The sequence below is a fragment of the Pogona vitticeps genome, chromosome 2, assembly GCF_051106095.1.
Source record: "Pogona vitticeps strain Pit_001003342236 chromosome 2, PviZW2.1, whole genome shotgun sequence".
NCBI lineage: Eukaryota > Metazoa > Chordata > Lepidosauria > Squamata > Agamidae > Pogona > Pogona vitticeps.
Window position 1 is genome coordinate 112,517,568 of NC_135784.1, and position 62,001 is coordinate 112,579,568.

A 62,001-nucleotide genomic window follows, 5' to 3' on the forward strand; every position below is an offset into this window, starting at 1 on the left:
TTACAACCCATGTGGGTTGCATTTATGTGCAGCTGCTGATTTTACGGGCTTGGAAATCTGTGTCTCAATGACTGGGCAGCAGAACTCTTAAGATCAACAGCAGGAAGATGTAACATTTATATGAAGAAATGACTAATTAAAATGCAATGAGATATGGGGTAGCTTTCTGGAATGCTTTGATGACTGCAACAAAACCTCCCCAGAGCAGCAGCTGTTGGGTTGTCTCATCTGGCTCCTTGCCCCAAAGACGCACAACTTATCTCCCATTTTTCCGTCCATGTGCTCTCTCTCTCTCTCTCTCTCTCTCTCCTGCACCCAACTCCTTTATCACTTGCTGCACTTACCTGATTGAAGACAGAAGAGCACATAGTATGAATTAAGACAGTTAACCAAAATGTGACTTAATTATAGTTTGTGTTCCTTTCTCTTTCACATAACTTTGTATCATGAAGGTATACTGTACTCGATTTTCAAACTTTCAAGATTTTTTTAATTTATAATTTCTGGGGGAAATGGAAAATTTTGAGAAGCAACTCATTAAATGTATTACAAACACTTCAAACATTATAAAATTGCATTCAGTTTCACTAAGTGTTTTGGCACACTACCAAATTTTTAATATTTTAATTACTTCCGTTGGATATGATTGTGTCCTGTTGTATACCACCTTTTGTATAGTTATAGAAAGTGATATACTTCTTAGTTGTCTTAGATCCCTTTTCTAGTTCTCTTGGTGATCCACCAATACAACAGGGCGCTCTTTATAGCACAAGAGGGGGATCTGTAGCCCTTCAGATATTATTGGTATGCCACTTCCACCATTCCCAGTCATTGGCCTTACTCTGTGGTGATGGGAATTGGAGTCCCACAAAATCTGGGAAGTCACAGGTTCCCCACACTTGTTGCACAGCATCACATGGAACTCCTTACATGCCCTGTGGAGAAATGAGTACCTCAGGTCTGCATTGTTTCTGATTTGGTGGCTTAGGGAAATTCAAAAATTCTGCCAGCTAGTTTAATTTATTCCATTATGAAGGAAACCAACCCTGAGTGCTCACTGGAAGGACAGATCCTGAAGCTGGGGCTCCAGTACTTTGGCCATCTCATAAGGAGAGAAGACTCCCTGGAAAAGACCCTGATGTTGGGAAAGTGTGAAGGCAAGAGGAGGAGGGGACGACAGAGGACGAGATGGTTGGACAGTGTCATCAAAACTACCAACATGAATTTGACACAACTATGGGAGGCAATGGAAGGTCCATGGGGTCTCGAAGAGTCGGACACGACTTAGCGACTAAACAAAAACTTTAATTTATATAGTATTACAGGTTACAGCAGATATTTTTTTGAAAAATAAGTAAGAGTTTGAAAACAAAATAACTATTATGTAAGTTTCAGATAGCTAGGCTTCACAGACTTTGAGGTATGGTAAAGGCAGACAGACAAGAAAATCTTTTATATGATAGCAGTGAGTTTAGTGGGAGTGGGAATGTACTACCAAAATCAAAAGAGCCCAGTATTCCCATGCTACTAAAGGTCTCTGGAGAACAATAATAGGAGATCCAGTTTATACACTGGAGTTGGGTTTTTTTAAATGAATCTCCAAGCTAAGATGCTATTTCCAGGCAACTGCAGTAGCTGTTGCATATGATGGCTGTTGGACCAAAAGATCCAAGATCACACTAGGAAGGCAGCCCAGAACTGTTAGGGACATTGGGAGGAAAATGATGCCACGTGGGACATTTCTAAATGGCAAATTCACGTAATTATTGATTTTTCCCAGGCTGCATAGGATACATTGTTGCGAGCTGAAAGGGCCACACAAGGTCAATATTCTTGGGTCACATTCTCAGCTGGTGTGTGCATGTACTTACTTTACTGGAGCGCTGCCTATTTCCGGACACTGAGAGTATCTTTGATTATAGCAAAGGCTGCAAGCCTTGAATGCACTTACTAGAAAGCAAGACCTATTAATTCAATGGGACGTTTCAGAGCAAATGTGGCTGGGGCTGTGCTTTGTTTCTCCTACTGGTGCCAGGATCCTACTGGTGCTTGACATGTTCATTAAGCTGCATAACTGGCCACAGAAGACTGTCACTAACGAGGTGCCAGTCTCATTACAAGTTGTACAGGCATGACTGTGCAACAGGTGCGTGCTTAATGAAATGACTGGTGCCTTGTTACTTGCTGGCAATGAACCTTCATGAGTACCATGATGTCACTTACGCACACGTAAATCACCAAGCAGATACCAGCCAGTGTATATTTGTCTCTGTGTTGTTGTTGTTTTTGGATGCTGGATTTTTATAATAGGTGATAGTTTTCTAACTGGAACCGCATCCCCCTCCAAATCCTGAAGTTCAAAAAATGTACAACGATTCTCTTACTCTCACTCAGCAAGGAAAACTTCTGAAGTTTTTCCATTTCATTCATAGGTGACCATTTACCTCCCGCCTCTCTGAGAGGTGAAATATTCTATAGTGAAAGGTGATCCAGTCAGATTTATTTATAAAAATCTCTGCTGAAGCAACAATGGGCGACTTATTTACATTTCAGGAGCAGGTTGTTGGTTTTTTATTTGATCTGTGTGTGACACAAGTGAAGGGGAGGTAGAGGGAGCGTGTCCCATATTTGCATGTAATGTTTGGAAAATTAACGCAACCTCTTCAGAAACAATGCAGAATAATGCCCAAAGTAGGCACAAGCTGCCCTTCCAGTCAGAAAATGGCAGCACATCTTCAAAAACTCAGAGGATTGCAAAGCAATTATTGACTTTAAAAAAATTCAAACAGACTGGGATGTAAACGTTAACGGGAAGCACTGTCTTTACTGCCCTCCAGTGGTGAAAGGAGAGAGAATACAAGGAAAAAGCAGGATTATATGCTACACATCATCACATATGCATATATAAAGTCAGATGGTAAGGCCATCTAAGGAAGCAAGAGGCCTAGAAGTGGCTCTCCATAGTCAATTCCTGGTTCTGCTACCTGAGAGCCTTGGAATGGAAGATTCCAAGGACTGAACCCGAGGCCTTCTGCATCTGAACTCCAGGTGTCCCATCGTCGGGGTACAGCCTGAAGAATTCCAGTACAGTGACATTTCTTCTGAGGCCCATCTTGAGGAAATATATTTGCCCTTTGTAGGACTAGGGCAGTTCACAATTAGTCTTCTCTGGTTATTATGGGCAAATAGAGTTTTTCATAAAGCCAGGAAGCCTATATTTCCACGACTACTTCTCTCCAGTTTCCTTCACTGAGTTTCCCATGGCACTCAGCCCCAAGCCTCTCAGCTGAACAGTTAGACATAAGGCTGGCAGAGGAGAGCTCCCCATGGTTTCATTACAGAGTCAGAACATACAATGCATCATTAATATTCTTATTTTTAGCATTTTTAAAATAAAATCCAAGGCACAGGGCTTTAGCTACCAGTGTCTCACAGGGGGCATTTCTGCTTCAAATGTAGGAGCAGCAAATACATCTCCCAGTGCAGAAATCCTGGCAGATAGGCACGCTCTACTGGAAAATTCCTGAGGAAGCACAAAAAACAGGAAGCCAAACCTATACTTCCTCTTTTTAGCTTGTTTTCTAGCATGAGAAAAGGTTCAAAGCTTACCTTCTACAATACACGGAGACAGATTTGAGGCTTACAGAACCTTTGAGGTAATACCATCTAGAGCCTACTGCAGATGACACCCTGTACACACAGAACAAAAAGCACACTGTGCATGGCTATTTTCTTTGAGCACAGGGTCCTTCCATATGCCAAAAAACAAAAACAAAAAATAACCCCACTCTGACTTGCCCTAGGCTTTCTTCATTTTAGCCAAAAAAATAATTACAACATGGCTAATCATTTGGTTGCTGCTATTTTGAAATAATGCTGGCAGAGCTCAGTGGTCTGCAATGTCTAAGCCAGGAACCCCCTCCACTATCCCTCCGGGCAGAGGGGCCAATCAAGGTCACTCGCCGTGTTTGCAGTTAATGGCTACCTGTGTGCCCTTAGGTGAGCTGCAGAGTACCTGAATACCAGCAGGAGGAGGGACTGGCCAGCCTGAGAAGGTCACTATTAAGTCACAATTGACTTGGGAGGTCCATAATGATTAATTATTGTAAAATATACAGAACTAGAAATCTTCGCCAATAGATCCAGATCTGCTTTCAACACATCATCCCTAGACAAAGTTACTCCCCCACCCCACTGCTACTCCATCAAAGGTCCTTCAGGCAGAACAATAATCTAAACAGAAACAAACAACAAAAGGAATCAATCATAAGAAAGCATCATTTTAACCCCTGTTTTTCTCACTCTTAGCCAGACTCAAGTTATCTGTGCACAGGCCTCAGGTTATATGTTAGTTCTCATTCAGAACATCTTAAACTGTATGTAGTTGATGTGAATGGCATGACTCCTGAACAGAAACCTCACTATAAGCTCAACAGTAAGCATCCCCAGGAACTCAGCCTTCATTTTGCTTCTTTAAAAGCACTTTTCCAGCTCAGAAGACTGTGATGAGCTACAGAACATCAGCCCTAGACCACACAGTCAATAACAAGGGGAAGAATTCCAACAACATCTGGAAGTCGACAGGTGACTCCTTCTCCATCCCACCCCCAGGCAATACATGTTTCACGCTATTGATTGTTTTCTGTTGCTATTTTTTTCGTTACATGGTCTTAATACAGCTTATGTACACCATGAAACCCCTGAGATTGGAAGAAAAAAAAAATGGGGTGGGGTGGGGATCTAAAAATAAACATAGATAACTGATAGCTTTCTAAAAAATCATGTTCCATGCTCATAAATTTATTTTCTTGGGAGCTTTCTGCTCTTCCTAGAGTTGTAGGGCATGTGAAAGGGCACACCACACTTTGGAACTGTGGTTGAATGTGCACGCTGAAAATCCCCTTGGTGCAACTTTTCAGAGATTAGCTCCAGCTGCTTCAAAGCCATTCCACCCTACTCATTCTTGCTTACATCTTACCTTGTGCTTTCCATTTGTACTCTAAAGAAAATCTTTATGGGGTGTATTCATACAATCAAGTCTGTATATGTGGATGGAACTTTTTCTTCCCAGATGTTGCAGATCAAATATTAGGCTACAGACATGATGGATCTGCCTCTTATCCACTCTCAATTAGCTTTTCTGAAAGTGTGTTCGACTATAACAGGCAAGGGTTTTTCCATGGTTTAGTTCAAACGCAGAGGTGCCCCTGAGGCACCAGGACACAAATTCACTCCTTCACTTCAAGTCTAGGAGGCATGTGAAAGCTCTTTGGCAATGAGGAGAGACGTTGAGTGTGGCTTCTTCAGAGCGCTAGAGTCCTGTGAAGTGAGCGGTCATACTTCATGCTTCCCTTCACTTAACCACCGGGACCGGTATGCAGCCCACCCTCTCGGGCCCTTATCTGACTGGGAAGCATTGTCTATTTTAGCTAACTTGGCCTGAATCTTCTCTTGCCAAGTCTGGTCATCGAGCTCGGTGGCAGCAGCCAAGGCCAGGAGGAAATAACCGGCTGCATCTTGTTCATCCTGACAATGAGAAGCATGAGAATTAATAAATGGTAAGTTGGACATCTGTCTGAGTGAATGTTGCTAGCAAGATGCAGGGACCAAAAAAAATGGAGGGCCCTCAGGTCCCTTAACTGAGATATTCAATTTCATCAGTTCTCCTGGAAAAGAACCGGACCTATACAAAATCCCCATGTTTTAATCCCTTTCAAATCTAATGCTTATGTATCCGATTCATTTATTTTATCATTTATCCCACCATTGTGCAAAATAGCAAAGGCCTCTAACAGTGTTGTTTTATGTGCCATCAGGCTTATGTGGCTTCCTTTATATCATGTTCCTTTCTGGTTCTGCCACTCCATACTTCTACTGTTAACTGGAAGAGATGATAATGTCAAGAGGAGCGCAGGAGCAGAGACAGAGACCATCCTAGCCTCTGGTAGGCTCTTCTACTCCAGCAAAGTAGGAGTAGAAGAAAGGCCATGGTATTACCCTAAAGGGGAGAGACAACTGGGCAATTCATGGCATCTGACGACTGTGTGGTATTCATCTAACAGTCTTCAGCAACCTGATACAGTGGTGCCTCGCTTGACGATGTTAATTCATTCCAGCGAAATCACTGTAGAGCGAAAACATCATCAAGTGAAATTTAAAAAAAAAAACCTATTATGCGTTCCAATGGGCTGAATACCTGCTCGTCCAGCGAAGATCCTCCATACGGAGGCCATTTTCGGTGCCTGTAAAGCGAGGAATCCATCCTAGAAAACAGCAGGGGGCCGTTTTCTTCAGCTGGCAGCCATTTTGAAATCTGACCATCAGCTGTTTACTGATTGTCGTAAAGCAAAAATCGGTTTCCGAAGCAGGGAACCGATCATCATTAAATGAAAAAAACCCATTTAAACCATCGTTTTGCGATCGCAAAAGCGATCGCAAAAACCTAATTGTACAGCGACTTCCTCGTTAAGCGAGGCAATCATTAAGTGAGGCACCACTGTACACTCCTGAGGTACAACTCTCATCATCCCTGACCACTGGCTATCTGTCTGGAACTGATGAGAAGGGACTTGTTGGGTTGAGGAAGCCAGGTGTAATGATTTAATGGAAGCTTTTCCTTTACGTTCCTGTAAGATTAAACACAGCATCACCCTTGTCAAACCTTCAGTGGGATACAACACAGCTTGTCCCACAGACTGCTGTCTCTCACCTTCAATTTGTAGAGTGTCATCTCTCCCAAGCGGCAGTACACTTTGGAGTAATATGTGGCTTCCTGAGGACCTTGCAGTGATGGCGAGTGCAGAGAGAGTGTCCTCAGGTAGCAGTCCTCGGCCATTTCATACATTTGCAGAAAATAGTACACCGTTGCCAGGCGGTGAAAGGCAACCAGTTCTTGCAACTTATCTCCTGCAAGGCAGAAAAAAAAATCCCCAATATTACAACTTACCAGTAAATGAAGAATGAGTGAGTGTGCAGTGACTTTAAGGGCTAGAATAATTTGGGATGTTTCCCAATTGCCCTCCCTTTCCGTCAATCCCACCCACCCACCCTCCAATATTTGTAAGTTTCTGCAGTTTACCTTATCCTGGTGATAAGGCAACAACATCACAACAGAAACTGCCTTCTACTGTTTTAATTTTTGGAACTTGTAAAGATTATGCGCTGTGTGTATGCCATATTCTCCCCACAACTACTCAAACCCCAAGAAGTAAATGTGCACCTTATGCATTTTTTAAAAAAAGTACATTAGGATCAAGTTTTTATTTATCCATATTCTAATTTCCAAGACCAATAAATCCATCTGTTCAGTCAGATGGAATAAAACCATTGTCCTTGTCATGAACTGACTATGGTGGTTGGGGATTCTGGCATCTAGGAGCACCTTTGACAGATATTCCCTTCCCTCCTGGGATTTACCAAATCAGTGAAGACTTGCTTGCTTTGTTTCCAAATAAGAAAACTCTTATTTGGACGTTCCAGTTCCTCTTGATTTCTCTGGTCTTCTATCTACAGTGGTGCCTCGCACAACGGGTGCCTCACACAACGATGAATTCACACAACGATGCCTTTTTCTATTAAATTTGCCGCCTCACACAGCGATGTTTCCTATGGGGGATTTTCACACAACGATGTCTCTTTTTCGTTCCTGTAAAAGTGTCTTACAATGTTTGGAAGCCATTTTAAATGCTTGCAGTGGTTAGCCCATCTCCTGAAACCTATGCAAACTGATTTTGGTGTTGTTCTGACACTTCGTTAATTTTTGGTGATTTTTTGAATTTTCTCCATTGGAAACCATTGAATGGTCTGTCTAATGGTTTCCAATGGAGAAAATTCAAAAAATCACCAAAAATTAACGAAGTGTCAGAACAACACCAGAATCAGTTTGCATAGGTTTCAGGAGGTGGGCTAACGAGTGCAAGCATTTAAAATGGCTTCCAAACATTGTAAGACACTTTTACAGGAGCGAAAAAGGACTTCGCAAAGCCATTGAAATGTATTGAGTCGGCTTCAATACATTCCAATGGAGGAAACATTGTTTCACACAGCGATGTTTCCTATGGGGATTTTCACTCAGCGATGGCAATCCGTTCCAATTGGAACGGATTAACCGGTTTTCAATGCATTCCTATGGGAAATGGTGTTTCACAGAACGATGTTTCACACAACGTTGATTTTTTTGGAACCAATTAACATCGTTGTGTGAGGCACCACTGTATCTCCCTATCTCTTAATCCAGCCTGTTTCTTTTACTGTAGCTGTGGGCTAATGCCGGAATTAATTTTGACTTTGATAGCAGTGTCTATTTAACCATTTCGGTTCTGTTAACTGACGGGCTCATTGGAACTCTCTCTGGATGCTTTTTACAATATGGCTTGAACAGGTCTATGCCATAAATCCAGGGTCCTTTCCTACCTACATCCACACTGAGTCTGGCTGCCAAAGTAGCAAATTCCAGGGCATTCTCGTAATTCTGAAGTCCAATCTGTAGCTCAGCCAGCTTGTTGAACACTCTCAGTTCAGTCTGCGTGGCCTTCAGCTTCCGAGCCAAAGGTACAGCTCCTCCCTGTCAAAATATCAAACAATGTTACTTCGTATGACTTCACAAGCTGCCGCCATGCCGCTCTGCTGTTCCAGCGCTCTAACAACTCTTCAGACAGGACAACCAAGACGAAAGAGATACTGCATTCCATCCACACCATTACAGAGAGACACCTCCATTCCCCAGAACATTCTTGTTTTCTCTCTCTAGTGAATTTTTTTTTTGCCTAATACAATTCCTTTAGAAGCCAGAATGAACCCAGTAATCCTGGTTACTGAGTAACTGCATGCACACAACTCTGCTCGCTAATTTTGCCTTTTTGCCATGACCTTGCAAAAGAGTAAGAAATGGTTTTGTAGGGACAGGAGTTGTGGTGCTCACACACCTTCTCTACCTGTGTGTGCTGCCTCTGAAATGACAACCACTCTCAAATCCCTGCACTAATGCTGGGGCTGCTGTTTAAACGTGCAAACAAGGACTCCTCTTGAATTATCCCTATAACTAACCCAGGCAAGCAGCAAGTGTTCCCTTCCAAACTGTACTTATTAAACAACACGGGCATTGCTACGGACTGACTACTCACTGCCCTTTTTTTAACAAAGCAAGAATACTTCTGGTGAAACATAAAAACTTTCTTTGCTTTGTGATACGATGCAAACCATGTGTTCTAACACCGACTAGCAGTATACATGAGTAGAATGTCATGTGGCTGTTATCTCTAAAAAGAATCCAGAAGTTTACTAAAACACATACAAAGGAATAAGATGATTCAGTTAACAGGTGAAAGTAAAATAAAAAAAATTATATTCTCAGTTTCTTCAGTATATAATCATGAGTCTTTTCTTTATAATTTTAAATGTTTCCTGTTCACTATACAGTACCTGTGTGTGTGTGTATAGATAGATAGATAGATAGATAGATAGATAGATAGATAGATAGATAGATAGATAGATAGATAGACAGACAGACAGACAGACAGACAGACAGACAAACAGATACTGTAGAGATAGATAGATAGACAGACAGACAGACAGACAGACAGACAGACAGACAGACAGACAATTATACACGCGTAACCACTCTTTTACACTTCTCAACTATCTTAACTGCCACTCTTGACATATATTTCTCCCACACATATGACTGACAATCAACACCGGACATTTACAATGGAAGCCAAGCCCGGGGGAGGGGGGGGAGAGAGAAAGAAAGAAAGAAAGAAAGAAAGAAAGAAAGAAAGAAAGAAAGAAAGAAAGAAAGAAAGAAAGAAAGAAAGAAAGAAACAGTGCAAAATTGCCACAGTAGTCAGTTTGTGTATCTGGAGCTTTTCCCCATTTGTCTTTTGCCTAGAAAACACAAGGGCCTGCCTTCAAACTTCATGTCAATTCAATTTAAATAAACTTTCTGGTACTGTACATTAAATGCAGTGTGCACTTATTAAAATGAGGTTAAAGAAAAATACTTTGGGTAAATATTAAAGCAATTAACGGTGTAGTTTCATTAATCATTTTTTTCACACATCACAGCAAGTTTTCAAAACTACTGCTACCAAAATTTATCCTGGAGGGGGTGGGCTCCACAATTCTTGTCTAACTATGGGCAACACTACAATGGGGCAGGAGAATAATTTTCTTAAGTTCCCAAGGTGAAACCCAATCTTCTGCTTCAGAACCCTCACCTACTGAGAATATCTAGGTAGCATGATAATACATTGCAATGTTTGGTAAGGCCTTCAGGAGTGGGCTTTACACTCCTCCTAGCTTCATAATACAAGATCGTTGGACCACTTCAGGTCTTATAAAGAAAGCCTGAGCCCAACAGGACACCCTCAGATGGTACACAATCTTCTTATAACTTTGAGCTAGGCTGAAAATTCCATCCCTTTTTTTTTTTGGCAGGTCCACTTGTCCCTTGAGAAAGGAGAGGGGTTATTTGGCAAATGGGAACAATTTATTTTCTGGTTTTGCCTTCAACTTCAAGGCAGGTGAGGGAGTCTCTTTTTGTTCTGTTTGTTTTAAATCTGCATCTCTACTCCAAAACACCTTGCCATGGAGTCAAGTGAAATAGCCAAACACTCTTGAAAACAGCGCTAGCTAGATGTTTTTAAAAAATCAAAAGGGGAACGGATTGAAACCTGATCTAACTCTTATCTGAAGAGGAACAATTTATGTGCGAAAATCTTGCTCGATGGATAGGTTTGTGCCGTGCTAATCTTTCAAGGACTTCCAGGACTCCCTGGAAAAGACCTTAATGTTGGGAAAGTGTGAAGGCAAGAGGAGAAGGGGACGACAGAGGATGAGATGGTCGGACAGTGTCACCGAAGCAACCAACATGAATCTGACCCAACTCCGGGAGGCAGTGGAAGATAGGAGGGCCTGGCGTGCTCTGGTCCATGGGGTCACGAAGAGTCGGACACGACTAAACGACTAAACAAAACGAATCTTTCAAAAACAGGAGATAGGAAGTTGCTGAAATGCCCAGCTCAATTTCTTAGTCCACTTCCTTGAACATTCATTTCTGTTAACGAACGTTAGATACATTTTGGGGAGGGGCTTTGAATGTCACTGATTGGAGGTGGCATCACTCTTTTACAAACACCTCCACTGTCATTCCATGGTTGTGATATGATCCCCTCCAAGCTGCACATTACCCAGATTTTGATGGCTTGTACTATCAGATGGACTGGCGTGTTTGTGTAGGTGGAATCACTGGAATAAGTTTATGAATTTTGCCCGCAGCCACTTGCCAGACACTTAGATGTTTCTGAATTCTTCTCTCTCTAACTCTGCAGAAACTCTTTCAAGCAACCTCAAAAATGTTTATGTAACATCTCAACACAGACGTCTACATAAGGATAGGCCATGATGTTAAGGTTTGCGAGAAGAGAGTGGTACCCGGTAATATTCCACGGCCTGTTGTCTGTTCCGGAGGCCATTGAAAAAGACATCACCAACTTCTTCATATAGTTCCATGGCTAAGTGAAGATCTTGAGGCTTCAGGGCCGTCTGTATGGCTGCCTAGGAAGGGGATACAATCAGGATAAGAGCTTAAGCAGTAAGATCGTGCAAAGATAGTGAAAGGTCTGACTAAATGACAGACCTAGTAGTCCAACATTGGATATGTATGCCATTTTGTTGCCTTACTCACCAACAACCTCATAATCAGTTATTAATCTAATTAGGCATGTTAAGATCTTACACCTACCTTTGCACTAAGAAATCTGGATGGATGCTATTGGATTTCAAATCACAGGCCTGGGCTGCTATTTTGTAGTGAGAAAACATCTTAGAACAGTTATTGATAGTTCTTGGGACTGTGTAGAAAATAGTATCACATGTGCTGAAGGTTTTAAAAGAAGACACTGCAAAGATTCGATGATTTTCTCCCTCTACAATGCCCTTGCACACAAACACTGGACCAAAAAAGCTGCAGTTCAGATGTGTTGATGAATGAGGTGCATATACACATAATACCAGAATATAAAATAACCACAGCATTTAATTAATGAGGATGTTAAATTTTGGAACTTGAGAGTTTGAATTAAAAAAAAACCCTAGGACTTTCTTTTAATATTCCAATGCCGTTGTCCATTTTTCTAAGAAAGTACAGCTCTGAGCATGAACGCCTAAGAATTATGCCTCTCTTCCAGCTCAGCATCTAACCGCTGGAGGGAAATTTACTGTCACTACTGGTGGTACAGGTACAGCTACTATTAAGACACTAACTCCAACTCAGTGCCCACTGTGTGCCAGGCAATGTACAAGAAAATAATTGACCACCCCTTTCTCCAAACATGCTATAATAGGTACTCCCTCAAGCTGTTCACAGTATGCTGTTAATCTGCAGCTGAAACCTCCTGTTTTCAGTATTATTTCACCAAATGGTTAGACAGCAGACACAGCAGGTCCACTTGATTTTACTCTACCTGCAAATACATTTCCACAAGTTCATCCTCTTGCATTTGATAGTACAGCTTCCCAGCTTGTAGCCAAGCCTCTGCTGTTTTGATGGTTTCCTCCAAGTCAATGAAGATCCTCAGACTCTGCTTGGTACAATCAAGTGCCTGCTTCAAAGATCTGTGGGATTCACAGGTACCCCATTATTTTAAAAAAAAAGTCTGAGAAGTCATGCATGAAATCAAATAGAAGCAACCTAATTTTGCAAGCTTTCCTAGCATCCGTAGCCACTATTCAGGCATCATATAACTCTGGAACCCTGGAAAACTGGGTTCTCGCTCAAATACAGAGCCCACAAGTGAGCAGAACCCTTTTCCTCTTCTGATTTGATGTTGAAACCATGAAGAGCATGGTAATGGTGGGAGGTGGGACTAGATGGTCCTCTAGACATGTGTTCACAGGACTAAGCTGTGTGACACCTGAACAGGAGTATTGTCTGCTGAGTCCCAGGTGCTCACCTTATAGCACTAGTAATGAAAAAAACATTATGCAGCAATTCTATCTTTTCCTTCCTAACTGATTTATCATCAAGAATTTATATGGAAGCAGCAGTAGGGAAATATGGGTTATAAAAGGAACACATTACACTGAATCTCCTTTCCTTGAAATAAATTCCACGAAAGAACCAGCATGTTTGCACAATAGAAACCTTGTTCTGAAGCGCTCCTACAGCTGTATGCTCAAAGGAGCAGCATTCACAAAGCAGATGGAGCAGCCCAGTCATGTTGCCATGAACAATGGTGCTGTTTATGCCACTGCATTTGGTGCAAAGAAAACAGGGGATGCTTAGATTTCATGCTCAAGGAATGCCATGCTGTAGTACATATGCCTCTGACACATATTCCAATACACGCACAGTGTGTGGGTTCAGTCCATGCAGTGTAACGGTGAGCCTCAGTTTGCTGAGAGCAAAAATATGTGACACATGGAATGCTGACAGTATAGTATGTCACTCCGATAAGACGTTATTTCACTGGGGTAGAGACTGAACACATAAGATGTATACACGCAGGTCCAAGAAAAGGCACTTGAGCATGGGGAAAAATATAGGCTTAAGTTTTAATTCTGATCCTTTTCCCCCCAGTTTTGCTTTAGTTTTCCATTGTTGTTCCATGGAATAACGACAACCTTGGTTACATTTGCTCCAGAGGCTTTCTGATCTCATCTGTACCATAGTATACTGTCATCTTTTAAAGTGGCTGAAGCCTATTCATTGATTTTGCTGAAAGAGACTAACATAGCTACTCCTCTGGAAATGCTTCATCTGAGCATTTGCTTAAGAGGCTCTCCTTATTGCAAAGCTTGTATTTGAGAGGATGAATGAGGGGGGAAAGTTTAAAACGCCCCATCAGGATCTAGGGTTCAAAACATAACTTTATCAATAAAGGGCACAATGGCCAGTTTCCCTACTGCAACTCTGTGGCATCAGCATGGGATCACAATTACTGGTCCCTTCCCATCCTTCAAGCAAGGTACTGTTGTCAGAGGGGCAAACTGGCCTCACTCCCTTCTCACTCAAACAGACATCACCCGAGAATTGGAGCACCTGAACACATCAGTTTCCAATGGAATCCAGCCTGGGCCACAGCACGTGGGTACACATTCCCCTTCTTTTCCCATGGGGTATAACAAGGATAGACCAGCACAGTGTGGGCACTGACCAGCATGTTAATCTGTCTCTCCTTTGGGAGGACAGCAGTGTGTGAACAGAGAAACAGCAGGCAAAGGGAGGTGAAAAACTGGCAGGCAGTCAGACAGCCTACTGGTTTGAGGGCTCTTACCTCTGACTATGCTGGAGCAATCTGGTGCCCAAAGAGATACGAGTTAAATAAGCTGGGCATAGGAATGTTGGCAGATCCCCAAATATAACTGGGAAATAAATAGAGACGTTTGCCAGAACTTGGCAAAGTGGGAGGGATTTGGAACCTTCTCTCAGCTACTGAAAGGCATCCGTTTGAAACTTAGCGAACACCCACAGTATGCAGGAGAGGGCTGGCAAACCTCTTTTTATTCTCACAGGCACCTGGCAATTAAGTTGAGTTACTGGCCAAAAGACTTTCCAATTAGGTGGATAGTGTTCTTCTGCAGATGACTTTGAAATGATTTTTTAATTTGTTTCATGTCTTAATTGCATTTCTTCTAGTTTTATCACTGGAAGCGGCCTTGGAAAGAAAATGGAATATAAATCCAACCAACCAACCCAAAGCATTGTCTCCATGCTCTACAGTAGGGGTCCCCAACCTTTTTCACCCCACGGACTGGCTGGAGAAGACGGGGCACTTCCCGCGCTCGTGCATATATGAGCGTGTGCGCTCTTGCGTGCACAAATGCACTGGTGCGCATGCACAAACAGCACTGCAGTGCTCTCACGGGCACGCTGGAACGAGCACGCATGTGTGAATCAGCTGTGCGGGGTGAGGGGTGGGGGTGGGAGGTCTGCATTTGCAGCCCAGTCTGACTCAGGCCACAGACCGGGGGTTGGGGACCTCTGCTCTACAGTATGCAGGATCCAGCCCTGGGCTTCTTAAATTCGCTGTACAGTACATAAAAAACAATACCCGTGTTCCCTTATCCCATGGCAAAAGAGCAAAAACCATGTGTGCTTCCACGGGAGATTTTCTGATATGCATTGGGAATTATTCATTATGGTAATTTCATGGGACATCCCTTTTTTCTCTAAACAAGGATAAGCCATGTAGTCGGGGGGGGGGAACCCCACAGATCTGGTGTCGAAATATTCAAAGGTACAGATGTCCATGAGAGTGCTTTGCTCCCATAGAAGTGTGTGGGGAAGCCTGCATGTATGCCATGATGTATACTCCCTCATTCATTCCCCTGGACACACAATTTTTATGAGTACGCACACAAGAGTTCTGTATGCCTAGATGCACACTTTTAAAAATAGTTACTTACACTGGCATTCCAGTTTCAAAATGCCTCAGATCCACTATTTTGAAACATGCCACACATCCCATGGTAGCAGGATCAGAGGAGGCTCCTAATTTTCTAAAGCCAAAATCCCATTGCAAAACCTTATCCAGTGCAACTGCATAAGATATGGTAGCACACTGGCACTATATATCTAGTTGCCACTCACATTCCTAATTGCACACTAAGTCATGTACAGTGGACCCTCGACTTACAGACGGCTCGACTTACAGACTTTTCGAGTTACAGACTTCTCTGGCTGCAAAATTTAGATTCGACTTGCAGCCGGAGAATCGACCTACAGACAGAAAAAAACCAAAATGGAACAAAAATAGAATAAAAACTGCCAGTTGTGGGATTAATCAGTTTTCAATACATTGTAGGTCAATGGAGATTCGACCTACAGACTTTTCGATTTACAGCCACCGTTCCAATACGGATTAATTCCTTAAGTAGAGGGTCCACTGTAAATGATAGGAAACTAAGAATGCAAGTGGCAACTCATTAATTAGTGACAATTCATTAAGGGAAACTATAAAAGTGTCATTGTCATTTAGTCCTGTCCGACTCTTCGTGACCCCATGGACCACAGCACGCCAGGCCTTCCTATATTCCACTGCTTCCCGTAGTTGTGTCAAATTTATTCATAAAAGTGTACTTAAAGGTAAAAGGTAAAGGTTCCCCTTGACAACTTTTATCCAGTCGTGTTCGACTCTAGGGGGCAGTGCTCATCCCTGTTTCCAAGCCATAGAGCCAGCGTTTTGTCCAAAGACAATCTTCCGTGGTCACATGGCCAGTGCGACTTAGACACGGAACGCTGTTACCTTCCCACCGAGGTGGTTCCTATTTATCTACTCACATTTGCATGCTTTTGGACTGCTAGGTTGGTGGGAGCTGGGACAAAGCGACGGGAGCTCACTCCGTTGCGTGGATTCAATCCTACAGCTGAAGATCTACAGACCTTATAGCACAGAGGCTTCTGCGGTTTAGCCCGCAGCGCCACCACTTAAGTTGATATAAATCCACAATATGAGTCTCACAATCAACTTGCTGAGGTATGTTTCAAGGAATTAGCTTGCCATCCTGGCGAGAAGAGGAGACAATGCTCCAATACATAACAGCAATATGACCCAGCAAGTTGGGACATACCATTGCACAAACTTCAAAATGACAAACTTCGATATTTTGAAAATCTGGAAATCCTATGTTAAAAGAATGTGCAAGTACTGTACACAAAATACTTGCATGGGTGTTCAAAGCAACCAGTTTGTTCTGAGGTGAGACCAGGGCATAGACTAGAGCAACGAGAGACTGAGGCAAATATGTACATAAAAGTCAAAAGGCATCCCACCACAATCCACCCATGAGTGCAGATGAAACAAGGTGGGTTTCCTTGCAATAAAGTGTGCGACAAGAACGAATTGTACGAAGGATACATTGAAGCTCCACAAGCAATGAAAAACAGAAAGGCAATTACATAATCTGGAAGAAGAAAAACAGGTCTGGAAAGCAGTCTGTGTCTCCAGCAGCAAAGAGACCAATGCTATCAATAATTTCCTCAGCATGATAAGGCAAATAGCCACATGACCTCTGTATCATGGGGGATTTCAAATGCACAAACGTACTTAATCTTGCATCCTTCTTTAGAGCTAATTGTTTTCACTACCGGGGCAGGTTTAGAACACAACCTCTAACTAGAAAGTATATGGATGGCCACTGCTGATTGTTACCATTGCTATTTGATTTGATCAGTGCTGAATGCTGTACAATATATGTATAAAGGAAACAAATACCCTTAATAGGAGGCTTATCAAAGACAGATGACGAAAGAGGCAGGATATGAAACAAGGTGGCAGGAAAGTGAGGATTAAGTGGCAGGGGAAAACACAGAGAAAATTATGTTGTGAGTTTCAGGACACAGCCCTTGTTGTCTGCATTCCTATTACTCTGGTGTAACTGTATTCTAGTGCTCACCCGACAAGCATCTGCATCTGACCCTCCTTCCCTCTGAATTCACTTTGAAATTGCATAGGAAAGGTTAGCATCTACTTTCTTGAACAAACATAGCTAGTGTTTTGAGCAGAGCAATATATCTTTGCAAGTACCAATGGACAGCTGCCTTTGAAAAAAGGCAAAGAGATGGAGATATAGTTGCATTTTGGACCTTTTTTAAAAAATGGAGCTGGGATAGAGCGATTCCTGTTGGCACAGAAGGGTCGCCTTAAGCCAAGTGCTCTTTTACAGTGCAATTTGATGCGAACCTTTATCACTGTCTGAATTATATAAATTCTTGAAAGCTTTTCTCAGCTTAATCTGCCACTGAACTCAATTTGTAAAGATTGGTCTATTCCACTATAGTGTGCCACGGGGCTCTTACTTATGCTTGCACTTGTTACAACATTGTCTCCCTTGAATATCAGTTTCCAGGGCGTTTTTTAAAAACTGCAAATAAAAATAAGGCACAACAATGAACAACAAAAATGACTTCATTAAAAAAAGAAAAAGAAACAGGCAGAAACTGAAAACATGTCGAAATCAACCCAGAATATTGTAAAACTTAGCGGGAAGAGAATTATATTTGTTCTTTTCTTTTCCTGCCAAAAAGGTAACAACATGGGCAGCTTCCTGAAGATAAGGATACAGAACCAGAAAACTCCACCTCCTAAAGATGATGGAGCATCCAGAGGAGAATCCTGGAAGATGATATTACACATGGAAGCTGAAGTGGAAGAAGGTGTCCCTCAAGAATCAAGGGTGTTAAAGCCCCTGTAGGTAAGTAAAAACACCTTCGACTGAGCTCAGAAACTGATCAGAAGGCTGCCTGCTCTCAGTATTGGATGTAATGTTTTCACATCCCTTCTCCTTCTCATGAGTACTTCAAGACAACATTGCTTTGGGTTCATTCTCCTCAAAGATGGGCATGTTCCATTACAATCAGCCCTAGGGTGCCACAAATGATTCTGGCAAGGACAGGTGGGCTCACATGCTCATCCAGAGCAGGGCAACCATTGTCCACCATCCTTCTGCACCTCTTCAGGAAAGCTTTCCCTCAGTGACTGGCTCCTGAGTGGGGTTGTTAAATGAGTTGTTGTGCCAACTGCTACGAATGTGAGTTTCGTGTTGTTTTTGTTTACCGTGTTGCAGTGTGGTAGTTGACCATTTCTCGTATTTGCAATGTAGTGTTCTTAGCTTCAAATATTGTCTTTTAATGATACAAGCCTTTTTATGGAGAAAGTGGGTAAAATATTTTTTTTAAATAAAACTAAAATAAATATCCTGCTACTCGGTTTACTTCCTGGTTAGTCTGGCAATTGGCCTTTAAAGATAGTGTATTCCAGTTGCTGTTTTAATTCAGAGGTGCCTCAGTTAATCTCAAACAACAGCACTCACAGGATAGGCAGGCACCTACTCCTTACATTCCTTCCCTCTGAGCTCAACCTGACCCTGCCTGGGAAGGTAAGCATCCAGATAACTGAGCAACCAAATCCAGTGCTGTGGGCAGGACAATGGCACCTTGCAAATGCCAATGGAAGACCTGTTGTAAGGATGGGGGGAAACAGCAGTCTTTAAACCACGGGGCATTTTTAACTGGACTATGCCACAAGACTTAGATTAGGCATTGTAACGTTCAGCCCTGCCCCCACCTGTCCGTCACAGCTGGGCAGTGGAATAGCAGCCAATGAGGGGATGGAAGGTGGTGCTAAAGGGGGAGGAGCTGGGATATAAAGGGGTGTGTATGGTGTTTGAGAGAGGGAGATTGAGATGAGAGTAAAAAGTGAGTGATGGAGTGTTAAGAGTGAGATCTGGAGAGATCTAATGTGAGAGTGAAAGAGGCCTGTGTGCCTGTGTAGTCAGTGAGGGATAGTCTATGTTTTGATTAAATAAGAAACAGTGATTTACCATCGAGATTAACTTCCTGTGCCAAAGATTGCATTAGTATAGAACCATTGCATTATTTCCCAAGCAAGTACAGTGATGCTCAAGATTTTATCAGAAAGACTTTTATTTTGTTAAAGTAAGAGGAAGAAACACCAGATCTTCAAGCTAGATTTAAAAAAGGAGGGAACACTAGAGATCATATTGCAAATATACATTGAAGCCAAGTTCCTGGGAACAAATAATTCAAAAGAAAATCAGTCTGTGCTTCACAGTAAAGTCTTTCTGTGGGTTATGAAAGGCAATTGATGGGTATGCCACAACATCTGATTATCCTGATGCACATTCTATACCCTAAATGAGAGGCTGCTGTTTGAATGGCATTTGGAGAAACAGAATGGTTTCCAGTTGGCAAAGGTATCAGATAAAGATTATTTTAACTTCTTATCTGTTATATCTAAATATGGAATACATCATATAAAAGGCTGGATTTCATTCAGATGAAAGGCAAAAACTGACTGAAGAAACATCAATAGTTTGAGATATGCAGAATAGTTTGAGATATGCAGATGTACTAATACAGCAGCAGAAAGTAGCCATGACTCAAAATAACTAAAGAAGGTTTTAAAAAAAGAAAGTGCAAAAACAAGATTATAGATGAGCCTTAAGATGACAAAATAATGACTACTGGTGACTTATATAACTTTAAGGCTAATAGTTAGAGATGGGGATGAATCGCCATTTTGACAATTCATCCTGCTTCGTGATCTGTCAAAGCTGATGAAGCACAAAGCTCCCCCCCATGAACCGACAAAGCATGAATTTATACATTGATTCATGGGGGGGGGGGGTTAGACAGCCAGAGGCTGTCTAAAAGAAAACCTGACACCCCTGCCCACCCTTAACGCAAGGGAATCCAGGCTGCCCTTTGCAAAGATGGCAGCTGCAGCTTCCCTACACTAAATGAAGCCACAGACACCATCTTTGCAAAGGGCAGCCAGTGTCCCTTACTGCAGGTCATGGCTATGGAGGCCACTGCAGTGGGCGGCGCTGGATCACAGCAGCACTGGATGGTGGCAGCGGCTAAGGTAGGGAGAGGAAGGGGGTGGTGGATAGGCTATGGGGGTGGGTGGATGCCTATCAGCCCACCAATCAGCTGATCGGTGGGCCCATAGGCAGAATGAGAAAACCATACATAGTAAGAAAGGGAAGACTAGCCTTCCCTCTCTTCCTATGAGGGACGAATAAAAACAGGGAAATATTTGTCCGTATTCGTTGGGAACTCTGGAACTGATGAATATGAAGGGATGAATATTTAACAAATCAGTGATTTCTCACGAATATCGCAATCTTTTTTTTTAATTCGTTCCCATGTCTACTGATAGTTAAATATTGCCTATTATTTCTATACTTTGGTTTGATTTTCAGTCAAAATGAAGACAACAGGTAAGAAATCAAAAGACTGGAACTTGGAAGGACCACTACTAAGTACTTAAAAAATTCCACTGAAGACCAAGGCAAGGGCAATCCATACTATTTCTGATCACTAAGTACATATATGAAAACAAGACAGTGAAGAAAATTGATGTGGGAGTAATTACTAATCTGAAATGTCATGCCAGAGGAGATCTTTATGGATACCATGTACCATTAGAAAGACAAATAAATGGGCTCGAGATCAAGACGTAGCAATGGCAAAGCTGAGGCTACTGCAGTTTAAACACAACATGAAAAGACAAGGCTCACTGGAAAACCAATCGTGATAGGAAAATCTCAAAGCAGTAGGAAAAATGGAAGTTCTAATTTAGAGTGACTGTAATTTCCTCAAACTTCAAGGATTAAAAGAATGCTGTCTTACCTTGTTGTATATATACTCTGGTAGAGTTGGCTGAGGGCCTGTAGAAGTTGTCCTTCCATTTCTCTGTCATGTAGCTGTTGAGCAAGGATAACTTGGTGCTCGTGGTAGATAATGCAGGCTTCAGTATGTGGGTATACTTTGCTATAGAAATGGCAGAGGGACTCAGTGACATGAAGCTGACCTACATGGGACAGGATACAGTGTATATAATATAAAACAAAACACAGGCGCAGACTAAACCCATATGTGTGTATTCACAGAGGCCACGAAGAAGAAACAGATTTCTCAACCCGTGTCCCTTCAAGGCTAGCTACTCACTCATCAAACTGCGTGTCTTCAAGGCAATGGCCAAAGCCAGCTCATAATACAGTTGACTCTCTTTTGTCTTATGCCTGTCCACCTGGGTTTGGGCCAACCATAGCAGAATCTGCACCAGCTCCATCTGTGCATCTTCACCACCCTGGAGTTCAAAATACAGTCGAACAGCCCGAAGGAAATAGTGCTCTGCTAGACAATGTGCCTGGCAAAAGACAGCCAAGCAGCCAAAGTTGGATAAGGCAATGGCTTGGTTCCGCCGGTCGCCTGTTTCCTGGGCTTTATTCAAGGCCCATAAGTAGTTCTCTGCTGCCTTCCGCACCTGCCCTTCTCCTTTCAGAGCAATGGCCAGAAGGTTGTGAACAACCCCATCCTGGGTGACACTGTCCGTCTCTCGCAGAGAATGCAGAAGGCACAACATGATCTCAGATGCTTTCCCTGGCTGGCTGTTCAAAGTGTGCATCCACCCCAAGGAAAGGGAAGACTCAAATGCTTCCTCCTCACCCACTGCTTTGCCAAGGACAACAGCCCTGTTTGAATAATGCACTGCTGCCTCCAGCATTCCATGTTTGAGATACATTTTGGATAAAACTGCACACAGGGCTCTCTCTGTAGACAGAGCTCCACCTTCACGGGAGAAAGCCAAAGCGTGACTCAGATAAAGGCAAGCCAAAGCTGGGATGCTGGCAATGGTAGAGGTGGTAGTTCTCTCTTGAATTTTCATGATCTTAGAAGCATTAGCGAGGACGAAGCCAGCTCTCCAAACGGGAGTCAGCACCCCTTTGACATGGCTGGGGGAAAACAGCCTAGCAGATGCCAAGGCAACATGTGGCAAGTACTTCTTGTCATACAGATAGGTGAGGACAGGCAAGGTATCCAAGGAGGAGGAGGGCCTGGAGTCCTGGCTGGAAATACTGGCACACAGGCACTGCAAGCGTTCTGCGAAAGGTAGGACCTCGTCATACCTGCCCAGTTGCAAGAAGAGCCTGACAACAAGGAAGCAGGTCCTAACTTCCAAAGCAGTGTTGCCCACTGCAATGGCTTCTCTCAGGACATACATAATGACCTCAAGCTCGTTCTCAGAGCTGAAGCAGTGCCCAGGTAGGCAGGCCAGGAGGGCCACCGCTTTCCCAATCACTGATAAGAACTTCTGCTTCATCTTCTGCTTCAGGTAAATGGCAGCAAGGTTTGCGTGCAATGAGGCAAGCAGGGGCAAGTCTTCAAATCCCTTGTCCATTGCGCTGAGCGCTTCCTCAAAATAAACTCGAGCTTGGGAGAACTTGGCTCTTTTGACACAAAGCCGACCCAAGAGATAGCATATCCGGATATGAGCCCAAGCAAGGTGACCTCTCTTGGCCCAGTTCCGGGATGTCTCCAGGTATAAAACCAGCTCCTCCTCAGTGGAGAAGCCATAGAAGGTGGAACTGAGGAAGGAAAAAGAGAGGTCATAGAGGCTTTGGAAATGAGGCACATAACCATCCTGGTCGAGGAATGTCAAGACAGGGTCAAACACATCAGAATCTTCCATGTGGCCAGCATTCAAGTCAATAAAGAACTTGGGGTCATCAAGGTCATCTGGTTCTGGAAGAAGTAAGTGTTCCAAGGTTGAAGGTGAAGACTCAACCACCGGACTGGACTGTTCAGAATCACTGCAAGTTGGCAAGCTATTACTAGACGGCTTCCTCCAACCCTCGAACATCCAACCATCTTTAAGTTCCTCTATAACTGCATCTGAAAGAGACAGATAAGCCACGAGGAGATGCTTCCCCTCAAGGTAATGCATTCCAGGGAAACAGCACCCTATTTCCCCCTTCATCCATACTCACCTGATGGTGTTCGTGGGTACATGGCCACAGGTTCAAAGCCATCTGTAGGACCAAGAGAGATGGGATTTATACAAAAAAACAGCCCATGAGGAATAAGAAGGTCACACCTCAAATCTTGCACGTCTGAGAAATGCTTCTGGTGGCTCAGCTACAAGACATACGACAGGGCAGGAAGACAATTTAAACTTCGGATATGTGTATTAAGAACTGAAGAGAGGGCAGAAAGGATTCAGAATTAGGCAAAGAGCACAGTGGCCTCTAAGTGAAAGGGTGCCATTCTGTGAGGTCTAAATTAGAACAACCAGCTCCCTTTTTGAAAAAATAAATAAAAATAAAACCAAAATGTACATATAATCTGGATTTGCACTTTAATATGAGTAAAACCTTCTGCCTTATTCACATTATTGGACCAAGAGTGAAGTGCCAGTTAAAGTAGCCAGTTAAAGTTTACTCAGCTTTCCATCCTTCTAAGGTTGGTAAACTGAGTACCCAGCTCCCTGGGTGGGGGCATGTTGCATAATTCTGTTGTAAACCACCCAGAGTGCTCTAGCACTATGGGACAGTATATAACTTGAAACAATAAAAACAATAACATCAGAAATGGAGTGTGGCGATATTTGTATGCACCACCACCCCAGATCCTAATATCGCTGTGAGTTTGTAACAGTGGAAGAGGATGTAACCTCCCATGATTTGGGATGGGGGTTATAATACTATTCCAGAACCTGTACTACAAGACAGAGTGTGTCCAGAGAGCATGTTACTCACCAAGCCTGTACACGGAGGTTATGTCGGTTTGTGCCCACTCATTGAGGAGGTTACTATAATGCATCTCATTGCCATTGCACGGAACCTGCAGAAAGGAGGCCATTTCTTCTTCACTGAAAAAGACTGGACTGTCTCTCCTGTGTTGGGGTGTATAATATACAGCATGGTTAGTGTAAGAGGAGGACTCGGGGACAACCTGAGTTCATCCTTGAAACTCACTGGCTGATGGAAGGCATCTCACTATCTCTCACCCTCCTCTATCTCACAGAATGATTATGAAGATAAAAAAGGTGAGGGATAGTATGTTTGCTAAACTGAATTCCTTGGAAGAAGGTGTAGGAAGCAGTGGCAAAGTAACTTTGATTCTGCATCTACAATGCATGAATGAAACAGACCTACAATGAAGATAGTATAATTTACATATTTCATTTTAGTTGGTCAACCATCTTTTCAATTCAGACTACGTGGTTTTAATTTATTTGCTCAATTCAAAAAAAGGGGAGATAAAAGCAAGAAAACTCCCAGTACTCACAGGTAGGTATGTGCTGATTAGTTTGGATACTTCTAGAATATTTATCTGTTTATGTAAATATGGTTTTAAAAGTACATAAAGAACTGGTGACAAGACTAAGAATTAGTCCTACTTCGGGCACATCATGAGAAGGCAGGATTTCTCAGAAAAGACAATAATGCTGGGAAAGGTGGGAGAGAACAGGAAAAGAGGAAGACCAAATATGAAATGGACTGACTGTCTACTTAGGAACCACAGGCTTATGTCTAGAAGAGCTGAGCGGGACTGTTAAGGAAAGGACATTTTGGAGATCGGTCATTCATAAGGTCACCATACATCAGAGGTGACTTGACAGCATGTACAGTGATAACTATTGGCCATGCTTTTAAAAATTGAATCAAGGTCAATGGTAAAGTCAAGCTTTTATTACTGGGTTTTGTTTTGTGGGGTTTTTTTGGTAGTTTTGTGCATGTTCACTGGATGAGATGTCTTTATCTGGGTGCAAATGAAACTTAGACAGCAAAAAGGGTACTAATAGTGTAATTCTGTTCAGAATTCTAGATAAAAGTAAAGGTTCCCCTTGACATTTAGTCCAGTCATGTCCGACTCTGGGGTACAGGGCTCATCCCCGTCTCCAAGCCGTAGAGCCAGCGTTTGTCCATAGACAGTTTCCGTGGTCACGTGGTCAACGCGACTAGACACGGAACACCGTTACCTTCCCAATGTGGTGGTACCTATTTGTCTACTCGCATTTACATGCCTTTGAACTGCTAGGTTGGCAGGAGCTGGGGCAAAGCGACAGGAGCTCCCTCCCTCACGTGGATTCAATCTTACGACAGCTGGTCTTCTGACCTTGCAGCACACAAAGGCTTCTGTGGTTTAACCTGCAGCGCCACCACCTCAGAATTCTACTGAGAAGTAAGTTCCATTGTGTCTAACTATGGGTGCAACTAGACAGGTACTGCCCCACTTTGGTATACTTTGGGGATGGGCTGGTTCATGCTTTTCCAGGCAATAACACCCCGTAAGTACCAGCACAAATCAGCTAGTCCTCAACAGTGTTTCCACCTGCAACTTTTAGGCTCCCTATCAGCCACTACCCTTTTTTAAGGTACAAGTAGGATTTCTATGTTTTCAGCTCCAGCATGTTCAGTTGCTAGGAAAGAATCAAAGTGCACAGCTTAAGCTTCCAGTTTCCCCACTTAAGTTGCTTAAGTAGACAGCAGACAGCTTAAGCCACTTAATGATACTGGGAAACTGAAAGCTTTCTTCTCCATGGAGGAGAGAGAGAAGAAGCAAAACTTGTTGTTTTTAAAGCCTAACAGAGCAGCACTGATGTGCTATATCTTTTTTGGGGGGGGGGATGAAAGGTTGTTTCTGGAAGGAGGAGACAAAATGGGACAAGGAGGGGGATTTCTCTTTTTCTTTTGTTTCTTTCTTTCTTCCGCCCCCCCCCCACACCTTTAAAGGGAGGTGGGCCAAAGAGGGTCACTTGAGGTTCAGTATGGTTTCCTGATCTGAAACCACCCAATGCTTGCATGTGGATATAAGAATCACATCAAATGGCATACCACACTCCTATGCAGCCTTAAGTGACTTTATGAAGCCTGATCCAGCCATCTAACCAAGTCCTACATTTATTTCCTATAAGGTGTATTTAGAAACACATCCTTATAGCACAATCGGTACAAACCCTACTGAGTTCAACTGGTGTTTTTATCCCCACTGATATCAATGTGAGTTACCAGCAAGCAAAAGGATAATGTGACCTCAAATTTTAAAGTTTCAGTCACTTAGGCTATATATTCCTATATTCACTTGCCTGGGAGTGAGTTCCACTAAATTCAACAGGACTTCTATCTGAATCAGACACGTGACTATTGACCATGGCATTAATTACAGGAGAAAATGTTGCAGACTACTGTATTAGTAAATGTTTAGTAGGAGACAACAGTGACACCTTGTGGCTGCCACACTATCATATACCGGTATACCGTATCTCTAAATATACACATACAAAATCTGTTTGTCAACAGAAGCCATAACAAAAGTAATTTCTCAATGTAAAGTTAAATCTGAGCTGGCTAGAAGATGAATTTAATTCCTCTGTCTCCTATGTTGGTACCATTTACATGCAATACAAAAGAAAATCATAATTGCTATAATGTGAAAAGATCCCAAACCCTGACAAACAATGGATCAAACCATGTGTCTTTCAGGAAATCCCACTGCTGAAATATGCACAAATAGGCAATCCCCTTAATAACTAGTTTGACACCCCCCCTCCAGAGTTATAAAGAGGAGGTGCTACCTTATTAATGTAAGATGTACCATACTGTGGCTTAAACCCTGCTGGGATTGCAGAACATAGGACATGAGGTATACTTTGAGTGTTATTTTGTGGCTTGTCTGACAGCAATCTATCACCCTCTGATTATGAAATCAATTGAGTGCTAGACAGCCTGAGATCATGAAAGCTGCTTTGTGTGACTGCCATTAGCTGCATTCCTATCTTGGTGTGGGGGCCCTCACCACTCTGGTGCATGCGCTTGTAGTCTTGAGATTAGACTACTGTAATGCACTCTATGTGGGGCTACCTTTGAGATTGATGCGGAAGCTTCAAATGGTGCAGAAGGCGGCTGCCAGACTTCTTACTGGGATGAGAAAACCTCAACACATCTCCCCTACTCTGGCTGCCCTGCATTGGCTGCCCGTTCATTACCGCATTGATTTCAGAGTACTAATGATGACATATAAAGCCCTAAACAGTTAGGACCTCAATATCTGGCAGAACGCCTCCTCCCACCTAGATCTACTCAAATCACTCGCTTTAGTCAAGATGGGCGGCTGAGGGGCGTAACGATGAGGCAGGCCCAAAGAGAAAGAAAAAAATCACCACGGCTAATACCTATCTTATAGACCGCCCCATAGCACTTCAAGCACTCTCTGGGCGGTTTACAAGTTAATTATGCAGGCTACACATTGCCCCCCCCCAGGCAAGCTGGGTACTCATTTTACCGACCTCAGAAGGATAGAAGGCTGAGTCAACCTGGGATTGAACTGCAGATTGTGAGCACAGTTTTGGCTGCACTACAGCAATTTAACCACTGCAACACAAGGCTCTTCTAGCTCTTTCTGGAACAAGAAAGTGGGCCTTCTCTGTAGTGGCCCCTCACCCCTGGAACAATCTCCCCCCAGAAATTTGTCTGGCTCCCTCGCTGGGTGTTTTTAAGAGCCAACTCAAGACCTGGCTCTTTAGGCAGGCCTTCCCTCCTGTCCATACCTAATTTATTTGCTATATTCAATTGTATTAATGTTGTTATTTTATTATTCTTGAGTGTTGTTAGACACCCAGAGTAGACTTTGGTTGAGAGGGACGGGATATAAAATAAATAAATGAATAAATGAATAAATTAGGTGTGTCGTAAACGTCAACAGGATTTTGGCCAGTGAATAAGGCTAGGCAGTTGATTATAGTGCCTATCTTTCGTGGGGATTGTTCTTCCTTACAGGGAAGCTGTAAGGTGCTGCTGGCAGCTGCTTCATACATTCTGCTGGAATAGGTACGTGAGTGTATGGCGAAAGGGGAGAGAAGGAACATCCTCCGTGTTTTCACAGAAGCTCCAGGTTTGGCAATGCATTGCCCCCTCCCAAAGGGCGCTGGGAGAAGACGCAGCAGAGGCAAAGTGCCACTCCCAACCTATAATCTGTGTAATTCTCCTCTAACTGGAGGACTGTGCCAAATGCTGCCGGTCACAATCTGACCTGGTGCCACACAATCTAGATAAACATGCACTGAAAAAGACATCGTAGAACTGTTAACACTCCAGGCCGAAAATGAACTACATGTAATTGATGACACTGATTTTACTTATTGACCCACTAAGTCAGTTTCTCCCTTTTAAGTTGTCTGTTCTACCTCATGTATAGCAACACTTGCTCTGTTCCTCCCTGCCCCATGGTGAGTCTTCAGACTTAGACATGCACTGTATACACAAAACAGTTACAAATGAAAGACACGACACTATCTTCAGCTACTTCGTGTCTCTCTCATTTTATTTAATAGCTCAATTGGCAATGTGAAACTCCAGTTCTCCTATCATACGGAAGTAACTGAAACTGAGACTGAAAAATTATTTTTCTGAGTGCAAATCCCAGAATACCTGAACTATGTGTCCCCTGACCACAGCATACAGTATTCTAGGATTTGTAATCCAAAACTAACATTCCCACTCTTCAGAGGTAACAGTTCTCAATACCATAAACCATTTCCAACAGCCTTATCTAGCTCTCCTATAAAAGGCCCTAAAATACCCCTGAACTATATCCGCCTTTTTTCATCTATACCATCCTCCATAAGGCATTTTTTCTAATGTTTACTACTTTATTTATCCACAAGCCCATTTTAATTATAAGCACATTATCAATGATCATGGATCCATGGCCTCTGATATGCTTGTGATAAGTACACGAGCATAGGTTCTCCTATTTTATTCAACAGAATGGAGAGAATAAGTCCTACAGGCTTAATGAAAATACATGCAGAGAGAAATTTCATCCAGTACTGAAGTGAAATTGGTATGGGCTTTTTGCTAACATGCCACAATACTGCTTCCCATGAATGACAGAGTTACTGGATGACAGCAACTGCCCCACCTCTTTCTCTCAACTCCACAGCATTAATTCCTGTACAGTGTAGGTTTTGCTGTTAGTTATATAAAATTCAAGGCAAAAGAAGAAACAAACTAGATCAAAGTTTCTTAGTGGCATAAACTGGCCCCAGGTCAATGTAAGATAGGTATTAGCCGTGGTGATTTTACCACAAAACCTATTTTCTAATCTCTTCAAATCACATGATTTGTGATTCTAAAATAGGCTAAAATTCATCTTCATTTCTAAAAGAAGGCAGTTCTTAATCTTGACAGATGGAGAAAAACTATCCAAACATTTAAGGCTGCAATCCTATTTTACTTCTAGCTAAACATACCTAAGATTGAACTGCATGGTTTACATTTTTGACTGTATACTGACTATACAGAACACTCAGGTGGTATTCATAGAGAACACCTTGCTAAACCACTTTGTGCCTGACACATCTTAATTCAGGAAACCTATATGCCACCCTGTCTCCATTTTTTCATATCACATGTCTGGACATTTGTTTTTCAATCACACAAAATGTACAGTACATAGTAAAAGAAGAATTTTTTTTTTATGCCCCCTGTTGCAATCTCTCCTCTCTCTCTCAGTGCACAGAGAGAACACCAAAAACTGAATTTCTACATGCAATGAACCCTAATAATGCTTGTCTCTCTTGATTCTTTCTCCTTTGGGTACATCATACTTACATTGTTTCGTAAGTCTCGGGACATACACATTTGGTCTGGACAAAGCCTACTGACTCAGTGGATGTCGACTTTCCTATAAACCACTGAAGGCCCGGAACAAGAAAGCCAACGACCTCTATGAGATCACCCTTGTAGAAGCTCAGCTCATCCCATCCTCTCCCTCTGTAATCCTCTGTGGCTGTGCACCTCCCTTGGCCTGAAAAAGAAAAGGGGGGGGGAGAACAGCCCTCACTTCAGCACATGGAACAATTGAACCATTCTTTCCTGGAAGGACAATAGCCAGGGCCAGAGAAGGGCAAACTGGAGTATGAAAACAAGGTCTCATTGTGTCCAATAACATTTCTCTTCTCTCCCGTAGCTTGGGCTTCACCTGAAACCATAACTTGTTTTTCTTAAGACGAAGCAGCTGGCTGCTCCACAGACAATTAAGCTTTCTGAGAGAAGGAAGAAGGCTGCCGGTTTCAGCTTGCAGGGTGAAAGTAACACGGGGCAGAAGGTAAAGCCAATGTTGCTTTCTCTTCTGGGCGGGGGCGGGGGCGGGGGAAGAACCACTAAAACAGATTGTCCTCCTCACCTGCTACTTTGGTATCATCTTACTGAACTGGACTTTCTGTGTTCCACATTGTGTGGTTCCCAGTCAATTAGGGATCATACAGTAATGATGCCATAACCATATGTAGCCAATCAGATTGAGCTACATGTTGGTGTCACTGAAAGTTACTGTGAGGGTAAGATTTGCCTGCATACAGTTTACACAGATGGACACAATCAGTCACAAGCATGAGGAGAAATAAAGGCAAATCAAGGTAATGACTTTCAAAGAATTGAGCAATCATAACTTTGGAGAAGCAACTAAGGAACCTTCCTCTGTTGCTTCTGGTTTCAGCCCTAATAGCAACTAATACTACAGAAGATGCAATTGTGATGTTATTCTGCAGAATCATTGTACAAACAACATGGTATACGTGTCCAAAGGAACCGGAATCTGGAATTTGGATGTGTGGCCTTGGGCAAACTGCACACTCTCAGGGGGACCCCAGAAGAAGGGAATGGTAAGCCACATCTGAGTATTCTCTACCTGGAAAAAACCCGGAAAGGGTCGCCATAAGTTAGAACTGACTTGACCTCACGCCAGTCAGAGATTGGCATGACAATGGGGCTGAGTATGGATACACACATCCACAACCACATGCATATGCATGCACACACATGTATGCCTCCCCCCTCCATGTCCTCATCCCCTCCACTCAAATGCATATGAGCTTGCACGAGCATTAAGACCACCAGGGGAGACCTTTCTCTCAGTCTCACCACCCTCATAGGCGCACTTGGTAGGGACACGGGAGAGGGTCTTCTCTGTCTCTGCTCCCAGATTCTGGAATTCCCTCCCACGGGAAATGCCCCATCTTTGCTGTTCTTCTGAAAGCAGGCAAAGACCTTCCTCTTCGGGAAGGCTTTTCATTAATGACTGGCAACCCTGGGAGTGTTTTTTCAAATTGGATTGTTGTGCTCTGTTGCTTTTAAATGATTTTTTTAACAATGATTTTATTTACCATTTGTAATATACTTGTTTAATTATTTTTTAATATTTGTGTACTAACTGTTTTTAGTGTTAAATATTGTCCTTTTAATGATATAAGCTGTTGTGTGTTCTTTTGATAAAGGCAGGGTTAAAATATTTTACATGAATAATAAATAATATACACACTTTCCCCCACACATGCTCACTCTCTCCTGATCCACCAGAATTTTGGCATGCAGAATGCAGAGGTCCAAATCCTCCTTCCCAAAGACATTTAAATATTTACTTAAAAGCAAGCATCATGTAGCAATGTAACATCAAGCGTCTGTAAGAATGCAGTCCTACATTTTTGAGGTTGTACCTGTTGAGCGGATGGGCAACTACAGTATTTAGTGAGCTGGGAGGAGTGTGTGACCGTTATGGTGAAAAAGATACAAAAGATTGACTGTCCTCAGGAATTTTCTAGCCCTGACTCTAGCCATCACTGGAAATGATGAATGTAAGAAGGAACAGCTTGGACACTCACCCCATACAGAAGAAGACCTGCCAGAAACAGGTCATTGTAGCCCACAGGCCTTCATTTAATGCCCATACATTGAATGAAGAGACATGTGTCCCTTGGATCTGCCTTAAACAAGCCGACCTTAAGCTTAAGGTGCTCCCACGAGATTGCACTCACCAATCTGCCAAGAGTCAGGTCCGTCGATTTGTTTGGAGATGCTACAGGTCATTGGGTAGTTCTTTAGAAACCACCTGCAAAGGCAAAGAGATGTGAGCCATTTATTTCCTTCAGGGAACTGTCTGCTTGGGTTTCAAGGTTTGAGAGAAAAAATTAGTACCAGGTTTTTGCACCAGAGCTGCAAATTTCTGTACCGTATCTTTTATCACTCATACACGGGTTCCAGGGCCAAAAGTGGTGTGCTCATGGCAAATTAGCCCAAATGCCTTTTTAAAATTACGATACAAATCCAGATCATGAGGACAATTTGGTTAAAGTGGCAAATGCCCTAGTTACAACTTGGTTTGATTACTGTAACATCCTCTACGTGGAGCTGCCTCTGAAAATGGTTTGGGAATTTCAGCTGGTTCAAAATGCAGCTGCCAAACCACTGACTGGGGTCAGTTATAAAGAGCATATAATGTCCCTGACAGAACAACTGCGTGGGCTACCAGTCTGTTTCCAGGACTTATTCGAAGTGCTGGTTATTACCTATACAGCTTGGGTCCACACTAACTGAAGGATTGTATCTCCCCATATGAGCCTTCTTGGCTCTTAGGATCTGCAGGGGAAGGATCTTAGGGGCTGGGAAGACCTCACATGGAGAGACGCACTCCCATTGCCTTTGCAGGCACAGCTGATGGGGACAGGAGGAAGGGCCTTCTCTGTGGCTTCTCCCACATTATGGAATGTTCTCCCTCAGGGAGATCAAGCTGGCCCCCTCCCTTCTGTCCTTCCACCAACAGCTGATGACCCAACTCTTCAGGCGGACTTTTTATAATGATGATGGTCTTCGGCTTTTCTAAGTTTGCTTCTAAAAGTTTGAAATGTTTTTCATTATTTAATGTTTTTTTAAATTACTTGGGTCCACCTGAGCTAATCTGAAATTGCCACAGCTAGTCTACTTACTGGTAAAATGGATGGGACAAAGGCTCCATGGCTGTAACAGGGACAAGGCCTCTCTGATCAGTCAACAGAGATGTCCCTTCCCATTTACTTTCACACCCAATATCTCTCACGTGGACTAGCTCATTCTTATAGAACTTCAGATCTTCCTCCTCTTCTTCTTCTGCAAGGACACTGACCACTGCCCTGGCAAAGAAGTTTCCTGTGCACAGATGGACAGAAAGAAGAAGAAGGGTCAAGGTTCTTGTCAAGCAAAGAGTATAGGAGCATCTACTCTTGTCTTTCCCAACCTGGTGCCCTTAATTTTTTTGGTCCATAATAGTAATTCTTGTCCACTGCCTTTGCTGGCTGAGACTGATGGCAGCAGTAGTCCAGAACAGCTGGAGGGCAGCAGGTTGCATAAAACTGATCTGTTCCATCAATATTGGTCCTTCAGATGTTATGGGACTGAAACTCCCGTCATGCTCCATCACTGGTTATCATGGAAAGGCTGATAAGAGCTGCAGTCCAACATCTGGAGGGCCATTATTCTCCATTCCTGCTCTATACCAGTGGTTCTCAAACTTGGGTCCCCAGATGTTCTTGGACTGCAACTTCCAGAAATCCTGGTCAGCACAGCAAGTGGTAAAGGCTTCTGGGAACTGCAGTCCAAGAACATCTGGGGACCCCAGTTAGAGAAGCACTACTCTATACAAACAATCCTCCTTACAATCATACCTCTTCCTGGCAGTTCTGCACCACCTCCAAAGGCTAGCCTAGCAGGTGTGGGAATAAGGTCTTATTTTCTTATAATGCTACAGTGGCAGATATATGTCCCCAAGAAGATTTACTTTGGTTCATTCTTTGATTCTCTTCCAAAACAATAAAATAAGATAAAATTAAATTAAATTAAAAAGTAAAGTCTTCCTTTTTTCAAATATATATATTTGCTACGATCCAATGGCCAGAATCATGCCCCTTTCAAGTATAGATATAAAAAGACCACTATAGTTGTGGTTACTTTTTCAGTCAATTTGTGTAAGCATGTATTTACTTTAGACTTCTGCAAGCAGAAATCCACGGTGACTTGAATGGGTGATCTCTGGCTCCTGCTCCTGTGAGCAAGGACTCATGTGCAGCACAATGCCTGTAGAGGTATTACACTTCACAAGTGCTAAGAGGATTCTTCCCAATATAATTTTAAATGGATTGTTCTGTGTTTTTTTTCTCAAGAACTATATTGTTGGGTAGTGATTATGATTTGTAATCTGCTTTGGTTCTGTCTTTTAGTGAAAAGTGGGCAATGAAACTAATAAGTGTGCCAGCTGTACAAATTTCTGGTGGAAATCTCTCCCCTCTTCATGATCATTTTAGAGGATGATGAGAAGCTCCGCAGAATATTCTTGCTCCTACTTGGATGAATGAATTGGGCTCTAAACATCACACTGCATATAAATGGAAATACATATTTCTCACTAATGAACCCGTTCCCTCCTGCAATGGGATTTCCTCAAAGGTGCATGCTTCAGCAATCAGATTTGCAGATTAAGCCTGTGTTTACCTTCCAGAGAAGAATCAGATCACAATCCTGAATCACAGTATGCTAAAGTACATGCAAGTGCAAAAAACTACATGCTATGAACAGATGTCTTTCACCACTTGATGGAGAACTCTTCTCAACACTTCTTAGATGTATCATCTTGATTCAGCCTAAAACAGAGGCTTAGAATTTGTTTGCTCTAAGAGGAATCCTTGAAGTGAAAGTCTGTGAGGAAGAAGTTGGACCCTCATATAATGGTGGAAAGGAGTGAATTGTCTGCAGTTAATGTCCTTCCTTCCCATAATCGTTGGTACTTGCACTTTGTATACTGCCCTCTCTTGCTGGAAAGATTCCTCTCAACAAAAATAAAGAATGCAAGCCTGACCTGTCATCAGAACCAGCTCTGGAAATTTGGAATCTAAGTATAGATCTATTCTGAAATCCATGATTCTGTTACATCTGCCTCCATTTTTAAGGAACTACCCTGTCCTTCCTATTCCTCACATTTAGGGGCCCACTGTATGAATATGTAGCATCAATATCAATTCAAATAGGTCGCAAACGTAGTGTACTTCTAAAGAGATATTAGGGTAGGAGGATAGTTTCACGTTTCTCACCTTCCTGAAGGAGAAGACCAAGATACATGGTGGCCATGTGATCTTCATCTATGGTCACAGTGATCTCTGTGTCCTCCACCAGAGCACAGTTCAGCCAATACTCTGGGGTGAAGAGAAGGTGCTCCAAACAGCAACCTACATAGCCTGATCCATCACAACAAGGGGAGAACATAAGTATGTAACACAGTTCCCTGCTCCATCCCAAATAAAAATGCAAATACTGAGGTAACCATTTGCTCAGGGAGCACATCACACAGCTTTAGGTCTAAAAGTGAAGCCCATATATTCCTTAAGCTAACAGGCAAAATGTTTCCAAAGTAGACAGCATTCAAATGACCATAAATATGATTAAACTGCAAATTTCAAAGTAGTAAACCAGTTTTTAATCCCACAAGTTGCTAGTTTAATTAAATAATTAACCATCAACTGAACTAAATTTTCAGTTCTATTTGCCTACTTGATGACTGTCATTACCTTGACCCAATAACCCCCCTTTAGATCATGATTTCCAGCAATTTCTCATGCATAGCTCTTTTTCCAGGTTTTTATAAACAGAAAATCCCAGCTACTAACTTGGTCTCTTTTTCCCATCTTCCTCATGGTGTCTTACTGGACACAAAGCCCTGTGACTCCCCAAACCTCATTTTGCCTCCCTGGCTGTTGGCTTTGAGAGATGAGCTGTGTGATAAACTAGATGGTAAAAGGAAAAATGGGAACGAGGCCCACAAACCTCATGCCTCTTATATCACAATTCTGCTTTAAAAGCCCATGGCAAGATGGCCACATTCAGAGACTGTAGGTCAAAAACCTGTAGTCCAAATCCCCCTGCCCCCCAAGTTCTGTTCTCACTATTGCCACACAAAATGGCAGTCACCCTCAGTTTCATTTAGTTACCAAGAGTTAAGTACGTTGAAAACTTCCAGATTTCCTCTATAGTCTTGAAGGAAAGCAGAAGGCGATTCTCCTGAGCCAGGATGCACACCAGTCTGGCTGACAGTTCCTGGAGAGAGAGAGAGAGAGAGAGAGAGAGAGAGAGAGAGGGCGAGAGAGCGAGGGAGGGAGAGAGAGAGAGAGAGAGAGAGAGAGAGAGAGAGAGAGAGAGAGAGAGAGAGAGAGAGACCAAAAAGATGATGAGATTTTCCAGGTCTTCAGCAAAGAAACCCTGAAATAACATTTCCTTTGATACCTCATATTATGAATTATGGTCTTCTTTTTTCCTAATTAGAGTGGCAACATCTGCAACTTCTAGACCATGATTCTATGCCTAATGCTAGGATTAGAGCATAATACAACTCAGTCCAGCCCTACACAGATTATGGATCCATTCTTAAAAATGGAACCTACAGCAAAACACTGAAACAGAGTCCTCCTGTTCAGTGTTCCAGCCAGCCAACCAATTAGCCATGACTTCTTTCAGAATAGACCGTTCCATTCCATTCTGCCTTCCACTTCATTTTCCACTCCTCTTCTCATTGTAAACACAGAGCACCTACTGAGCATACTCAGCTCCTACTGAGTTATTTTTGCCACCTTAGCTTTTTTTCCCCTTCAGGGCTCCTGCGAGACTACTAATGTCTTCTCCTTAAAGTCATCCTGAAATACTTCTCTTGTGTTATAGCTAGTACTTGGCTGGGACAAAGGACCAGTAGTCACAGACACATGGAATGGTTGAGTTGGAAGGTGTCTATAAGGCAATCGAGTGCGACCCCCTGCTCGATGCAGGGATCAAATCAAAGCAAGTTGGATAGATGATTGCCCAGTTTTTCTCTTGAATACCTCCAGCATTTGAGCACTCACCACCTTCTGAGGTAATCGGCTCCATTGTCATACTGCTCTAACAGTTAAGAAGTTTTTTCTGATATTCAGCTGAAATTTGGCTTCCTGTATCTTGAGCCTATTGTTATGTGTCCTGCACTCTGGGACGATCCAAAGTCTTCAGAGCCATGGAGAGTAACAGGTGATCCTGAAACAGTCTCTATCAGTTAGCCTATATCTGCCTCACATGATAATAGAACAAGAATGGAGAGAGATGAATTGTGCATGATAGCCTGAACTCAAAGGATGGATAATATGTTTTGAAAATGTTTATATATATGTATATATATTTTAAACATGGCCATATTTTCATCCTATAGGCTTTGTGAACAGCTCTGATTTCCATACCTTCCTGCAGTCACGTCAGTATCTAATATAGTGATAAGTGTGGCAAAATTAGTAAAAGGAGATGATAGCACATCACTGTATGGTTTATGCAGCACACCAAAGAATGCAAAGAGGAGCCACAAATCAGTGCTAGAACACACATTTTGCATGAAGAAAGCCCCTGGTTCAAGCCCAGATGTTTTAAATGTAAACGATCTCAAGCAAAAAGTCTGTGAACAACTTCTGCTTGAGATAATGAAGAACTACAGCCAATCAGAATAGGGATTACCTAGACAAGATGAATCAACGCTTTAACTTGCTGGACAGAATCCTATTGGGGAATTCTGCAAGTGGAATTGCATAAACTCTGGCAGTGAATAGCTGCTTATTAATGAGTTCCTACTAGCATTCCTGGCTACACGACAGTTGCATGACTTCGTGTGAGACCAGAAATTTTTAACTGCAATTCAGTTAGGCAATTTAGAATCACAGTTCACACAATTAACGTACTCCACTGTAAATCCCAAATAGGATTCAGGCCATTATCAAGCAATTTTCAAACAATATGACAACAGAGTTACCTTGAAAAGAGCACAGACATCTTTGTCATCATTCTCCAGGGCCCACAGTTTCTTTCTTGCTGCTTCTTGAAGCTGAGGATTGAGGCTTTGTCCAGAACGACTCTTGACAGAAAATGTGAGGGAAATTTCTTCAAAATGAGAGGGAGGGACAATTAAAAGAGGGATAATGTTATATAAATAGTAACGCTGAACAACTTTTCAGCCCCAAGAGTGGTATCAGCTGTAGGGGATGCAGCACTATACATATGCATGTAAATGTACAATATGCACCTGCACCCTCCTACTTACTTACACATATATACACTGTGATGGTAGGAATGTTCAAGACTTCTGGCATGGAATGAATCCCTATCCTAGTCATTTAGCTGAAGAGGGCTGGCAGGGATGAAAAAGGTTGCTTCAGGATTCCAGTGGCCACACTACTATTAGCAGCACAAAAACAGCCAGTTCCAGTCAACTCAGGATCACACTGAAGGGCGGGAAAGTGGCTAGATCCTCTCGCCCTCCCCTTCCAGCAAGACCAATCAGTTTTTTATTCCAATAATGGGGCAGAAGCACTGATCCTGACACCTCTGGGGTTGTTGCTCCCCAGCCACCTTCAGTAGGGCAAGAACAGTCCTTCTTTCCCATGATCCTAACTGCAAAAATTAAAAAAAAAAAACAATAAACAGAGATCCAGCAGTGAGAGAGGGGATCACCTGCTAAAGAGGGGTACAGATAAGGCCTGGAGGACGCATGCAGCTCTAAGATTGGAAATCTTCTGATTTAAAGCTCTCATGCACTGTTCCTTTTCTCACTCCTTCTGTGAGTTTGGCTGAGAGCATAAAGACAATAGATCTAGAATGACTGCCATCTATGAAGCTGCATCGTACATAGGCAGATATACTGTAGGATTGAAAACTCTACCTACTGCTAGACGCCAAACACTCGAAAGATGGCTTTAGGGTTTTGTTGGGGACAAGCTCCATATTGCAAACAACAGATGTCTGGGGAGAAAAAAAATTAGGTGAATTTAGAGTCCCAGAATGGGGGAGAATACTGTACTTCAGGGAAGGTTCTCCAGCAGTATTTACACTGTGGCATCTGTCACTTTGAATCTTTCACCTCTTACAGAAGACTCATGCAAAGAGCAGTTGAAATGTACTCAGTAAACAGCACTGAAAATACTAAATACTTCAGTTTAATCAATTTCTGTGACCTTTCTCTCAGGTAACAGACAGACTGTGCTTATTTCTGAAATGCCTGCCAAGGCCTAACCAGGACATGGGAAATTACAGCAATACAATACTTGACAAAACCAGCGTAATATACTTTGTACAGCAAAACATTTTTTCCACTACCTCCCCAAAGCAAACTACAAAGGCAGTATACCCTACACTGAGGCCACCCAGGCTGGCTTCTTTTCTACATCTTTGGTGGTTATTGTAGACAATTAGAAGAGATTAATGTGCTACTTATCTCAGGTTGCTTCTTCCTCAATGGTCACAAACAGAAACCTCTCCCCCTCTCCTAATCACCTCTCACCACCACTCAGAAACACTCCTTATCAGGATGTGCCCAGCATTTTTAACATAACCTTTCTCTGTAACTAAACTCAGAGGAAGTTCCCACAAGGGGAATTAGTGGCTGTTTGAGAGCATCTACGAGGAAATGCTTGCTGTCCTTTAGATCATGGCATATGCCTCCCAATAAATGTAAATGACATTTACATACAAACTCTGAATGATTTCTAGATGACAGAAAGATGTTGGACAGAAGACATTGGTCCACCACTTGACCCTTCTTGCAGTCTTCAGAACGGATACCTAGAATGTCTTATAAACTCTCTTCTTGTTTTGCCTGTTTTCCTGTTGGTATCTTATTAATCTTAATCTTTTAGCAGTGCAGAAGCACTTCAGTGGCCATACCTCCTCTAGAGAGATAATGTTGAGTCTTCTCTCTCTTGCCTGCTCTTTCTTTACAGATGTTAAAAACACATAGCAAAAATTAAACAAAAACTTACCGTTTGGGAACCCTTCCCCTACAGCCAGTGATACGGATTCTGTTTCCAGAGTGCCCTCTCCTATCTGCACAGGCTGACTTCCTGGATCCAATTCCCTGGGATAACCTGAGAAGCCATCATGCAGGCAGAAGGACCACTGTCAACCTCTTTTTAAAAGAAGAGGTAAAGCAAGGGCATAATATATGGGGACCCCGGGATATAAAAGGGGCTGCCAAATGCCCAGCAGATCAATGGACAGTCAAGTCCAAAGATAGTATTTTTGAGTGACAGCAGTTCCCCAAGACCTCTACAAGCTCTTTCCTAGCCTGTGACCTTTTTAACACTGTGTTTCCAAGCACCGCCCCCCCCCCCCTTATAAGGTTCTAGGACTATGTCAATTGGCAAGGTCGAAGGCAAGAGACATGACGTTCCCAAAGTAGGGGCAGCCCTACCATTAGGCAAGCAAAACCCTCTGCCCCAGACAGCAGATTTTAGCTGTCATGAAAAGGGAGCACACTACCCTGTTTCCCTGAAAATAAGCCCTAACCTGAAAATAAGCCCTCGTATGATTTTTTCAGGGTGCTTGTAATATAAGCCCTACCCCAAAATAAGACCTAGTTAAGTGAAACCCTGCCCTCTGCCATTGTGCAGCAACCAGAAGATGACAGGACTGTATTTGAATAAATGTAGATGGTTGTACATGGAAAAAAAAAATAAAACATCCCCTGAAAATAAGCCCTAATGCATTTTTGGAGCAGAAATTAATATAAGACCCTGTCTTATTTTCAGGGAAACACGGTATTGTTTATTTTTTATACTATTACTATATTTTTACTGTTGGGAATGGGGAAAGGGATCCATGGGAATTTCTACCCACACTTCTCATAGTGACTGGTTTCGGCTACTACGCATCTTGATTTGAGTGAGACACAGGTGAACACCATGTGCTGCTCCACCTGAGGCAGCAAAATATCTTTGGCAAGACTCGTTCAGTGGCTTTGGGCAAAAGCCATGATTTTTCCTTGCTTTTATTACTGAACCTCAGCCGGGACTTTATGCTTATTTTTCCATTCTTCGTTTGGAAGTTACTGTATTTTTCTGTTTGTAAGATGACCCAATGAATAAGACGACCCCCTTTTCTAACCCCCAAATTAGAAAATTTGCACGATCGCATGCACCCCTTTGGTCCTGAAGTCCATGGCTGCTTCAGGATTAAAGGGGTGCAATCCTGCCATTCTTTCACGGCTGCTTTACCCTGTGGCTTCGTAAAAGGCAGGGAAAGCTGCTGCCTTCCGTGTATAAAATGACCCTCAATTTTCTGTCTAATTATTTAAGTAAAAAGTGTCATTTTAAACACGGAAAAATATGGTAATAATGTTTTGTGGCAATTTCCATGTTCATGGAGAAGTGGAATGGAAGACAACTAGCAGTATAAAGGAACAGATAGATTTATTTATCCTCAGACCTCTGGTTTCACTACCAACTACTTGGGGAAGGTGCATGGTTTAAGTGTACTTCCCAGTTAAAGATTTGGGAAGCAAAGTGAGTCTCACTTACTTAAGCAATCTTTTGGAAACTAAACTAGTCACAGCTGCTAAAGATGACTGAAAAAACCTTTTAGTGCAGTGGTTCCCAAACTTGGGTAGCCTAGATGTTCTTGGACTTCAATTCCCAGAAGCCTTCACCATTAGCTGTGATAGCCAGGAATTCTGAGAGTTGTAGTCCAAGAACATCTGGGGATCCAAGGTTGGGGGCCACTGTTCTAGTAGATGGTGGCTGAGGTGGTTTGGGTTGTTGCAGTCCTTGTTTTCAGTTGCTGTCTATTTATTCTGACATTTTACTATAGGTTTCATGTAAGGCACCTTGAGCAAAGTGCAGAGGTTCAGTAAAAATGTTTTCAGCAAACAAAAAGACAGACCAAGTAGGAAATCAATCTGGAGTCAAGGTGTGTGTGTGTGTGTGTGTGTGTGTGTGTGTGTGTGTGTGTGTGTGTGTGTGTGTGTGTGTGTGTGTGTGTGTGTGTGTGTGTGTGTGTGTGTGTGAGTGAGTGAGTGAGTGAGAGAGAGAGAGAGAGAGAGTGAGTGTGAGTCTGAGAAAGAGAGAGAAGATTCCTGAGAGCATATGTTCTATGACTACAAGCTCCACAGACATCTCTCTATAAGGAGAGTGCCTGTTCTCAGCAGCTTCCCCAGAGCTTCTGAGAGTTCCTTTTTTACTTCTGTGCTGATCTAGGTAGCAACAGGAGTCTGTAGAAACAACCAAAGGGAAAAGGGTCCTCCTCATTACTTCTGTACTTAAAGACAAGGAGTAGATTTGCATAAGTCTTTGCTAATCCATTGTATGAGAGAAGTTGAAACATGCCATAACCACTGAAAAAAAAATCTAGCAAAGTGCACACATAAAGCACAGTTATAAAGCTAATGGGCTCAGGAAATTTAGGCACTAACTACCGTATTTTTCGCTCCACAAGATGCACCTTTCCATAAGACGCACCAATTTTTTAGGAGAAGAAAACAGGAAAATATAATCTGTTTTCTTCGCTCCATAAGACGCAAGACCTTCCACCCCCGTTTTGTGGGAAAAAAGTGTGTCTTATGGTGCGAAAAATATGGTATATTAATGATGCCCCAGGTTTATTAAAACACAAATCCACTATGCTATTTGCTAGTTGTGCCAGGCTGACAGACAAAATGTATTCTAAGTACTAGCTATACACAATGGCATTCTTTTATAAGTAGGTTTACTTAAAACGTTACTACTTCACTAACAGCTTTCCTAGTCTATTTGGAACTGTAAACCATATTATAACTACAAAGAAAATATTGTCCTCTACCAGGATTTCCAAACAAGTAAATGAAGTCTTCCCCCTTCTTTTTGCTTTCTTTGTAGAGATTTGCAAAGCAGACCCACTCTTTGAATTTTACACATTGGCTAATGAAAAACATAACAGATTTCTTCCAACCTGTGAAATGAGCAAGTGACAGTCCTCAGAATGCAAACATTTACTACAGCTAACAGCCACACATTAGCAATGCTAGTGTAGTCTTTCTTGACTTATTATCAACCCTTTGGCACCTCCTAGAAAAGAAGAATCTCAACAGACCCAAGAACAAAGACAAAAGCCATTCTGAACTGTGAGTTTAGAGGCTTCTTCATTTTTTATATGATCACCATTCTGGTCACAGCTAAACTGGAACAAAGACAATAATGCTAGGAAAGTTTAAAGCAACAGAAAAGGAGGAAGAGTAAATATGAGATGGATTGAAGGAAGCCATGTATCTGTGAAGATTCTCAGTCATCCAGGTGAGGTTATCTGGAAGTTGAGTCATGGCAACTGGACTTCTTTCTTGTTAGGTTGAAACATTTCGCTGCTCATCCAAGTAACTTCTTCAGTCTGAAGAGAGTTGGTAGGAGATCCCTGATATAATATCCTCCACCTTGGTTTCACTTCCCCCTGGTCTGAATAAGCTTGCTAGAAAGACAAGTGATGGGGGGTGACAGATAATCCCACTTGTGCAGTCCTTCTCCACCCACTGTCATGGGTTGTTAACAGTTGTTAACAGTGGTCTTTCTGGTGTGTGTGGTAATCTTTCTAGGGATGGATGAAAGGGCAGCATGATAAATAGGAGACAGGTTGTATCTAGGACCTCAACCCCTGTTGAGCGAGGGATTTTCTATATACACATGTATGTCCTCAAACCAAAGTGAGTACATCTTGGTCATCCAATGAGTGTCCTTTGTCCTTCAAATGAAGGAACACTGCTGATTGAGGTCCTGAGCCATTGCCCCTCCTGTGCTGGGCCATTATTCTCCTGTTTAGTCTGGTCTTGAGTTTGTAAGAGCTAAACTGGGCAGTTAATGACAGGACATTTTGGAGGTCACTCACTCATAAGGTGACCATAGAGGCAACAGCCTGCTCTAAAGTAGGCTTTCAGATTCATTCTACAGTGCAACCTCTACCAGAAAAGGGCACCAGAACAGTCCCAGATTAGCCACAACTGAAAGTACCTTATTTTCCATGACTGATACACACTTCTGAAGAGAAAACAAGGCTTTGTTTTCTGTGGAACATACCTGATGCCATTTTTGCATCTTGGAGACATCTTTCTCGCGCTTCCTCTGAGGGCTGCTGAAGATTGGACCAACTGGCCAGGAACACAGGTTGGACAGAGGAACAAGACGATGACTCGTCACCTGATGGAATGCATGGAGCCAGAAAGCAGAGGAGATACAGTATGGGATAAAAGCATATATTAAAGACTACAAAAAATTCAAAAGTGCCCTATTCCTGTACATAAAAAATGACAGAAACAAGGAAATCAGCTCCTGTTCAACACAATCAATGGGCTCTCTTGCTCCCTCTCTTATTGCAAGTCTCACAAGATTTTTTTTGGCTAAGAAGATGCAGGGCATGACTCTGCCAATCACAATTATTTAGCTATTATTTTTAATCATAACTGCCTTTAAAGAGGGAATTGGTCTGTTTATCTAAATGAACTGAAACTAGTCTCAGGGATAGCACAAGCTATTAGAAGCAGCTCCTGCTGAAATTGGTGCTTAATGTTAAAACAAGATGTTATCTTTGCTTCTTGTAGGATATTTACAGAAGGAAGGTTGCTGAGTATCCATGGTTAAGGTTTACTATTTGACCACACACCAATTAAAAATTAACAAAGATTTAGAGGGGAAAGAAGGAGTGAGTGCCTGTTGGTATTTCAGACTGACATTTGCCTAAAAACTGTGTTACTGGTTAATTTACACTTGGTCACAGTACCAGCTGATGGCTTGAAGTTGAATGCAACAACAGACTTTAGAGAAAAGCACAGGTGCTGAGGTGGTATGGGGTAACACACGCAGGCAATCACAACGTTGAACCCCTGTGGATGTCACCCTTGTAGTCTGGGAGCTACTGCATTCATGGCTCCTCTTGGTCATGCTGCTGTGGTCTCTTCAATGCCCCAAATCACACATAAAAGGACTTCAGACCCCTTCCCATGCCATTTATTCTTCTTCCGAAAATTATGGCAATGCAAGTAAATGAAAGAGACATGTCATGGCATTTCCCATATCTACAAGACTTCTGAGAGCACCCAAGGGACACAGAAAGGCAACAAAGCAAAGCTAACACCAGAACAAGCTCCAGATGTTGCTATCAAATGATGAACCTATTCCAATTGGAATCATTACCTGATCCAAGTCTTAATTATTGGTTAAAGTGAAATAAAAGACAGAGGAAGCAGTATTGTGCCTGTTTCAATACTGTTCAGAAATAAAAGAAGTAAATGATTGATCACATACAATGTTCAATTCAGAAATAATTATGGATCAACAACAAACACAGCATCTATCCTGTTCTCTAATCTGGATTGCTGATAGCTGACTTGCATGTTCAGCTTTCATTAAAACAAGCATTTCTCAGATTATTAGTACAAACCTTCCTCATCAAGAAAATATTAGCAACTGAGTCTTCCCCATCAAGGCAAAGTGAGGATCATTGTCTTACAACCATAAACAGGATGCCCTAGAACACTGGTTCTTAACCTTGGGTTACTCAGGAGTTTTGGACTGCAACTCCCAGAAGCCTCCACCACCAACTGTGCTGGCTGGGGTTTCTGGGAGTTGCAGTTCAAAAACATCCGAGTAACCACTGCCCTAGAATACCACATCTTGCCACAATGCAATGAAACTGAATTGTTCTACTGACAAGTTCCTGGACATTGATGGCATGTAAGTATTACAGCTGGCTAGAGTTCAGTGAGTTGAAACATACGAGTTGGGAGATTGATTCATCACTGTGTTCTCATTCTGCCTCTTGGGAGAACAGCCAGCCTTTGTACCCTTGGGCAAGCTGCACAATCCCAGAGTGCCCCCACAAGAAGGAAATGGTAAACCACTTCTGAGTATTCTCTGCCTAGAAAACCCTGAGAAACGTTGCTATAAATCAGAACTGACCCACAATAATTTTAAATACAATATAAAATACAATGGTGCCTCACAAGACGAAAGTAATTCGTTCCGCAAGTAGCGCTGTCTTGAGAAATTTTTGTCTTGCAAAAAGCAGTTTCCCATAGGAATGCATTGCAATGCATTCCTATGGGAACCTCACAAGATGAAAATAATTCATTCGTCTTGCGAGGCATCGGTCTTGCGAAAAACATTCATTTTGCGAAGCACGGCCATAGAAGTCATCTTGCGAGGCACCACAGCAATCGCAAAAACCATTTGTCTTGCGGGTTTTTCGTCCCGCGAGGCATTCGTCTTGCGAGGCACCACTGCACAGCATTATCAGCACACATGCTCTGCAAACTTCATTATAATTTTTAGAAGCCTGGAAGGGGAAAAGATAGAAATGGCTCACACAGTGTATTCTCCACAAGGAAGCAATAAAAACCCAATATCGCAGATATACATTGGGGCTTTTATTTATTTTATTTAGAACATTTTTACCCCACCTTTCTCCTTAAAAAGAATCCAAGGCTGCTTACATCCCTGAATAACAGTATTTAAAGCTGAAAACAATGAGTATACAACAGTGGGTTACATCATTAAAAGACAATATTTTAAAGCGAAGAACAGTGAGTATAAAGAGGCAACTTACATCATTAGAAGACTATTATTAAAGCTAAAACAATGCAAATACTAAAAAGGAACAAACAAATACCACTCTGAGAAACGTTAAACACAAATAGTACAAAAGACCAGTCAAAGCAGCAATGCACAACAATCCATCTAAAAGTCACTCATGTAGCCAGCCATGTGGCCAGTCACTCCTGTAGGCAGTCGTTGAGGGAAAGCAGGCCTAAAGAGAAAAGCCTTTGCCTTGCTCCGAAGGACAGCAAAGGTGGGGCCAGTCTGGCCTCCTGTTTTACCCTATCAACCCCTTAGATACTGATGAAAGCACAAGAAACAAAAGGGAGATAACAGTCTTTTTAGATGGTAGTCTGTATTCAGTCTTACTGTATTGGGTTACTTAGCTACACATGCCAAGTTAAAAAGTCCAGTGGAGCAGCGCACACACAGGGTCAAGAAAAGTGATGGGCTCTTGCTACAAGGAAGCTACGGACAACTCACCTGCAGGCCACAATGAGAATTTCTTCTGAAAAGGGCAACCAAAACAACAACCCATGTGTTTACCATCCCATCCAGCCCCCAAACCAGCAGTTTTCTTTCAAGAAGCACCAAGCCGAGACCAATGTAACTTTCCACCGTATCAAGTACCCTGCTGGTTGCTAGAAAGCAACCTCTCAGTGAGCACAATGCATCTTTTGATGGCTGCCTTGCCTTTGGAAGGTGGGAGGTGTGGCCAGTCTGTCTACCCAACTTGTGGTAGCTGCTTAGTGCCAACTCTTCAAGCCCAATGGCTTGCCTCTCCTCCACGCTGCCTTTTTAGATCATATCACAGATGCCAGGCAATACATTCTTGGCATTCTGTGCTATCGTGGGTGGTGCAGAAAAGTCTTGCACAAGACAAGCTTGGGTTCTCCACAAAGACAGGCATGGAAAACCCAGATGTCTGGGAGGCATAAAATGGCTTATTATGCAAATGAGGTACACTATGTATGCAAACCCCATCCCCTGCAAATCTAATTTTGCCCCCTGCTGTAGAACTGAAAACAGCAAGTGAAAAGTTAAAGTAGAAAGCTAGCCACTACTACACCACACTAGGTATCCAGTCTCTGCCCTCTTTTTTCCTACCATACATTTATTAGAGATGTGTACATCTATTTATTAATATTACCTAGCTTTTCAATTATCAGAGTGCACATTCAAAATCATCCCTGTTTTCTCAAGAGTAATTCACCCAGGAAAGAGCCACACACATAACAGCCATCAGTCCTTGCTGCTCACTTGCAATCACAGATGCAGATAAAATGACAAGCAAATCACATTATTTTATTATTATTACTATTACTATTAAATTGTACTTCTTATTTCTCAGCATTCTCTGGTACATAGGGTGGACCAATGAGTCAAGCTTAAAAGTTCAGTCCTTAGAAGTTACAGGCCAGACGTTTGCAAAATAACTGATTTTTTTTTAATTTCAGAAAGCAAAGTAGCAGCTATTGGCAATTGTTTTGAATTGGTAAACAAAGATTCTGGAACCATTCTCACTGTTGAAATAAGTATGAGGAAGAGGGTAACCAGATCCCATTTCCATATTCTTTTAACTTCTTGCCTTAATGTTTGGTATTTTGCATTTTTTGTACTTTCTATACTATTGAGGCTGCTTCTTAAGAGAACTCCAAGTTTTACAAGGTATGTTTTTCCTTGTTGCTTATCCAGAAATATAACATCCAACTTCTAAAAATCAACTGTTTTATTTGTGATAACTTGCTTATCCCAATCTAGTATTTCAATATTGCTTTCTAAAACTAGAAGTGGCTGGAATTCATAATATGTAGGAAAAGATGTGAATAACTTGCAAGACTTTGTTGATTGGTGAAACAATGCTCTTTGCAATTTGATTGTGCCTATACATGTATCTGTTGATGCTATCTTTGGATATGCAGCTTTGATATGAATTGCTTCTTTGTAACAGGCCCTAGACATATCACTTACAGCTTGCTTTATAATTTTTTTTATAATACCTAGTGCAAATAACTTGATATTCTACTGTGCATCTGAAGCCCTCAGTTTCAGCCTGCAGAGAGCCTAATTAAAGCCACGTATTTTATTGTTGCTTATCCACATTATCATCCAGGATCTACCTATTCATGTAGTGTTCATATCATTTAGTATTATTCATAAAATATTTATAAGAACAAGCTACCCCTTTTGGTTGATAAGAAATATAAAAACTCAAATCTTCAGATGTGCAATATATTGATTAGGACCAAGGCAAAGGTCAAAAAGTTGTACAACCTTTTGAGTTATCCAGAAATCTTCATCCAGACCTGGGCAAAATGTGGCCCTCCAGATGTTGCTGAACTGCAGCTCCCAGCAATCCTCACTATTGGCTGTGTGGGCTAGGATTGCTGGGAGTTGCAGTTCAGCAACATCTGGAGGGCCACATTTTGCCCAGGTCTGGACAGTGTTACTGTTGTGTATTTACAAGTTACAAAGAGTGTTCGCAGTACTGTACTTATCTATGTGACCAGATCTTCACACCATTAATTTTGAAGACCAAAAATTAACATCCTCTTTCAGACATACATTGGAGACAAGGCAACATAGAAGGTTGAAATCCTATATGCACCTACTGGAATCAACATGCATAGGATTACACTGCATGATACAATGCTTTCTGAATTCCTTCAGACATTATTTTGACTTCTAATTTTGCCTAACCTGCAAGTATTCCCAGTGGCTTGGTAGTTGTTCAGTAAGTCAATGAGACCAGCATTGTCCTTAGAAGATTGGAAGATGCTGATTGGATCTGCTATGAAAATCATATTTATGTGGTTGTGAATAAGACACACAGACATTCTCACTCTCCACCTACCCTCTCCAACTAAGTTAATAGGAGGAGGAAAAAAAGGGCACCCTCAAATAGTTTAGCCTGGATTCCTTGAAGGATGGTGGGGGAGAGATCCCATTATAAGGCTACTTTCGAGTCGAGGTTCTTGCGTCTCTGATCTGTTGCTCTAGCATGCAGCCGTTCACATCACAAGGAACTACTGCTCCCACTATCCTTTAGCACTGGCCAAAGCCGATGAGAATTACTGCCCAGAAACATCTCTACAGCCACAGCTGACTACAGGGCAAAGGGAAATCACAGCAAAGACATCCACATATATTAAGATCATGAAGTAATTCTAGCTAGAAGCGGTGCACCACAGCACTTCCAGAGCTTGAAAAGTTAACATCGGGACTACAACGCCCAGCACCCCCATGTTGGCTGCGGATTCTGGGAGCTGTAGTCCCCAAAAAGTGACGTTGCCGATTTTTGCCTTGGAGAGGAAACAAAGAAGAGGAACAGCCCACGCTGCAGTCGAGACAGACACAGCCTTTGGCTGTCCTTTCCGTCCCGCCATCCCTGTGGCGGGAGGCGCGTTTCACCCCCAAAACTTCGCCGGGGAGCCCTCCCCTCTCGGATCACGAGCCGCCCGTCGCTGCCGGAGCGCTTTGGCCGCCTCGCTGTTCCTACAGCAAACGTAGGCGGCAGAGCCGGCGACCCGGGGGGGGGGGGGACGCTGCCTGCGAGGCGCGAAAAGGACTGACGAGGAGGTTTCCCACAGGACAGCAAGGCGGCAGCAGCCAGACGGAGCGGCAGGTCTCGGGCCGGAGCGAGAAAAGAGCCCCTGAAGCAAGCCGGCAAAAAACCGGCGGGAATACTGACCTCACTCGGTGGCTCCTCTGGAGAAATTCACGTGGCCGCCCAACATGCTGCTGCCGCGCGCCCCCCCCCCCCCAGTCCAGGAGACCCGCGCGGTGGAAAGAAGTGAAAACGAAGAGGGAAACGTTCCTTTTTTTACCCCCCTCTCTCTCCCGCGCAAAGGGAACCTCAGCTGCCGCAGGAGGACGGCGGCCAAGCTTGCGGGGCGGAGGTGCGCCTCGGCGCCGGCCCGCTCCCCTCCCTCCCCTCCCCTGGGTGGAATTTCTTCCGAGGGAGGCTTATCGGGCCAGCCGCGCGGGAGCCGCCGCTTCCCAGCACAGGCTGGCCAGCGGTGAGGTCAGTAGGTTACCCAGGAGCCAAACCGTAAACACCTCCGGAGAGAGAGAGAGAGAGCCAGAGGGAAAAGCGCTGGCGCAAACTGGTTCCCTCCACCGCCCGGGACTCGGCGGAGTTTCCTTGGTTTCTCTCTCTCTCTCTCTCTCTTTTAATTTTGACTTTCGCCCTCTTTTTCCCCGCTTATCTCCCCAAAACAATGCAGGAGGGCGCGGGTGCGTGGCGGGGTGGGCGCATTTGCAGGAGGCCGATTGCATGCCAATAAGGCGCAAAAGTGTTTACAGCCGGATTGCCCTCGGGCTGGACCAAGGAGCTGCCCAGTTCGTGGGCTGGAACCTGCTGTTCTGGTCCAGCCACCTGCAAACGCGATTTCCAGGATAGCTTTCTGTGCCTTTGAAACCTTGAATTCTCAACTCTAGTTAACCATCAACTGAGGTTGCAGAGCTGGCTTTGCTCACTGCCTATGGTGTAGAAAGAAAGCAAAAAAGAAAGTACAGTACAAGGGAGGAGAACTTAAGGTTGTTTCGCCCGACATATGCTAATACATCGGATACGGTATTTTTACCCTATGCTAATCTTCTAACGTGTGCAATGTGCCTGCCAGGTATACAAGCGGTGCACGCCATCATGGTTGTGTTTTTTTACTTGTTGCTTCCATCTGTACTCTGCCCTGTAGTGCTAGAGCACTCTCCCGGCGGTTTACAACCTAATTATGCAAGGAACACATTGTTCTATGATTCATCTTTTAGTCTGCCATTTGCATCTTTTTCTACTTGTGCTTGCCTTAATTTGAAAGAGGATTCCAAATGGTGTCTGTAAAGAAGGTTTGACCAAAATGCATCAGGCATTTCCTACATTTCCACTACTTCCCAAAGTATAATTTTCGAGTGCCATTTTGAAACCTCTTCCTTTCTCCTTTATTTTTACACTAATCCAATAAAGTATGCTATGATTGGAGAGAGTGACAGGTTCAGCATTAGGTTGCAGTGAAACTCAGACCCTTTGTTCTAGTTCTTGATGGCATTTACTGTACTGCAATAGCATCGTATCCATGCTTTGATGCAAAACCAATGGTATGTCATTGTATGCATGACACCATTGTATGATATACAGTAGTATGATTAATTACTATTGTAGGCCTACACATAACCATGTACTATTCTTTGTAATTATACCAGTAGCACACAAACATTTAAACCAATTAAAGCAAATTATACCCATAATTATTAAAACAGTGGTCATAAGCTAAGGATTGTAACACAAAATGGTTTGTGAAAGTAATTTAACTTGAAAATATTCTTGGTTTTATATTAATGATCTATTGTATCCAAAAACTTAGTTTGCAGTCTCACTCGCTCACTCTCTGTATATGATGATAATATTCAAATATATAATTAGGGTAGTAATCTGGATTTCCCATTGTGAATGGATGTTGCTTTAAATTGAGGACTGATTAGGGTATAATATTTCTCAGTAGCTGTGGAGGGACCCCTGGAAGGAAAATTCCTCTGCAGGAATGGGTCAGAGAGAGATTAGATCCTTGGCATGGAGACAATGATCTTCTCCAGGCTGTGTTGCTCAGTGATTGAGAACCCCGTAGCCTCATGCTGAAAAAGCAGCCTATGGCTGCAGTGATTTACAGTAGCCATGATAGCCAATTTCCATGAATTTGTCCAATCTCATTCTGTTAAAAAAAACAAACCAAAAACCAGCAGGTTTCATTCACACTATGAATCTAAACATTGTAAGATGAACAAGACTTTTAGAAGAGAAAACCACAATCTCATGTAATTTGCATACCCATTATTTCTGATATGACTTATATCCATATATGATTCAAAACATTTTTCATCCCCTGTGGAGATTCCACTGGAAAAATATGAATGAGCTTTAAATATATTATCAGTGGAAACAGAAGAAGCCCAGTTGTTTAATTTATGGTTCACCTGGCATTCCAACCTTTGGCAGACATACTTTCAAGGGGAATGTAAAGAATGCAGCACGAAATTCATCACGTCCATTGCACAATTTACAGCAACCTGGCATGTTCAGCTGTTTGGAAGACTGACCAGGGGATGGGAGGAGGAAGAGGAAACAGGAAAGCTATTCCTTGATTGCTTAAAGGTGGAAAGGATTTCCTGTCAGGCTTTAGAAGGCCACCTTTAGGCAGCCAATAGGAAGGGCCTGCATTTTAAGCTAAGAGCATCTGGACAAGAACTGCTTTTAGACTGACCAGAGGGATACTTCCTTGTACTTCTTCAGGGTCTCTCAGTCTCTCTCTCTGGTCCACGAGCTCCCTCTCCAAGAAGTATTCTTTTAATTCTGCATGCAGTTACTTGTTTAAATGTTGTCTTGCTCCCACTGTAGTGTTTATATCATTATCGCTAAATACACAGGGTTTACACTGAGTGATGATCTGTGGTCCTCTGGATCTTGTTCAGTTGTATGTCCCAACACAATGTGGTCACATTTCTAGAGTTTGAAGATGATCCCAACCTCCAAAATACATTGAAAGGCTAATTAAATGCCATTAAAATACAAGGCCACCTGAAACCTTTTATCAACCAACATGTGGAAAGGAGGAGAGAGAAGAGACCTACTTATCACTTCCCTAGACCTGTGATCCCAAACAGATCTTCCCAGGGAGACATTAATGTTTGGGAGTTACTGTGCATATTTCTAAATTTTGGGTGTCTTGTTGAGTTAGAGAGAAATTGGGGCCCCATTTCACCAGACTGGAGCTCACAGACCAACTTGCTGTCCCACTTCAAAGTTTAAAACAGTTTTCTGGACTGTAAACTCTCAAAATCCTCCACATGGCTACAGGCCCTGCTGACTCAGAGTTGTAGTCTGGAAAGGTAATTTTTCAAAGCTCTGCTCCCACTGAAGGAGATATAACAATCCATAGATACAGTATCTATGGGATGTGTAAATAGAAAGGTCCCAGGCATACAACTTTTGTCCCAGCTGTCCCAAGCCCACAGGGCTTTTAAAAACAGTGAAAGAGTCATCCTAGCCATAATAAGTATTGCTCTATAAGCAACCAAATAAGTAAATAATACCTTTAAGTGTTTGAAGAGTGAAATGGGGGAGACATTGTGAGCCCATGTGCATGCATATTTTGATCAGTAAAATTAAGGGAACGGGCTGGAATGGAAATATCATGGGGGGATGGAATCAAACATATCTTTTAAGCTACTGTTCATGTCAAACAAACAAAAAACAATGATGCTTCCTTGCAGCCTGTTCTTCTATGACTGTTACGAACTTCTGGCAAAAAGTTAATGTTCTGCCTTATTCAAGACCATACTCAGATCCGACAGGGATACAAAATCCTGCAGACATGCAATCAGATATTATGCCCCATTGCATGAGACTTATCAGGTTTGGGGGGATTTGCTACCAGACGTGATGGCTAATATTGCAGTAGTTATAATAATAATGAGTGATTATAACTCAGTCAGGTGTATGGGTATGGAGTTAAGGGCTGGGAGCTCGATTCCCCATTGTGCTTCCTGAGAGGATAGCCAGCCTGTGTAGGCTTGGGCAAGCTGCACAGCCGCATAGTGCCCCAGAAGAAGGGGACAGTAAACAGCTTCTGAATATATCTAGAAAACCTTGTTAAAAGGTCATAAGCCAGAATTGACTTGTATGCAGTTAACATAACGTGACAGAGTGTTCAGGCAACTTCACACATGCTTTCTTAGTAATCAGCAGAAATTATGCATACCATGACCTGTGCCAGCCTCAGTAGTGGCCGAAAAGAGAAAGTCACCGTTTCCTTAACACATTCTCCAAAACTACCCAGGATTACTCTTCATTAGGAATACAGTACTCCTATCTACATTAATATTATTAAATCATAAAAAGTAATCTCTATACAGTACATGCTCCCAATGAACGCTGGTTCTGGGGTGTTTAATCCTGAATGTAGCTAAGAACAAGCCTTTAAATCTTACCTTGAATTTCCCCCATTCCTGCTTGAAGATAAAATGAAGCTCTAGTCTTGACTCAAAATGTTCAAGCCACAGTAAAATGGACTTTTCTCTTCGCCCCCCCCTCCAGCTTCAGCACCCATTTCTAAGGCTGTGCCACACTTCCTAAACAGAACTTCCTGCCACCACCCATTATTAAATATACAGATGTTTTCAGTAAGCTGAATGCATCTAACATCCCCGTGCCGCCTTATTCTAAGGATCCAAATACAGAGCAACTACCTCTCCCAAGGGAATCCTGCACACATCTGCAACATTGCACATTCTTTCCCCTCCAGATAGAACCACACCACAGCAGGCATGCAGTCAAGGAAGGGAAGAAAACTCAGGCAGCAGCCTTGCCTTCAGTGGGAGCTTGAACGTTAACTCCCTTCCTTCCAGGAGAATGGCAGACTCTATTCCCTAAACTGTCAGTCTCTTCCTCCTGGCCTTCATTTGTTGGGTGGCAGGAACAGGTCAATCTGGGACTCCTCCAACCTTCAGGAAACCTCCACCTTGTGGACGGGGAATCATTCCTCGCTGGTTGATTTCCCATGGCTGAAGTAGCAGCTGCCAAGTACAGACTAGTTTGTCCCACCTTCACTTGTGTTCCACTTCGGAGCTGCTGTTTCACTCTTGGGGTTACTTTGTTTTGCTGCTAAGCCTCGCTAGAAATATCCCTGTCTTGCATCTTCTACGGTGCTAAGTAGCCTTAAAATCCATAAATAATGCAGGATAATCAATGGCCTTTTGATGCAGGTAGAGTGCAGCCATCAACCTACTTATAGGACTTTGTGAAGGCTACATTGAAACATGAAGGCCTGTGCCAGGGAAGTTGCCCATTTTCAAAAGTCAGCGTGAAATGCAGCACCTCCAGAATATTCCTCTAGGGCAATGCAGGCAGTGCGCTTATCCCATTGTAGTTCACTGAGTTTCATGATGTGTCATTTCCACAGCTTGGAAATAATGTGCTAAAATTGACATTCCATTGAACAGGATAAAAATACCAATTTACGTAATGAAAAATAATGCTTTAAAAGTAACTCATAACATTTTCCATCTGCACGACACTCTCAGTTACTAGGAATGGGACTTTTTGGATTGTTGGGACTTCAATTCCCAGATTTCACCAGGAAGAATTCTGGGATGTTGCAGCCCAGAAACAAGTCTAGAGACCAGCTTTCCTTACCTCTCTCAATGCCGTGTGCTTCCAGGAAGATAAATGGAATGGCCTGTTACTTGCACAAGACAACCTAGGATAGAATAAAAGACAGCTCAAAGCCATATGTATTCGCTTTTGTAGATCTGGGATCCTGACTTGTTGTTTCTCACCCAAGTCAGGATTTGTAAACCAAGAACAATGGGAGCAACAAGCCAGGGTCCAGAGTGTGGACAACATTTGTTGTTTAGTCGTTAAGTCATGTCTGAGTCTTTGTGACCCCATGGACCAGAGCACACCAAACCCTCCTGTCTTCCCACTGCCTCCCAGAGTTTGGTCAAATTCATGTTGGTTGCTTCGATGACACTGTCCAACCATCTCATCCTCTGTCGTGAACACATCTCTGGTTTTCCCCTTTCTATTATTTTCCTCTATTTCTTTGCACTGTTCATTTGAGAAGGCCCTCTGGTCTCTCCTTGCTATTCTTTGGAAGTCTGCATTCAATTTTCTGTACCTTTCCTTTCTCCCTTTTATTTTGTTTCCCTTCTCTGCTATTTGTAAGGCCTCGTTGGACAGCCACTTCGCTTTCTTGCATTTCCTTTTCTTTGGGATGGCTTTTGTTGCTGCCTCCTGTACAGTGTTAGGAGCCTCTATCCAAAGTTCCTCAGGCACTCTGTCCAGCAAATCTAGTTGCTTAAATCTGTTCTTTACTTCCACTGTGTATTCATAAGGGATTTGGTTTAGATTATTTCTGACTAGCCCAGTAGTTTTTCCTACTTTCTTCAGTATAAGCTTGAGTTTTGCTATAAGAAGCTGATGATCAGAACCACAATCAGCTCCAGGCCTTGTTTTTGCTGACTGTATAGAGCTTCTCCATCTTTGACTGCAGAGAACATAATCAATCTGATTTTGGTATTGCCCATCTGGTGATGTCCATGTGTAGAGTCATCTCTTGCGTTGTTGGAAAAGAGTGTTTGTGACGACCAGCTTGTTCTCTTGACAAAACTCTATTAGCCTTTGCCCTGCTTCGTTTTGAACTCCAAGGCCAAACTTTCCTGTTGTTCCTTTTATCTCTTGATTCCCTACTTTAGCAAACCATGAAGTGGACGGACAACATACTAAATGCTTAATTTCTGCTTTAAGCTTGCCATGCTAAGTAGGATGAACAAGCAGAAGTGATGCACACCAGCATGCAGCTTCTTCTTTTTGTTGTATGCCAATGCAGGCCAAACTTGTAGTCATCATGGTTTGATGCATTCATCATGCTCATGGATTCTCTAGCACATAGGGATAGTCAACAGCAATGCTGCAAGTATTTGGAGAAAATATGCATTTGAAGAAGCAGACTACAGTCCATGAAAGTTTGTGCCAAATAAAATACCTCTGTCAGGTGCCAAAAAACTCTTTGTTGTGTTAGCAGTTCTGCACTGGTTTCACAGATACAATCTCCCATTTATCTCACACTGTACATTGATCGATAAATCAGTAAACCGCAGATTTTTCTGCTTAGAATTTTAGTCTTCACAGTGATGCATAAATACTTAAAGGTAAAATGCTGGTTAATGTTTATTTATTTACATGCCTGCTTACTAATTAATTTATTCATTTCAGAGATTTTAACGGTTTCCCAGGGCAGCTCACAAAAAGTCAGCATGACAACAGAGCAAAACAAGAACCTTAGAACAACACAGTATTAAAGAGTAATGGTAAATCAACCAGGAGTAATGAAACAAGTAATGAGCTGCATAGAACCAATTTGCAGAGGATTAAAAAGCCTGGGAAAATCGAAAGGTCACAGCCAAATAAGGCAGCAGGAATGGGATTTAGAGGAAGCAGAAGAGTGGACTTAGTTAAGATTTTACAAGACATCATAGTTCACTTCATATTTAGCAACCAAAAATTAATTATTTCTCTACATCAGTTATCCATACAAGGTAAAATTATTGCTGCCACCAGTCAGCAATGCAAGTGTGAGAAAACAAGGGGCATAGGAAAAGGCCTTATACTGATTGCTGAATAACTACATCATTCATTGAATTTGGGGCGGGATCCATACTAACATTCTCCATTTGTATCCCTTTTTGGTTTGGGTAGCTGTGTTAGAACAGGTGCCTTAGATTAGTGGTTCTTAATCTTTTTGAAACGCCCCCTTGAGCCATTGAGGAAGTTATCATTGCCTCCCTTCCCTGCGGCGACACCATGGGGAGGGGGGCGATGATAAACTCCTCAATGGCGGCAGCGGAGCTGGTGGCACGTCATTTGCAGCCAGCACCAGCTGCTCTGGATTCGGTGGCGCGGGGAGGGGGGCGATGATAACTTCCTCAATGGCAGCAGCGGCTCTGTCGCCCCCTTCTGTTCCTTCACCCCCCCACGTTGCCCCTTTTCGTTCCATCGTCCCCCTGAAAAACGAAATCACCCCCGGGGGACAATATTGCCCAGGTTAAGAACCACTGCCTTAGATAATTCAGTGAGTTAAGTACTTGGCTGGGGAGCCAGCAGTTCGGAGTTTGATTCCACACTGTACCTCCCAGGAGAAAAGCCAGCCTGTGTAACCAAGAGGAGGGGACTGATAACCATGTCTCAGTACTCTCTATATAGAAAACTCTGGAAAGGGTTGCTGTAAGAGTCAACTCGTTGGAACGTCATTGTCATCATTGCTGTCGTCGGGATCCAGCAACAATAAAAATGAAAACAAAAATATGCAGCAATTTTAAGACTAATAAAGGACTTGGCTATATGGGCAGGTTGCGCTGGGCAAAATGGGGTTGCTTAAGGTTGGGTAATGCTGCAGCATGCCCTGTGGTGTGACATGGCACGCCACATGGTGTTCCTTGTCACATGGCATCCACATGGCATACTCATTCCAAGCAACCCTATTTAGACTGTCTGTTGAAAGAAAGTTTTTAAAAAGGGGGGGTATTAAAACAATTCCCTCCTTTCCCCCTCCTCCTGTTTCTGGGAGGACAATTTCAGTTTTTTTCCTGAGAGGTGCAGCATATCAGCATTGTCTTAACTGTTTTGTTTTCATTGCTTCTTCCCTCTGCTGTAATAAAGAAGAGGAAAGAAGTGTGATGGACCACCAGCTTCCCTGCCAGTTTGTCTGCCTTCCCCCACCCCACCCCCACCAAGAAAGTCAATAAAAGAGATGAAAAAGGAACAACTGCCCTTAACTGGTATCACAAAGAACAATCCAGACGCAAGTACTCTAAGGGTGCTTAAGTGGGACTGGTCTGTTATACTAAAAAAAACAGAGTTTCTACAACTGGAAGACACAAATTCTTAGCGCTTTCTGCTTCCTTTCATCAGAGCATGTGTGTTCCTTCAAGGAATAGTAATGTTAGGAATTCTGTTATATTGCAATATATACAATTGCTGTCAGTGCTTGCAAAGTAACTTTTGCTATAACTAGAACTCTGCAACCATTGGAGTATTATAGCATATAGTAGTCCAAAAAAGTAACTTTTCCAAGCTCTGCCTGATAAAAACACAAACATTGTTAAGCTTGCAATCCTATGAGGCTTTACTCATAAGCACATTCCACAACTTTTAATTGTTTCTCTTTCTCCTAAGGAGCCTAAGTAGGTGTCATACAACCACTGCAGCATCAGTGAAGGAGTGTCAAAAACACATCAATATGTTAAAAGAAGACATTTCAAATCATTTCTGTTCCATACTTACCCACTCCTCTGTCCCACATCCAAAACTTTCGTGAACGGTTGGATAGGACATCTTGTATTAAGCTCATCTGTCCGTGCAATTTGCTTCGTCCCCACTAAGGAGGAATCACCATCGTTTGCAACTGAAGATGGTGGCTCTAGAGATATTAATATTTACATGCTAAAGTATGCCTAGGAATAAAATAAATCACAAAGAAGACTTGGAACCATTTTGCTGTCTTGCTGCTTATATCCCAATTTGCAAGCAAAGAAAACAAATATATTCTGTCTAGTAGTAAAACAGGAATTAGTTATCAGGTGACAAATCTCCAGACCTAAAAGGAACAGAAACTTTTTGCAGCTGTTTATGTTGAAATGATAGCAGATCCTCTCTTCTGAAACACCAGAATTCTGTTAAACAATGGAACACCAAGAAATCCTGTTTGTATAATAAATAAGTATTCTTCTCAGGCCCCCTTTTAAAGCTATATGCCGGCCATCAAAATGTCCACTGTTATACAACACACAAGATGTGTTGGGTGGGGTGGAAGAACATCCACTGTGAGAAATTCTGAGGAACCAAGAGGCCACAAACTAAAAAAAAAAAACCTTCAGCCTTCACTCTTGTTATCTGCAATACCAAAACACTACTAAACTTTCGATTTCAGTTCTCAGTTCTTGCAGGCATGAAGGACGTTCTGATGAGACAAGTATTAATTAGAGTTAGAACATATTGCCTTTCAACATTACAAGGTGTGTGTTTTTAAAGTAGCAGCCCCCCCCGCCCCTCCATCTTGGGATGTTCACAGAATCCGAGCTGGCGAACTGACAGTTCTTAAGAAAGGGATTTAAAACACACACAAAAACCCCTCATTGTTATGTGCTTTGCTTCCTCTTTCCTGCATAGCGGGAAGTTCACGGGGCAGTCTTTAGAACATCAGTTTCCTTTAGGGCAGAGATTGCTAGAGATTTATGGCAAAGGAGTTTGTCTAGAAGTGGCTGGGGTGAGGAGCAAACTTATTATCTTGAAATGATGGGGTGGGGGGGAATCGCAGCCCACAATGCGAGCAATTTCAGCACCAAAGTAACATCAGTCTCTGTCCCAGACTTCATCATTTATGAAGTCCAGAGCCCCATGGTTCATGGGGAGAGTAGGGACAAGCTAGAGGGTAATAGATAATGGTGACAGTAGCAAATAGCTTATTTGTAGCACAGGGATATTGTAGAAGTGTCCTCTGAATACCCGTAAAAGGAAATAAAGAAAGATTCTTCCTTGGGGAAACTGTCTTTATTAAAGATCTTCAATTTACAAGACACAGAAACATAACTGTTGTTACATGGCATCAAGTTGCCTCCAACATCTGACGACCCTTTGAATTAATGACCTCCAAAATGTCCTGTTTTGGTGCTGTAAACTCAAGGCTGTGGTTTCATTTATATAGTCAATCCATCTCATATTTGGTTTTCCTCTTTTCTTGTTGCATTCAGCTTTCCTTGGCATTATTGTCTCTTCCAGGGACTCCTGTCTTCCCTGTGTGCCCAAAGTATGGCCGTTTCAGTTTCATCAGTTTTGACTCTTGAAACTGCTCAGGCTTGATTTGATATCGGACCCACTTGTTTGTCTTGCTGGCAGCCCAGGGTATCCACAAAGCTCTCCTCCAGCACAATATTTTTAAGGAATCACAATACCATCTTTTACAGAGAGGGGAAAGGTCTGAGATCCCATGCGGCAACTCCACAGACTTATTGTGGGCTGCACTATCTCCCCTCCCCCCCCCCGCGACATTGAGATTGGAAGTGTCTGAACATCTCGTTCCAGTTACATAACAAAAAATCCTTCAGAAGGCAAAACAAGTTGGTGGGTTGTGCCTCATTTGGGAAAAAAAAAAGGGAGAAAGAATTACAACTCTTAGAGACCACCAGGAATAAAAACTCCTCATTGTTGTCAATTCACTTTCAACAGGGGATGTGTGTGAGGACTTAGCAACATGTGGGGGCTGCATAAGCAACTGTAGTGACCATGTGTGGCCTGTGACCAACTGGCTGCTGACCTCTAATCTAATTGTAGGAGGCACTGCTTTCATAACAATTACAATATACAGCTAGTACAACAGCAAATGTCTTTGCTGAATAATTGTAAGAAAAAGTAAAAAGGCCATCAATATTTTATCTTTTCATTTTGTCAATAGATGGCAGTAGCTACCTATGCCAAACATTCCTGGTCGTAGCAAACACCCCTGACGCTGCAGAGGCATGGCAGATGCCACAGTATCTTGCTGTATCATAAAAATCATAGCATCTCAGGGCCAACTCAAGTCATTTTGCTACCTGAAGCAAAGGACAAGATGGCACCTCCTTCATTCCATGTACAGAAACTGAACTGGACCAGTAACTGCAGTTTATTTTACCACTGGGAAGGAATAGGTTCCTCCGCTACTACTGAGAATACCAGTCTGGTTCACAGGTTGTGAGTCAGGTTGTGTGGCACACACAGCACTTATCTCCAAAGCCAAGGGGTTGGGGAAGAATCTGCTACCCTAGATAGTTGCCTCACACTGCGTACTGGTAGGGTTGACCCTGCAGAGAGAACAATAATGAGACATTCTGGCTTCAACACAATACAGAACTAGAATTGCCTGAAGAATATTGTAATGTTTAAGATTTCTGCCTGTCTATTGTTAGAATGGCCATA

The 62,001-nt window shown here is 42.6% G+C and overlaps 1 protein-coding gene across 6 annotated transcripts; it reads right to left on the bottom strand.

The window, feature by feature from the left end:
• Positions 1 to 1,284: 1,284 nt before the first annotated feature.
• Positions 1,285 to 60,205, bottom strand: SH3TC2 (SH3 domain and tetratricopeptide repeats 2). 6 transcript variants are annotated; one of them, XM_020806988.3, is made up of 18 exons: positions 59,332 to 60,184; positions 43,986 to 44,105; positions 39,933 to 40,037; positions 37,931 to 38,058; positions 36,102 to 36,207; positions 35,208 to 35,351; positions 33,075 to 33,273; positions 32,127 to 32,200; positions 29,926 to 30,121; positions 24,067 to 24,203; positions 23,299 to 23,340; positions 21,476 to 23,203; positions 21,158 to 21,338; positions 12,465 to 12,615; positions 11,434 to 11,556; positions 8,413 to 8,563; positions 6,710 to 6,906; positions 1,285 to 5,526 (listed from the first exon to the last, which is right to left on the bottom strand). In XM_020806988.3, exons 1-18 carry the CDS (start codon positions 59,396 to 59,398, stop codon positions 5,335 to 5,337), a joined length of 4,041 nt encoding a protein of 1,346 aa, XP_020662647.3. In that variant the 5' UTR covers positions 59,399 to 60,184; the 3' UTR covers positions 1,285 to 5,334. The 6 variants fall into 6 exon arrangements, 5 of the variants coding, with proteins under 5 accessions (XP_020662647.3, XP_020662673.3, XP_072846346.2 ...); XM_020807014.3 differs by lacking the exon at positions 59,332 to 60,184 and adding an exon at positions 50,191 to 50,313; XM_072990245.2 differs by lacking the exon at positions 59,332 to 60,184 and adding an exon at positions 46,983 to 47,853.
• Between the last annotated feature and the right edge of the window lie 1,796 nt (positions 60,206 to 62,001).

Coding starts and splice junctions, on each gene's coding strand:
- SH3TC2 (XM_020806988.3), bottom strand. CDS start 59,398: ATGAGCTTAATACAAGATGTCCTATCCAACCGTTCACGAAAGTTTTGG. Junction 44,106..59,331: donor GATGTGGGACAGAGGAGTGG/GTAAGTATGGAA, acceptor GCATTCCATCAG/GTGACGAGTCATCGTCTTGT. Junction 12,616..21,157: donor CAGAGTATATATACAACAAG/GTAAGACAGCAT, acceptor TGAATCCCACAG/ATCTTTGAAGCAGGCACTTG.